Source organism: Mauremys mutica, chromosome 8, assembly GCF_020497125.1.
Source record: "Mauremys mutica isolate MM-2020 ecotype Southern chromosome 8, ASM2049712v1, whole genome shotgun sequence".
Lineage (NCBI taxonomy): Eukaryota > Metazoa > Chordata > Testudines > Geoemydidae > Mauremys > Mauremys mutica.
The window spans coordinates 5,020,117-5,089,300 of record NC_059079.1 but is presented as its reverse complement, the minus strand read 5'-3'; the positions used below and the strand labels follow the sequence as shown (position 1 = coordinate 5,089,300).

At 55.3% G+C, this 69,184-nt stretch overlaps 2 protein-coding genes across 5 annotated transcripts in view; one reads left to right on the top strand and one right to left on the bottom strand.

Moving 5' to 3' along the window:
* Positions 1-1,538, bottom strand: part of LURAP1 (leucine rich adaptor protein 1) — a 13,842-nt gene extending 12,304 nt beyond the window's left edge. Inside the window, exon 1 of the mRNA XM_045027607.1 lies at positions 1,344-1,538. Coding sequence (XP_044883542.1) covers positions 1,344-1,538 — 195 coding nt within the window. The remainder of the gene's footprint in view (positions 1-1,343) is intronic.
* Positions 1,539-16,223: 14,685 nt separating this feature from the next.
* On the top strand, positions 16,224-48,000 carry POMGNT1 (protein O-linked mannose N-acetylglucosaminyltransferase 1 (beta 1,2-)). Of its 4 annotated transcripts, none has more exons than XM_045027602.1 (22): positions 16,224-16,372; positions 17,605-17,813; positions 22,753-22,861; positions 25,221-25,336; positions 25,842-25,907; positions 27,372-27,485; positions 28,752-28,869; positions 29,246-29,344; positions 31,002-31,129; positions 32,219-32,289; positions 33,146-33,221; positions 37,135-37,218; positions 38,150-38,191; positions 38,868-38,926; positions 40,140-40,212; positions 41,329-41,457; positions 42,034-42,159; positions 42,416-42,480; positions 42,916-42,960; positions 43,297-43,432; positions 43,824-43,933; positions 44,262-48,000. In XM_045027602.1, the coding sequence occupies exons 2-22, from the start codon at positions 17,694-17,696 to the stop codon at positions 44,353-44,355; spliced, it is 1,980 nt and encodes a 659-aa protein (XP_044883537.1). In that variant the 5' UTR covers positions 16,224-16,372; positions 17,605-17,693; the 3' UTR covers positions 44,356-48,000. The 4 variants fall into 4 exon arrangements, with proteins under 4 accessions (XP_044883537.1, XP_044883538.1, XP_044883540.1 ...); XM_045027603.1 differs by having other exon boundaries at positions 17,602-17,813; XM_045027605.1 differs by lacking the exons at positions 16,224-16,372; positions 17,605-17,813; positions 22,753-22,861 and adding an exon at positions 24,138-24,262.
* The last annotated feature ends 21,184 nt before the right edge of the window (positions 48,001-69,184 follow it).

The following is a 69,184-nucleotide window of genomic DNA, read 5'->3' as shown; positions in this document are numbered from 1 at the left end:
TAATATCTATCTGGAGGCCCCTTTAAAACGTTTTGCTCTTGCAGCCACTCTCCCCAGCCCAATTAAAGTGTTCAGTTACCAACGTACCGATCAAATCAAATGCCATATAATAAGCTGCTGCTGTGTGCTGATCCCCTTACGAAAGGCAGCTCCTACCCGTGCTCACGTCAGTGGCTCAGCTAATCAGAGCAGTTGGTGTTTCCATCCAAACGCCAGAAGGCACTAGTCTGGCTTGGGAGGGGGGCCCGATCCTGAGAGGTGCTGAGCGCCAACAGAAATCGAGAGCGCTCAGCTCCGGTCAGGATCAGGCCCTGAGACACAACGGTCATGTGTGACCAGCACAGGCTGGGTAACAACACCCGACCTCCTTCTGCCTTTCTGGGCCTGCAACTAAGCCAAGAGCTGAGAATTGCACCCGGGAGTTGGGAACTCCGGCCTGGGTCTGGCATCTCCTCTAACAGCCCCAGGGTCCGAGCTTAGAACCAGGTTAGCTCCCACCCTAACAGACCTTCCCATGTCTAGAGAGAAGGGCCCAGGCACCCCGGTGATGGGCACAGTAGAATATCAGTGACACACACACACACCCCGAGGGTAGAGAGTGGGATTATTGTCCCCAAACTTCCCATGGGGCAGAAAAGAGGGGAGGGTATTGCTCCAAGGGGCTGAGAGGCAGAAGAGGAGTGGGGGTGGAATAAGGGGAGAAGGAGTCTGTGGCCCCAGGGGGGGAGATGGGAGGGGAAATGGGAAGGAAGGTTGGCACCCCAGGGGATGGGGGGAGATGAGGGACAGGCAGGGGGGGCTGAGGGGCTGTGGCCCCCCAGGGGGCAGGAGGAGGGAATGGGGAAGGAGATTGGGGCCCCAGGGGTTGGGGGGGGGGGAAGAGATGGGGCCGGGGCGGAGTTGGGGGCTGTGGCCCCCCAGGGGGCAGGAGGAGGGAATGGGGAAGGAGACTGGGGCCCCAGGGGTTGGGGGGGGGAAGAGATGGGGCAGGGGAGGAGTTGGGGGCTGTGCCCCCCCAGGGGGCAGGAGGAGGGAATGGGGAAGGAGACTGGGGCCCCAGGGGTTGGGGGGGGGGAAGAGATGGGGCAGGGGAGGAGTTGGGGGCTGTGGCCCCCCAGGGGGCAGGAGGAGGGAATGGGGAAGGAGACTGGGGCCCCAGGGGTTGGGGGGGGAAGAGATGGGGCAGGGGAGGAGTTGGGGGCTGTGGCCCCCCAGGGGGCAGGAGGAGGGAATGGGGAAGGAGACTGGGGCCCCAGGGGTTGGGGGGGAAGAGATGGGGCAGGGGAGGAGTTGGGGGCTGTGGAAGGCCAGGCAGGACGGGGGGGGGGGCCAGTCACACTCACCAGTTCCAGCTTCAGCGCCTTGATCTTCCCGGCCAGCCCCCGGCGCTGCCCCCGGGCCGGGCTCTCCCGGAGCAGCGCGGCGGCCGGGTCCTCCCGCAGCCAGCGCACCAGCCCCTCGGGGGGCCGCCGCCCCACCTTGCTCTCCAGCTCCCTCAGGTCGGGGGGCAGCGGCTCGCCGCAGTCCGGCCCCTCCATCCCCTCGGCCCCCCCAGGCCCCGGGCTCAGCAGCGGGGCAGCCCCCGGGGGGCGAGCCCGGGACCCCCCGCCCTTGGGGCTCCCTCCAGCTCCTGGCCCCCGACGGCTGGGGCGGCTCTAATGCAGCACCCGCCCCACGCAGGATCCCCCCCCACACACTGGGGGTGCAAAGGCAGGCGCGGGCCCTGCAGCCGGGCTCCCCGCGACCCCCCGCCCCCGGGCAGAGCCAGCCCCGGCCTCGCCTCTTCCACCTGCCCGACTGCAACCGGCCCGGCCGCTGCGGAGGGCTCGCTACACGCCCGCGGCCGTAAGGCACCGTGTGCAGGCGCAGCTGCCGTATTTCTCCGAGTGGAGAGCAAGAGAAAAGAGGGGGCGGGGCGGAGCCCGCTGCAGACCAATCCTTGGCGCAGTGGGGGATGGAGGGAAAGCTAAAGGATGGGGGCACCTCAGAGAGGGCACCTCTTTATCCTCGGGGCCGGGAAGGCTTCACAAAGATCAGGTCTGTTAGCCCTGGTCTCCTGGGGTATTTGTGTGCCTTGGGGCTGGAACTAGGGGGGCTGCTGCACCCCCTGGCTGGCTTGAAGTGGTTTCCATCATCTACAGGGTTTACAGTTTGGTTCAGTGGCTCTCGGCACCCCCACTATGCAAATTGTCCCAGTACCCCAGTTTGCCCGCCAGAGGAAGGCTGGGCCAATGGCCAGGGCATTCGCCGAGTGCTTGGCAGACCTGGGGTCAAGTCCCTGTTCTATCACCAGCTTCCTGGGTGACCTACGCAAGCTCTGTAGGCGCAGGTCCTCGCAGTTATTGGGCTGGCCGCTGTCGTCTCAAAAGGCAATGGTGTGAGTGCCACTGCGCCTCCATTACCATGTCATGCTGCAGCGTCTCCATCTTGAACAAGGCGACGGGCGGTCGTACCTGAACTTTCAGCACATACACCTAAGTGGGGAAAAAGCGAGACAGAGGCTCCCCTTAGGACATAAAGACCCCCCCCCTTGGCAGTACCAAGGTCCCCATTTGGAAGCCAGCCCAGCTGCAGGAGATGCCAGAGGGCAGAGCTTTCTCCGCAGCCTTTGTTCAGCCCAGAACCAGCTGCACAGCGTCAGTGCCAGCTGGAGTTACGCCTGTGTGGATGTTGTTGTTCATTCCAGTGCCCCACACCTGCTCAGCGGTGGGGTTCCTGGATTAGTAACCCCACGCCCGACCCCTGGCAGATTGTGCTGGGTTACGTTTACCAGTAGCAGTCCTTACATGCCTGGCCTGACCTAAGGTCCAAGGTATGTAGGTTGATTTGAAGAGCTGGGCCTTAGTCTCTCCTGGTTCCCCCTGTACAGTGGGGATAATCTCACTTCCCTTCAGCACAGGGGTGTTGTAAGGATAAATCCATGGTGATGTAAGTGCCTTGCCCAAGGTCGCCCTGCAGACCAGTGTCAGAGCTGGGGTAGAGCTTAGAAGTCCCTCCTTGGTGTTGGAACTCCAGGTTTGGAATGTCTCACCATAGGTGATCAGATGGTGTCCAGATCCCACATTTTGGATGAGGCTTTTCCCAGACAATGTTGTTGCTGCTCACAGGATTCCAGGAGCAGACAGAAAATAAAACCCCAAACAGAATAGAAAAGGCAAAAAATGGCCTGGCGTGCATTGAACCCCCTGGGACATGCTTTGGTGCTTAGCAGCTGTGATAGATCCCTTCAAAAGGCAACATGGGGAAGAGATTTCTGAGAGGAGACACTCTCTCTATCTAGCAGAAAAAGGCATAAGACAATCCAATGGCTGGAAACTGAAGCTAGACAAATAATTAGCAATAATTATTAACAGGGAGGGTAATTAACCATTGGAACAACTCACCTAGGGGTGTACTGGATGCTCCATCCCTTCAGATCTTTAAATCAAGACCAGGTGTCTTGCTAAAATACGTGTTCTAACTCAATCAAACAATTTGGGCTTGATGCTGCAAGCGCTGGATGAAGTTCTCTGGCCTGTCTTATACAAGAGGTCAGAGTAGATGGTCACAATGGTCCTTTCTCACCTTAAAGCCAATGAATGAATCTATGAAATAGCATAGATTGGACAGATAGATGCTCTCTCTATCTGGCTGGTGATGCTTTTCCAAACAGTAAGGGGAGCTGTTAGCCTGTGCCAAAACTCCAGGCAGCTAATCCCATTCCAAAACCTGAAGGGTATTTCTAAGGCCCCCCTTCACCATGCTACCTAAGCATCGTATTGATTCTGCCAAACTAATACTCCCTAATAGTCACCTCTCCTGTCCTACACTCTGTTGCTCTGGGCTGATAAGCATCCGCCCCAGAATAACACTGAAATCCAGTGCCAAAGCGAACCCTGAGAAGAGCTTCTCTAGCTATTTGTAAAGGTGCTTTGGGATTCAGTAGTGAATATTCCAGCAGAGATTTGAAGCTGTCAAGTCCTAGGGAACTCCTGAGCATGGTTATTTGGACAAAAGGCCCCATCCGGATGGAGGAAGGATGGTCCTGAGGTTACAGTACAGGCCTGGGTGTGAGGAGATTGTGAGCTTTAGTCCGAAATCTGTTCCAGATCTCCTGTGTGATGTTGGGCAAGCCACGCCTCTTTCGGTGACTCAGTTTCCCCATATGTTCCATGGCGAGAACAGGACTGACCTCCCTCACCGATGTCCCATGAGAACTACCTACCTGCTATTTGCAAAGCCTGCTGAGATCCTCTGACAGGCGGTGCTAAATAAGTGCCAACATCATCCCTGTGGCTTTAGTGTAAGGCAACCACAATCCTGGACCATTTACATCCATGGGAGTTTTGCCATAGAGTCCAGTTGGTGCAGGATTGGCCTCCAAGTTCATGGGATCAACCGATCCTTGGGCGAGGAGCCGGGAGGCCTTTGTGGCTGGCCTGTAGTCGATTGCTGTGACTAAGTCCTTAGCCTTCTTGAGGCCTAAGGGGTTTAACAGTTTTCATTTTGAACCTCGCCTGCAATTTGTGTCTTGATTTATATGCATTAAAAAAACCCACTGGGCTGAGGCAGCATAGCTGCCTCTGTAATACTGCCCCCGCCCTCCATGTCAGCCTGGGACACTAACGAGTCTAAAATTAGCCTCCAAGAATGCCATGTGTGCTTCAGAACTTGAAACAGCTCACTGAACCCAGAGGACGTGCACAGCAAGCGCTGCTGTGGAAGGATACAACAGAGCAGGGCTCTGCCGTGACTGTAATCCCCAGAAAAATGATATTCAAATGAGTCTCTTTGGTAGGTGGGAATTGCCAGGCAGGAAGTACACTAGACCCCTGGACCATCTGGCACAGCAGCCCTGCCTGAGGCAGAGTGGGCTTGAACTCAGCAGACCTGAGGACTGCTCCCCATTCAGCCTCCAGACTCCTGTGTGACCTTGGGCACGTCTTTTCCCCGCTCTCTGCCTCAGTTTCTCCTCCCACCTTCGTCTGTCTTGTCTGTTTGGAGCAGGGACTGCCTCTCGCTGTGCGTTTGTACAGCACCTAACCCCACACCTTTAGCTTGGTTAGAGCCTCTACGTGCTACCTTAATACAAGTGATAAATAATAATAAACAATGTTGGGTACTTTGGGGGTAGGTACAAAACTGCTACATGCAATTCAGACGATCATGTATTTGTATTTGCCTATGAGCCCCGGCATGAACCTAGGCACTGTACTTAATATACAATATTCTAGATCTAGGGAATATTTCTTCTTGTTCCTAGATGGAGAACAGTTTATGGGACTGAAGTACATGGGAGTCTTGCTAATGACCTTAATGGGAGTGATTGGATCAGACCTTCTATCACGAGGTTGGAGTATAGACAGCCCTTTTTATTCTGATAGTAGCTAATGAACCTGCAGATTCTATTTCTCTCCTTAATTGCCTCTGTAATATCATGTGGCGCTGAGTTCCACAGGTTAATTGTCCACTGTATAAAAAAAGCATTCTTTATTCTTAGCAGAATGAAAAGCAAATTGGTTTGAGGCAGGTGACAAGTGACTGAAACTCTATACTACACGGGGCTGCAGTTGGAGTGAACTGTCAGGGCTCAATGCTGGAAATTTGGCAGGGGGCTGGGAGGTCAGTGAGGGGCATGACGTACAGGAGGAGGGAGTCTGAGTTGGCACTCTGATTGGCAGCATGAAGGGTGGCATCTGCTCTTGGCACAGGCAGTGCGAGGGGTCTTGTGCTGCTGATCCCCAGGCTGGAGATACCAAACGGATCTTGGTCTCCAGGGCCTGTCACGAGTGCTGAAACAATTTGCTTAAAAACCTGACAGCCTGAATCACAATATTGAGCTTCCCAGGTGAAAAATCAGGCATTTCACATCATCCTCAGCCTCGATGCAGTTACAAGATAGTATCACGTCTGAAGGCGCCGGCTTAGCTGGCAGCCCTTCCCAGAACTAAGCCGGTTCTGCAAGCTGCGCTCCTTGGCTTCCCACTGAAGTGTTACAAAGCAGAGCCAGTGCAGCAAGTTGGCTCGCATCACCCACTGCAGCACCAGAACGGTGTAGCACTGAAGTCCCAGGGACGTGCCGCTTCCTGAAGGATTCAGCTGCCGCCCATTCCCAGGATTCTCTTTTGATGCGGAGGAAGTTCTGATCAGCTCGTCTCTCTCTATGATTCTTCATTATTATTATTTTTATCGCTCAGCCTTAGCAGAGCGAGGAGGCCAGCCTGGCAGGTAACTGCTGATCTTGGGACTGTCTCCTTTCAAGAGGTAAAAATGTCTTCCCACATAGGAACTGGCAGAGTGCATCTGCCCATGGTTCATCTGGCCCAGTATCTTGTCTCCCTGACAGCGACCAGCACTGGATGCTTCAGAGAAAGGTTTAAGAACCCTACCATGGGTTCTCCCTCACCACACACATTCATTATCATCCTAATCCCTTACAGTTAAAGATTGGATTAAACCCAGCCTGAGGCTTTATATCCCTTCCAAAATTTGTGAACATTAACTGCTATAACTCTAGATATTCTTGTTAGCTGTACAAATATCCAATCTCTTTTCCAGTCTTCCTAAATGTTTGGCCTCAACAACATCCTGTGGCAATGAGTTCCACAGTCTAATTCCACTTTGTGTGAGAATAATAATAATATTTGCATAATAATAATTCACTAATAATTTACATTTACACAGCACCTGGGGGGTCTTAATGTCTAACCCACTCTGGGCCTCCAGAGCATGAGCATCTACTGCTTGAGCTAAAGGAAACTCTGGTAGCAGTAGTAGACTCTTATCCTTGTACATGGAACACTAGAGGGAGACAAATACCCACGCGCTCCAAGTGTGGGACACATAAAGACTTTACAAGCATTCGTTTTAACAAAAGTCCTGGGTGGCAAAGACAGGATCATTATCCCCATTTTATGATGGGGAAACTGAGGCACTGATAGAATACATGATTTAACCAAGACCACACTGCAGTTTAATGCCAAGACAGGGATTAGGACACAGCATTCCTGATTCCCAGTCCCTTGTTGTTAACATTTCCTTCCTCAATGGAGGCCTCCACGGGGAAGGGGTCGGCCTCACGGATCACTTGGTGTCATTGCTAATTCACGGGGAATGCCATTGGGTCACGGAGGGGGTGACTCTGAAGGACTGGAGTTCAACACCCACAGGAATGATGTGTGTTTGTCGGCTGGCGGCCAGGCGCTAGAGAAGACTCCGATGTTTAATAGAACGCTGGCGGGGGGCTGCTCACCCTGTGTGTGCACGTGTGTGGACATGAACGTGTGTTGTGTATGAAATACAGACCTCTTGTGTGGGCTCACAGGCGGCCGTTCTACAAGATCGCTCCCTTCCGCCCCCTCACTGAGCCAGCAGGAGCCCTGCTAAGCCTGTCTCAGCTGGGAGTCCTTCTTCACTGACTCATCTCTGGGCCTCCGGCAGCACAGCTTTGCCTCTGAACCTGGCATCCCTTCCAGGCTGCTTAGATGACCCCAGGTCGTTAAGATGTCTCCGAGTTACGAGGAATGCAGTTCTGATTATTCAGCTCTCTTTCCCCTCTTGCTTAACAGTTTAACTCCAGCCAGGGAGGAAGTTCTGGACAGCTACACAGCCTGCTTCCCATTAGCAGCTACCCTACCCCCCTTTTCTGGATCCATCAGACAAAAGCCAGCTCCACTTTCCCCAGCCAACCTACGTAACCGCAACAGCTGATCAGTGTCAGCCAGGCCGGCCTGCTGTCACTTATGCCCCCGTAAAGAGATTCTGATAATCATACTTTGAACTTCTGTGGCTTCTGACATGCGCAGCTCTCCGAGTGCTTTACAACCTCATGGGAATTTAGCCTTCCAACAGGGAGGGGCCATTCAGCCAACCTTACAGATGGGGAAACTGAGGCATGGAGATTTGCAGGGGGTGTCGCGCCTGATCCTCCGAGGGGTAGAGCCACTTCAATGCTCTTTGCTTTAATGGAAGTTGAGGCCTGCGCAGAATCAGCCCGTTTGGGAGCTGCCCAAGGTTGCACTGAAAGTCACTGGCAGAGCTGCGAAGCCCTGAGCTCTAACCACTATCCCCTTCTGCCTCACTCAGTGTATGAAAGGTGGGTAGGAGAAAACGCAGTAACACCACAGCCTGGCAAATGGGCTACCCACCGATGACTGAACGGCAACAGAGGGTTTGCCCTGGTCTTTGCTCTTGCGTGTGCTGTTGTCGGGAGGGAGGGAAGTTGTCCTTAGAGGTGTCTCTGTTTCTAAAATGACTCTGCACTAACAAGATTCCATCAGGCAGAGATGTGTGTGACCTAGATCTCTAGAGATGTTAACAGCCACACCTGTACCCATAGCACCAGTGGGGCACCCCAGGGATTAGCTAGTCCGCCCCCTGCAAGGGTGTCGACCACAGCTGGCAGCTCCAGGTCACAAGAGAACCCTTTCTTCCTTTTCCCTTCCCCCAGAGCGCTGGAGATTTCACAGACTGCCTGGCCATGAGCATCATCTCTGGAAGCCAGGTACATACTTGTCCCACCTCGGGCTACTTTCTCAGCTGTTGATCTTAGATCTTCAGCTGGTGCCAATCAGCGTCACTCCATTGACTTCAGTGGCGCCATGCCAAATGACACCAGCTGAGTACTGGACCCAGTGTGTATGGAGCAGCTAGCTACGGGTCTGCTGGAGCACTTGGCATCGCAGCGCTGCTGGGATATCGGTGATTCTGTGCTCATGAGCCCTCAGCTATCTATCTAATGTGCGTTTTCATTCTTTGTTGACACTTATTACTGTTTGTAACAGAGGAGCCTTCTCCAAATCCTGACTCTCAGACCTGGCCGAATTTTTGTGGGTTTTTTTTTGATGAAACAGTTTTCCATCCAAAAATGCAGTTTCATCAAAATTGATGCATTTTGCGGGAACGTGTTGATTTTGATTACATTTTCAACAGAAAGAGTCAAAAGATTTAGACTTTCTCATTTCAATTAATGTCATTTAGACTTTTGCATGACACTAAACTAGTCATTTTAACCTTAAATTATATTTACGATTGTATATCAAATATGTGATGTTTCATACTTGAATATAATATAAAAAGCCAAAAGGAAATGTCTCCACACGATCAAAATGAAAGGTTTAGATGGCTCTGAGTTGGAATTTTTGTTCCGCAGGGAAATTTTGAAATTTCAGCTTAATGTTCCAATTTGGAATGAAATTTTTGTCAGAATTTCTGGAGGAAGAGAAGTACTGGCTTGTGACCTGCTCTCCTGGTCAGTGAATGGCTGGTTTCCAACCCCCTCCACTGAGAAATGATCTAGATCAAAGCATTAAGACTGGATTATCGATAGGCAGAATTTTGGCATCTAGCCTGGTGTCATGGATTGAGCATGAAATTTCAGTCTCTTTGTTTCTGCCTCAGGCTTAGGTTTACTGTGTGAGCTTGGCCAAATCACTAACAAGCATGTTTTCAAAAATGGTCAACTTAATTTTGGGGGCCCTGGACTGCGTCATTGGGGCACTGATTCTCCGAGGCACTGAGCACCCATGAAGCCAATGGGAGCTGGTGGTTGCTCTTCACTTTTGAAAACCAGGCCACTGATTTAGGAGCCTTGCTCCAACTCTGCGTAGAATAGGCTAAACACTCTAGTAGGGGTCCCATCTCACTGCTGAGTCCGGGGTGAATCCTGGGATGCAGTTCTCAGGAGCTGTCTCTATTTCGGTTGCTCCACAGTCCTATTAAGGAATGTGGAGGGGACCATTCCAAGGCATGACAGATATAATAAAGCCATCATAGTAGTTCATGAGGCCTAGCACTCATATAGCATGCTTTATAGGTCATTCTCGGTCCATGTCACTTATAGGGAAACTGAGGCACAGGTACAAGAGCCAGATTTCTTGTTCAGTGACCAAAGTGCAGCGCTCTTCTGAACATCTGGTCACTTACTGTAGTGCCAACATGGAAGCTGGGCTGTTTTGAAAACCTGGGCCTAAGTGACTCACCCAAGGCCACACAGTGAGTCAGTGGCAGAGGAAAGAATATTTTGCTATGATGTGTATTACAGTAGCACCTGGAAGGCCCAGCCAAGATCAGGCACCATACAAGACAGTTACTTATCCAAAGAGTTTACAAGTATCAGGGGGTAGCCATGTTAGTCTGTATCCACAAAAACAACAAGGAGTCCGGTGGCACCTTAAAGACTAACAGATTTATTTGGGCATAAGCTTTTGTGGGTAAAAAACCCACTTCCTCAGATGCATGGAGTGAAAATTAGATGTACAGGTATAAATATACTGGTACGTGAAGAAAAGGAAATTACCTTACAAGTGGAGACCCAGTGTTGAGAAGGCCAGTTCAGTTAGGGTGGATGTGGTCCACTCCCAATAACTGATGAGGAGGTGTCAATACCAAGACAGGGAGAATTCTCGGACATTATAATCAAAGGGGTTGTAATCATCACGAACAGGTCAGATTATGAACAGGAAGCTGCCAGACAGCTCTCCACCACCACATTCCACAGGCCACTATCCTGAGCTTTGTCCTCACCCACAACCATTTCAGATTTGGGGACAACTTATACCTTCAAGTCAGCGGCACAGCTTCTGGAGCCTGGGCTGTATTTCACTCAGAGCTCTCCACTCCAGCACACGCTGGAGCCGTTTGATCCCAGATCCACAGCTGGACTTGCAGGGCTGAGCGGATAACGGCTGCAGCCTGCTTCCCCTTCTGTGTGACATTTACTTTAATAGCCAGGACACTTAATTAGCACAGCAGCCTGGATGCAGCCAGGCTCCCCCTGTGGCTGTTCGGTGGAGTCAGCCTGCTGCTAATCTAGCTAGTGTGAGGCCGGTTCGGCTAAGCTGCTGAAGGGGCCCAGCTTGACTTCAGGCCAGCTCTGAGCAGAGAGGGGAGTCGAAGGAGGACCTGCCCAGCTCTGCCCTGCCACTCCTCTACTCCCTGGCACCGTGAAAAGGTAAGCTCAGCCGGCTGGCTGCTGCCAAGGATCCTGTGTGTGGCCTATGTCTTGATATGGACACAGGCTGGGCTGCCCTGAGGGACGGAGGATGAGAGAGGGAGATGGGTCTCCCATTGACACCCACTCGCCAGCTCCTGGAGTGGGAGACAAGGTGCTGTAGGTGTAACACTGGCCGAGCGTGCGTCCACTAGAGGATAACAGCCTACTACAACCAGCAGGGCTAATGGAGCTCTTCCTTCAGCTCAAGTGGGAGAAGCCCGTGCTGCAGCCCCTGAGTGGAGGCCCTGCTGGTGGCTCACACAGAGAGGTTGTTATATAGGCAGCTGTAAAAACTAGCTGGCTGCCGCAGAAACCTTACTGACCTATGCAGAAAAACCAAGGCAGACAGTGTCCCAGGTGTTCCCAACTCGCTATTGAATTGTGCAGAATCCTAGAAGTTATCAGTTATCCTGTCCCCTGGCCTCCACCCCAGCTCTGGGACAGGCAGAGCAAGCACCAGCCTCCCCAGGGGACAGTCTGTGCACGAGGGAGGAGTGACTCCACCACAAATGGCTTAGAGGAGAGACTGTTAGGATGGCAGCAATGACAGTCTAACAATGTCCCGTATTTAACGCCCCCATGTCCCAGGGAGGAGGGGATTGGAAACCCCAGGCTGGGCCACTGGGATCCAAACCCCAGGCAAGCAGGGGCCCCAGGGCTGTGGGAAAGTCCTGGCAAACCTTAGAAGGCTGTAACCTGTGAGAAAGCCTGCACTGGCCCCTAGCGGTGCGACGATGCAATCAGTCCTTCCGGCCAGGCAGCCCTCACTGCTGCTCGTGACGGGTCCCTGCTCTTCTTTCCCTGCAGTTCAGAGGCCTTGACCGTCTCGAGGCAACGTGCAGCCTGGTGGAAGGGAGCTGGGCTGAAGGAGAAAGACATCCCCCCTCCAGCAGCAGCCTTAGGCTTTTCAGGGTCCCAAGCAAGGGAAGCTGCTGGAAATGAGTGGCACCTCCCGTCTGAGGCGATCAGGCAGAGCTTGGATGGCCTGCAGGGTCCACTTCACATCAGCTCTGTTCCCTTCAGTGATGAGGAGGGAGCTATGCTGCTGGACCATGCCCGGTGCCTTAGGGGTTTCCCTGCTCTGCTGATCTAGGAGTCAAGGCTGGTACGTAGCTGGATCTCTGGGTGCCGGCAGCTTCTGCCAAACAGCCTGGGGCCCTGACACCCATCTGATAAGGTGGAGGCACATGCAAAGCATGCGAGCAGCAGGACACTGGCTGCGAATCAGCGACCATTTCAGATCCCACAGCAGAGGGGAGCAGATGTGCTGAGCGCCAAGCAGCTCCCACGGAGAACAGTGGAGAATCCAGCCCCACCCTCTATTGAGAACAATGCCAAATTCCCCCTCTACCACCCATCCTTCCACCGAGAACAATGGAGGCTTCCCCCGTCATCAGCCATCGTCCCTCTGAGCACCACAGGAGCCGAAGGATTTTGCAACATCTGTGAGCCATAACTCTCCGGCTGCCAGATCTTCCAGCTGCGCTGCTGCCACGTCGCAGCTCCAAGGATACTGTGAGCACAGCTGTGCTCTGCCTGGTCCATTCAGCAGCCTAGCGGGTCAGCTCTATGCGGGAGCTGCAGGCACACTCAGCTACCTGCCTGTGCCAGCTTGTTCAGTGGCTCTGGAGACATTTGACAGGGGAGCATGAAGGTCTGTCGTCTAGATATTAGTGCCAATGGGCCAGTCACGGGTTCAGGTCTCAACCCAGGCACTGAGTGAATTGCATCGACAAAGGGTTTAACATGCAGATTGTTGTCTAGATCTACCAGTCAGTGGCACCTCAGAGAGACTATCTAGCACTCTTCATCCATAGAGCCCCAAGCACTTTGCAAACAAGGCCAGTAACGTTATCCCCATTTTACAGATGGGGAAACTGAGGCACAGAAAGGGGAGGCACCTTGCCCAAAGTCACACGGGCAGTCTGTGGTAGAATCCCACAGTCCCAGGGATTATCTGCTAGGCCGCACTGCCTCCCTGGAACCTCTGTGATGTGATTGCAGGGGATTGGAAACCAGTGAGCTCCTGCCTTCTAGGCCAGGGTGATGCCTCTTGGTCAATGCCATTTATATAGATCCCTTCCATGGGAAAGGTTTCCTTCGCTCCCCTGCATAGCACCACCTCTCCTTTCAAGGGGTGCTATGGAAGGCTGTCTGTGAGATCCACTGGAAGGGTTAGCAAGGACAATATCATCCCTGCTCTACCCTGCACAGGGAATATTCAGGGAGGTTAAAAATAACCCCAGACTGGGTTAACTTTCCTGTGCAGCAGCCGCCTCCATGCTGGGGGCAGGATGATCCCAGCCTGGGGGTGTCCCTTACAGTATGTAGGAGGATACTGTGGAATGTCAAGTATCTGCTACCTGGTGCGGAGCAGCCAGCCGAGGGGCTGATGAAGGGCCCCGATCCTGCAAACTGCTCTCTGGGGGACCACAGGGATCCCCCGTTCAGGAGCAGGGCTTGGGATGGCTGGGAATACCAGCCCCCTCACAACGGCAGCAGGGGGGTTCAGCCCACAGAACGCTTCTGATGCCAGCAAAGCAAGTTTTCACACACGTCTAATTTCACTTTCTTTCCTTCACTCCCCTGCAAAGTTTGACGCTGGAGAGCGAATTACCGGCGAGCAAAAGAAGTGAGCCCGCAAGTTGTCCTGGGCGAGCTCCCCATGTGTGCCCCCCCCATAGGAGGATCGGGGCCTGAGTCAGCCCCTTGAATGGAAAAGAACATGGATCCCCTGATCCTCCCCAGCCGCAGTCCTGGTTTCAAAATCTCCACCATGCCAGTGCTACCCTCCATTAAAGGGCCGAAGGGGGTGGGGGAGGCAGTCTTTATGTTGTGACCGTCACCTTCCCGACATCTGGCTTCCCCCATGTGACTGCAAACCCCACCCCCAGTTGCCCAAAATAAAGGTAGCAGTTGCCCATCTAAACATAGCAGATGAGCGCACCACCCGATCTGGCATGGCTCATTAGTACAGACAGAGCACAGATCTCGGTGAGCTCCCAAAGGCTCCATGCATCCGTTATTTAAAGCACCCGCATCCAGTTGGCAGCCCTCTCTTATCACCGGGCATCTGATAACAACATCGCTAGGATCTATATCGAGGAGACATAGCCTCAGAGTATCTCTTAACCCCTGAGTAATCATCCACTTCTCATGCAAGAACAGAGAAAGGTCAAGCATGTACGATTGCCAGTGGAAATACCCCTCCATAAGATGGCCTCTCTCTTAAACAGACATTTTACCGTAGCCACTTTGCTACGACAGTTTTGTTTGACCTATAGCTGAAAACTCTGCACTGGTAGGTGGCTAGTTCTTTTCCTGGTCTGTCAAGCCTGGTTTAGCAAGGAAGGAGGGTTTGTGGTTAAGGCTTCGGTCTGGGATTCAGAGGATCTAGGTACAGTTCCTGCCTCTGCAACAGACTCCCAGTGTGACCTTCAGCAAATCACCGCATCGCTCTGCGCCTCAGTTTCCCCAGCTGTGCAATGGGGATAATAATTCTGTCTTGTCCATTTAGACTGCAAGCTCTTTGGGGCAGAGGCTGTCTCATAAGAACAGCCATACTGGGTCAGGCCAATGGTCCATCTAGCCCAGTGTCCTGTCTTCTGACAGCAGCCAGCACCAGATGCTTCAGAGGGAATTAACAGAACAGGGCAATTTTGGGTGAGCCATCCCATCATCCCATCTTAGCTTTTGGCAGTTGGGGGTTTAGGGACACCCAGAGCATGGGGGTGGGACCCTGACCATCTTGGCTAATAGCCATTGATGGACTTATCTTCCATGAACTTATCTAGTTAGATTTTTGGCCTTCACAACATCTCCTGGCAAGGAGTTCCACAGGTTGACGGTGCGGTGTGTGAAGAAGTGCTGCCTTTTGTTTGGTTTTTGAACATGCTGCCTCATAATTTCATCGGCTAACCCCTGGTTCTTGTGTTATGTGAAGGGGTAAATAACGCTTCCCTATTCACTTTCTCTGCACCACTCATGATTTTATAGACCTTTGTCATATCTCCCCCTTAGTCATCTCTTTTCTAAAGGGAACAATCTCTCCTCATATGGAAGCTGTTCCATCCTGTTAATCATTTTCATTGCCCTTCTCTGTACCTTTTCAAATATCTTTTTTGAGATGGGGTGACCAGAACTGCACACAGTATCCAAGGTGTGGGCGTGGGCATGCCATGGATTTATATAGTGGTGTTATGATATTTTCTGTTTTATTCTCCAGTGATACAAATAATTACTTGCTATCAATTTCACTGTGCTTTGTTACCACATACGTGGGCACTGTATAAAAATCTAAAATAGATTTGACTTTCCCACTTGAGAGAGAAGAAGACAGAAGAGGACATGGGAATACTGCAAGCCCCAAATAATTAAAAAATCATGAGTCAGTCCCTCCCACCTCAAAAAAAAATTCATAATATTTGCTTTAAAATCATGATTTATTTAAAAGGTTGGGTACTTTTTTTCTTGTGATTTCCGAGCCCTTAGCATGCCCTCAGTTCACATTTTCTAGCTTTATTCTGCAACCACAAGAGATAGAAACTTTATTTTCTTAAATGAAAACAGATTTTTCACAAACTCACATGACTCCAGGAGCTGGGGCTTGAAGAACCCCTCCCCTCTCCCAATATCTTGAGATTCATGAAAAAAAATATCAGAAGAGTTAGCAACACTGCTGGAGGCCTCCTCTGACTTGCTGGGTGAGTTTCGGCCAATTACTCACTACCTCTGCTCCTCAGTTTGCCTCGTCGGCTAAATAGATAAAACAATAAATAGGGTTATAATGCTACTTCCATACCAGCAGGGCCGTGTACAATAGCTGCGGCCAGAATTCCCAAGCTACAGGAAAATCTCTGTGGGCAGTACAGGGCTCATGACACACAGCTAGAGGAGGCTGAGTCCCGAGGCCCCAGCTCCCGCACTGGACTTTTCTTCCTGGCTCCGGGAGGTAACGCTGGCCTCTGTGCCTAGACGCTGTGCAAGGAGAGGGGCGAGCCACAATCGTCCCGGTCCCTCTCTGCAGCTCCTGGGCACGGCAGCCTGGTTTGCCCAGGGGCCTGAGCCCCAGGCGGAGGGCGGGTTGGCAGCGGCCCTCTCCCATCAGCGCACAGCCCCATCCCCAGGGGCTCTGCACAGTGGGGGGGACCTGGCCCCACGTGGGAAGCTGCCGCTGGCTCCGCAGTGGACCCCACCCCCGTTTCCCCTTTAAGAGCAGGCTGCGAGCTGCATCTCCCGCGCCGGAAGCGGACAGGCGCGTCGCTTCCAGCCTGTGCCGAGCGGCTGCTCCGCCAGCGGGGACCGGGGGCGGCGGCTGCCGCAGGGGGGGCAGCTCGGCGGCGCCCAGCGCCCGCCCCCGAGGAGGGAGCCCGGCCTGCAAGGTGCAGCCCCCCCCAGACAGTGAGTAGCTCCCCGGGGCGCTGCAGAGCCGGGAGGCCCCGTCACCCGCCGCGATCCCTGCAGGGGCCCCCGGGATCGGCCGGGGCAGCCCGGCTCGGCGGCGACACTGTTGCCAACCCGGGTTCCGCTTCCGCTGGGGCTCAGTGAATGGGGCGTGGGGGGGAGTGATGCGTGCAGGGGGGAGACCCTCCCCACTGCCCCCCCCCCCGCTCTCAAGCATGGGGGGGGGGGGGCTCTGCTGATCGATTTCCCCCAGAGCTGGTCCCACCCCCCGGCCTAACTCGCTTAGCATTTAAAACTCCCCTTCCCTCCGCCTTCTCCAGCGGTCAGAGCAGCTGCTCGGAGCCCCATAGAGATACTGCAGCCTGTCTGCCAGGCCCCCTGCCCTGGGGGGCCGTGTGGCAGCGGCCCCCCCTCTAGCATTACAGCGGGCGGGGGGTGACCTTGCGGATGGAGCACCCCCATTGGGCGTGCGGGGCGAGTCGTGGTAAGCGGGGCTGAGATTTGTGGGTTTCTGTGCCCCCCCCCCGATCCTGTCTGCTGTGCACGACACCCTGGTGGGTTTAAAGACTCCCCTTGCTTGGGGTGGCTGCTTCCCTGAAATTCTCAGGGATCCCCTGGAACAGCGCGGGGCGGGATGGCACGGCTCGAGCGTATCCTCGCACCCTAGCTAATGAGCCCGGACTAGGGTCTGGGGCAGTGTGGGGTGACAGCAGAGGGTGTCCTGCTGAGCCGCGTGCCAGCTCCGATGCTGCTGTCCCTGCTGCAGACGCCTGTTCCATTAGGGACGGGACTGAAGCCACCCGCTTGCTCCCCACAGGTCAGTAAATGGCTCTTGGTCGCTGCCAGCCTCTGCCAGATTGTGACTGGTGGCACAGGGGTTGCAAGGAGCTTTCTCCCTTGAGCCAAGCGCTGCTGCTTGTCGGCCAATCGCGGATCACAACACGTGCCCCTCAGCCCTGACAGAGGGGCTGGGGACACTCCCGCTGCTGGCCAATTATCACTCCTGATTCTTGGTGCTAGGGGCCTGATTTTTGCATTGACGTTGGCTCGGGGTGACATCTGTCTGCCCTGCAGCCAATTTCCTGCCCTAGGGGTAACTCGGATCCGGAGCACCTGCCCTTCCTCTTCTCTTCCTGACCTGCCCAGTGTCAGGCTGGGAGTGGGTGGAAGAGATTATCCCTTCCTGGTTCAACCACAGGTCTTCTTATCTGCTGATCCTGTTTCAGCAGGGACCCTCCAAGGAATGGGACCGGAGCCTACCAGATCCTGACAGCTGCCCCATGCTGGTCCCCTCACCCATTCTCCTCGCCCCGTGATAATGGATGAATGGAAACCCAATGCTCCAGCCAAACAGTTTGTCCCGCGGAAAAACCGGAGCTGGTACCTCGCCTGGAAGTACAAGCTGATGAATCAGAGAGCTGTCAGGCGGCTATGCCAGGTGAGTTCTCTGGAGGAATGTGAATTATGCTTGGGGGGGATTAGAGAAGATAAACTTGCAAAGCTCATGGATTACGGAGTCTGTGTTGGTGGAATCGGCTGCAGCCCCTGTGACCTATCATGGTGGAAGAGAATAAATTGTCCAGTCAGAAGCCACCTGAGTTGCGTTTTACCCTTGAAATAAAGAATGGAATGAGTCTAACGCTCCTTTAGCTACAGCAAGTGCCAGCAGCCAGTTAAAGATTTTTCTCCTGCAGACAACGGGGGTTTTTATAGACTTCACCAGTGGTTAGATGTTGTTTATTACTGGGACAAGCGTAGCTCAGCAACTGTTAAATAGCATTTCCAGGTGAGAGGGTGGGCTTGCTTGGTGCCTAGTTTTGAGCTCTAGCTCTGGGTTTGACTTCCAGGGGGCAAGGGAAATCCTTGCGAGGCTTCGACTAATATGGCTTCTCTGCTGTGATTTTGGCCAGGGAAACTAGAGCCAGTCAGTTTTTTTGTTGTGCGATCCCTCTGCGCGACCCAGAGAGAGGCTCTCGTTCTCGGTGCTGCCGGGGGAGTGGGCAGCTCTTTCTTAGCTCAGAGCGGAACATGGTTTTGGTTTGTTTGTTTTGTGTATCTCAGGAGCTGCCCCATCACTGTAGTAGCCGAGCGTCTTGCAATTACTGTATGTATCCTCCTGGTAATGCACTTTGCAGTGCGGGAGGGGGATCTCAAGTACACACACAAAGATGGGGTCTAAATTAGCTCTTACTGTTGAGGAAAGAGAGCTTGGAGTCACTGTGGATAGTCTCGGAAAACATCCACTCGACGTGCAGCAGCAGTCCCAAAAGGTAACCACATTAGGAAAGGGATAGGTAATAAGATGGTAAATATCATAATGCCACTATATAAATCGGTGGTACGCCCACATCGTTAATACTGTGTGTAATTCTAGATGCTCCCATGTCCAAAAAGATATGTTAGCATTAGAAAAGGTACCGAGAGAAGCAACAAAAATGATTAGGGGATGGAACAGCTTCCATATGAGGAGAGATCAAAATGACTGGGACTTTTCCACTTGGAAAAGGGATGACTAAGCGGGGGTGGTATGAGAGAGTTCTATAAAATCATGACTGGTGTGGGGAACGTGAATAGTGAAGTGTTATGTGAGGGAGTAAATAACGCAAGAACCAGAGGTCAGCCAGTGAAATTAATAGGCAGCGGGTTTAAGACAAACCAAGGGAAATACTACATCACAGAACACAAAAGCAACCTGTGGAACTCATTGCCAGGGGATGCTGTGAAGGCCGAATGTCTAACTAGAATCATAGAATATCAGGGTTGGAAGGGAGCTCAGGAGGTCATCTAGTCCCACCCCCTGCTCAAAGCAGGACCAATCCCCAACTAAGCTCTTAAAAGAATGAGAGAAGTTCATGGAGCACAGATCCATCAATGGCTATTAGCCAAGATGGTCAGGGATGCAACCCCATGCTCTGGGTTGCCCTAGCCTCTGACTGCCAGATGCTGGGACTGGGCCACTGGTGATGGATCACTGGATGATTCTCTGCTCTGTTTGTTCTCTCTGAAGCACCTGACATTGGCCGCTGTCGGAAGACAGGAGACTGGGCTAGATGGACCCTTGCTCTGACCCAGTGTGTCTGCTCTTGCCTTCCAAGAAAGGGCTGTGACACCACAATGGGGATGTTGAAAGGCTAAGCCCAGGGTCGCACAGGGAGTCTGTGGCAGAGCAGGAGATTGAGCTCTCAAGTCCGAGGCCAGGGCTGTAACCATCCTGTCTCTGCATGTGCAAAAGCAAATAGTTTACAATCCCTGTAATGAAGCACTGGCAAGTGCACGTATGTGTGTGCACTCTAGAAAGCTGAATGCCAGATTCTCAGCTGGTGTCAATCGGTGTTGCTCCATTGAAGCCAGTTTGACCCCAGCTGGAGATCTGGTTGAGTGCCTTTGGAAGTGACAAGCTGATGGGGGTGGACATGCCTGAGGCATGGGGCGGCTGCTTCAGAAACAGCTGTCCAAAGCCACGCAGTTCTGCAGCTTGCTGGCCAGCCTGTGTGTGTGTCCTACCGAGACTCAGGACTTAACCGTGGGAGAGTGATCGGTGAAGGGAATGAGGCCGTGCCATGGTGGGGAAATTTAAAGGATGTGTTAACCTGTTAATAAAGAATTAATAGTCACTTGCCTTGCCCGTTAGCTCCCATCTGAGGATCTCAAAGCAAGACTGTAACGCTGATGAACTAGAACGTGGAGGGAGGTGAAGAGAAGAATTTTTGTTATGCTTTGTACATCGATGTGGCCTGTTTGGTGCTTGAGTGCTGCTGTGATGGGAGCTGTTGAAAACCCAACGTAGAAAATGAAGCTTTGCCAGTCCCCAGTGCGGTTGGTCTGGGCCCATTTTTTCGGATGGAGAAACTGAGGAACAGAGAAAAGAAGTGACTTGTTTGAGATCACCCAGTGAGTCAGTGGTGCAGTGAGGGACAGAACCCACGTCTCCTGAGTCGATACCTTAGCTACTCCTGCCACCACCAGCTAAGGATATTTATAGCTTATAGTGATAGGCTCTGGCTAATAAACAACCCACATACAGGGCCTGGGAGTCTAACAGAGACTCCTCAGCATATGACACCTGGGAAGCTTTTCAGCTGCTTCTATTTGTAGATAAACAAATGGCCAGGTATGAACTGGTTGAGTTCTAATTGTATTGGACAGGGTGGGACCTTTTTTAAGAATCCCTTTTGTAGTGGTGTGGATGGAAACTGGCTGTATCTCTCCCATGTCAGAGCCCCATGAAGCCAGTGCTGGCTGCTCGCTGTGCATCTCCTTCCCCATCCCATTACCTGTGCATTGTTGACCCTGATTAGGGGGCACTGCTCTTCAGGTTAAATGAGCCCTTTACCCCTGCATCGGGCAGTACGGATCTGCTCCAGCGTCTGTCCCTGCTATCCAAAAGCAGCAAAGCATTACGGCCTGTAATCAGCGGTCCGTAGCCCTTGGGGTTGATATTCTAGCTCCATGGGCATTGCAACAGAAATCCAGTCATTCAGATCCTTGGATGCGCCTTCTGTCTTGCTGCATAGCCACTAGTCTAGGCAGTCTCACAGCCGCTCAGCAGGAGAGTGGCATCCTCCCAGCCTGAATGGCCTGTAACAGAGCCCTTTACGTGCCTGAGGGGGGTGGGGTGGGGGTGTCTGAGCCTTCACGAGAAGGGAATGCGTTTCTGTGCAGAGCTGTTTAAGCCCCTGGTACTATCTAAGCGCTCTTCAATCCCAATGTAACGACGCTGTCGGCGTTAATAACGAAATCTGGGCTGGCGCACTGTGCAGCGAGCTCCCTGGAACAAGCCTGCTCTTGCCAACTCTGGCTACCACCGGCGAGAGGAAAAACTCTCTGTACTTCAATGAAAAGCTGGAGCAGAAGGAGTAGCTGGGAAGGTGGCTTTCTCTTGCTGGATTGCTCCTATCCAACAGGCTTAAGCAACTAATTGGCTCTTGTTTATCTGCTGTCTTTCCGCATAGCCTGGCTCCTAGACACAGCTCCACTGATAAAATGAGGCAGTTGCTAATAGATGCCAAGCGGCCATAGACTAGGGGCGAGGCACAGTGGATAGGAGAGGAATGGCTGAGACAAGCTCCCCGATCAGTAAACAGGGATCTAAAACCCAGCTATTGAAACGGAGCTGCTCCCCCGAATACGAGACGATGACAAAACTCCGGGCTGGACTGAGGCCGTGCGGACCTGCCCCCCATCTGCCGAGTGCGTGATAGACGTCTTTGGTGCCCAGTGAGCAAATGGCATTCTCCATCGGTCAGTTTCCAGTCTTGCAGTCGTAAATAATCTTGCGCCGGCTGCTTTGCAGGACGGCTCTCTGAATATTAACTAGAGCTGGCATGAAGGGCACCAGAGTATGTAGCAGAGTGAAGGAGCCTTGTCTCTTTTTGTTGCTATATCCCATTGCTGTGAGGATGAGGCTATTGCCTCCACTGGGGATGCGATCAGGAACTTTAGTGACTTCCAGCTTTGGTGACTCTATGTATGTATGTAGCCCCCATGGCATCTAAACCCGTCCCTACCCCAATTGAGGGGTATCCTCCTCCTTTTACAGATGAGGGGCACTAACGCAGTGAGAGTCATTCTGCAACTTGTCCGAGGTCACGCAGGGAGTGCGGCAACACCAGGATTTGAGCTCAGATCGCCAGAGCTCCAGTCTATGTGGTTAGGACACTGGCCACCCTTTCTGTCTCAATTTCAGCCCTGAAAGGTCATTTCTAGCTCTTGCTGTATCCTCAGCCCAGGTGACTGGGGAAGGATTGCAATTGACACGCAAAGCTCACCCTTGATGTTCCAATAGAAACCTCCATCTCCTGATAGGTCTGCTGTACGCCGGGGTCTTTCATTACAATAGCATCACAGGCATCATGTGCGTGCAATGCTCTGTAATGTCATGGAAGTGACTGCATTGCTGTCTCCAGGCAGGCAGAGGAAATAAAATCCTGCCACTCCTCTCTTTCCCCCTAGAACTCTGACTGCGCTCATCTGGGTGTGTGAATCGCTGCAGAGATCGTAATGCAGGGGGAGTTAAGGTGTAATGCTGAATTTCTTGACATCCACATTCTTCTAATGTGGTTGGGGGGTTGTTTTTTTTTCCCTCCTCATGCACCCCTGTGAGGCTGGGGTGCTATCCCCATTATACAGATGAGGAAACTGAGGCATGGCCTGGCTAAGTGACTAGCCCAAGTCGCACAGGAAGTGTGTGGCAGAACTGGGAATTGGACTTGAAACTCCCAGGCTCTAGACAAACACTCTAGCCACTGGACCACCCTTTCCTCTGTGTGCTAGGGAAAACCATGGATATCTGAGATCCCCTGCGAGGATAGTGTTGTGGTTTATCCTAACACGTTGTCGTGTGGCGTGTAACTGGCCCAGAGCTCTTTGCCTTGCAGATGGGTGCTGTCCTCTTTCTGCTTGTGACTGTGATTGTGAATATTAAGCTGATCTTGGACACTAGAAGAGCTGCCAGCGAAGAGGAGGAGGAGTCTGCCCAAGACTATGGTGAGTCTGAGGGAGCCCGGTCAGGGCGGCAGAAGTCAGCCCATTCCCATGCCACCCTGCCAATGCGTGCGGCCATGCCGTACCAGAGCTGGTTAGAAAACAGGCTTTGGCAAAACTTTCCATGGGGGGGAATCAAATTTTTTTGGCAAATAGAATCTAAACCAAAAATATTTTTAGCTGGAAATGCTGCCGTAGTGCCTCATGGGAGTTGTATTTCAGGTGCCCTGTGCGCCCACTCTTCTAATGTATAAGCTATGCTCCTTGTTGGACTACATCTCCCATGGTGCACCATGGTCTTGCCTCATGGCGAAGGGCAGCGATTGCATCATCGGGAGTCCCCTGACCCTGGCACATCCTGGGAGATGTAGTTTTGTAGAATCATAGACGATTAGGGTTGGAAGAGACCTCAGGAGGTATCTAGTCCAATCCCCTGCTCAAAGCAGGGCCAATTCCCAACTAAATCGTCCCAGCCAGGGCTTTGCCACGCCTGACCTTAAAAACCTCTAAGGAAGGAGATTCCACCACCTCCCTAGGTAACCCATTCCAGTGCTTCACCACCCTCCTGGTGAAATAGTGTTTCCTAATATCCAACCTAGACCTCCCCCACTGCAACCTGAGACCATTGCTCCTCGTTCTGTCATCTGCCCCCACTGAACAGCCGAGCTCCATCCTCTTTGGAACCCCCTTCAGGTAGTTGAAGGCTGCTATCAAATCCCCCCTCACTCTTCTCTTCTGCAGACTAAATAAGCCCAGTTCCCTCAGCCTCTCCTAAGTCATGCGCCCCAGCCCCCTGATCATTTTTGTTGCCCTCCGCTGGACTCGCTCCAATTTGTCCACATCCCTTCTGTAGCGGGGGGCCCAAAACTGGATGCAGTACTCCAGGTGTGGCCTCACCAGTGCCGAATAGAGGGGAATAATCACTTCCCTCGATCTGCGGCGATGCTCCTACTAATGCAGCCCAACGTGCCGTTAGCCTTCTTGGCAACAAGGGCACACTGCTGACTCCTATCCAGCTTCTCGTCCTCTGTAATCCCCAGGTCCTCTTCTGCAGAACCGCTGCTTAGCCAGTCAGTCCCCAGCCTGTAGCAGTGCATGGGATTCTTCCATCCTAACTGCAGGACTCTGCACTTGTCCTTGTTGAACCTCATCAGATTTCTTTTGGCCCAGTCCTCCAATTTGTCCAGGTCACTCTGGACCCTATCCCTACCCTCCAGCGTATCTACCTCTTCCCCCAGCTTAGTGTCATCCGCGAACTTGCTGAGGGTGCAACCCATCCCATCATCCAGATCGTTAATGAAGATGTTGAACAAAACCGACCCCTGGGGCACTCTGCTTGATACTGGCTGCCAACTAGACATCGAGTTTGCCTGGGGAGCCCAGTCCATAGAAGAGAATGGGGAGGTGAGGAAACAGGACTCCAACTCCCATGAGGTACTAGGGCAGTGTGTCAAAAATGAAATATTTCAGTTTTCAGGAATTTGGTGGTTTTGATGGAAACACTGAAATCATTTCCAGAAAGCAAGCACTCTTTTTGGGGGGGGGGGGATTGTGTAACTGAAACCTCCCATTTTTTCTGCTGGAAAGACAATTTTTGATGGAAAACTTCTGACCAGCCCTTGCCCTAATGTTGAACGAACCCTCTGCACGCTGCTAGAGATAGTACTTCATTCTGGGTCTGTTCCATCCTTTGGCAGGCCATTCGTCTGGCTTTAGAGCAGACAGCCCTCTCTTTCTGGTGGTTGGTCCCCATCCGCTATCAAGACTAAACCAGTCACGGGGAGGGTGGGGGTGTGCTGGTGGAGTGGCGTGCGGTTCAAAATGGCATTCTCTGTGCAGCGTGACATGACCTTGCTCACATGGTGCGTACAACACCGACGAGGGTGGGCCCACGCTATTCCCAGAAGTACGGGAATGTCTGGTGTTCTGGGAATACATGGATGGCCATCTTATCCATCCTTGACTTCTCTCTCTTCAGACTGCCAGCCAAGGTGGTTCTGGAGACAAGGACTTCTGTCCACCCAGAGCTGGACTGAGACATCAACTGAGGACGGCCGGTTGGAGCTGGCTCTGCCCGCCCCTTGTCAGGCAGAATTAAAGAGCTGGAGGTCCTCAAGCTTTGCCACATGGTCCCTCAAGTGCCAGGGGCTGTGTCAGCTGGGCTTGTCGGAAGGATGTTTTTGAACATCCCACCAGATCTGTAAAGAGAGGTGCTGCAGCCTGCTGGGAGTGGCAAGAGAGCATGTGCTGTGCTAATAGGTTGGGAATCTCCCCCATCCACTGAGGGGAACCTGCTGGTCCTCCTGGCACTGAGCCAGAACTCAGCAGGTAGGTCTGAGCCTTTGGGCACCTCTCTCCTTAGATGAAGGTGTGCAGCATCTGGAGACCCCGCGCCGCCCCACCAGCAGCAGGAAGGTCTTGGACATCGAGGTGTACTCCAGCCGGGCGAAGGTCTACGTGGCTGTGGACGGGACGACGGTGAGTGGCTGGCACGAGAGGCTGCAGATTAACCACGTGAGCTGAGGGTGGGCAAACCAGCGTGGGTGGAACCAGAACAGACCTGGTCTCCGTCACCCAGACCTTGGACCGAAGCCCTTCCTGGAGCATAGTGCTTCTCACTGGAGTAGAATGCAGCCAAGGCCTTTGTCATACTCAACAATTGAATGGCCTGAGTGTAAGCCTGCTTCTGCTCCCACTGAAGTCAACGACAAAGCTCCTGTTGACTCAATGAGCCAGGGTCAGACTAAGGCTAAGTGTCTAATTCCTCTCTCTCTTCTGAGGATGGCTTGTGCTGAGTACAATGGCAGCAGGTGTCCCACTGCCGCGAATTGGAGAAACCAGCGAAGGGGCTGGAATGTGAAGCTTAGTGAATTCTCCCTCGGTCGGAGCAGCTGTGACAAACCCATTGGGGTGGAGGCGTTCCTGGGAAAGAGCTGGGGAGGCCTGGCTGATTGCTACAATAACATTTTCCCCCCTCCCACAGGTCTTGGAAGATGAGGCTCGGGAGCAGGGAAGAGGGATCCACATCATTGTGTTAAATCAGGCTACGGTAAATCGCACCGATCGTCCCTGCGTGTGTTCGGGCGGGGCTGTCTGGCATTCCTGCTCAGTGACGCTGTCCCTCGCCGAGGGCTAGCTACGTGCGTGAAGCCAGTCTTGCATTTCTCCAGGCCGAAGAAAAATCTCTGAATCCCTTCTCTTGCAAGGGTCTAAAAGCAGCGGGTGGGTTTCTCCTCTGCCAGCCCAGCTCAACTGGAGCTGCCATGGAACATCTGGCAACAACAGGTGAACCTTTCCATGAGCTGGATGCTTCAGCCCTGTGAGCTGGGTGCCTCAGCCTAGGGAAATTACAGCCCCCAAGGAAATGCCTTGGGAGAGCCCTGGTTGGAAGTAGCTGGAGGTGGGGCCATGGGCTTCAGTGGGAGTCATTCCATTGACGTTGTTGGGCTTCGGCTCGTGTAGGGCAGACTTAACTCTATTTTTTTTGGCCTCCCAGAGTGCCAGGATGCAGGGGCAACGGAAGGTCCCTAAAAGTGGGGGGGGCCCCCACCTGCACCGGAACCATAGCCCCCCTCCTTCCCTCCCACAGCCTCTGCCTCTCCTCCCCCTCCCCCCCAATTGCTCATCCTTACGGCAGGTAAAAAGTTGGTGAATCATAGAACTGGAAGGTACCTCGAGAGGTCATCTAGTCCAGTCCCCTGCACTCAGGGCAGGATGACCTAATAACTAGCCCATCCCTGGCCGGTGTTTGTCCAATCTGTTCTTACAAACTTCCAATGACGGAGAATCCACAACCTCCCTAGGCAATTTCTTCCAGGGCTTAAAACCCTGACAGGAAGTTTTTCCTAATGCCCAACCTAAACCTCCATTGCTGCAATTTAAGCCCATTGCTTCTTGTCCTATCCTCAGAGGTTAATGAGAACAATTTCCCTTCCCCCTCCTTGTAACAACCTTTTATTTACTTGAAAACTGCTATCATGTCCCCTCTGTCTTCTCTTCTCCAGACTAAACAAACCCAATTTTTTTCAATCTTCCCTCATAGCTCGTGTTTTCTAGGCCTTTTATCATTTTTGTTGCTCTTCTCTGGATTTTCTCCAATTTGTCCCCATCTTTCCTGAAATGTGGTGCCTAGAACTGGACACAATACTCCAGTTGAGGCCTAATCAGCACAGAGTAGAGCAGAAGAATGACTTCTCGTGTCTTGCTTACAACGCTCCTGCTAATACATCCCAGAATGATGTTTGCTTCCCCACCTCCACCCCAATAGTGTTACACTATTGACTCATTTCGCTTGTGATCCATTATGACCCCCAGATCCCTTTCTGCAGTGCCCCTTCCCAGGCAGTCATTTCCCATTTTGTATGCGTGCAACTGATTGTTCCTTCCGAAGTGGAGTGCTTGGCATTTCTCCTTACTGAATTTCCTCCAGTGAGGAGTTTCGGGTGGCGCTCATGCCCGGGGGCCCGGTGTACATGCATCATGCAGGCTGTGCCGTGTGTTTGAACATCTACAGGGTCACGTGATGGCCAAGAGAGTATTTGACACCTACTCACCCCATGAAGATGAAGCCATGGTCCTCTTCCTCAACATGGTCGCTCGTGGTCGCATCCTGATCTTCTCCATTAAGGTAGGTGGGTCCGACGCCGAGGGAGACTGCAGATAAAATCACTGGCTCTGCCTCCGTGCTGTCTTGTCTCATGAGTGTTCTAACACACGTGCCAGACAGCGAGCCCCATTCCCCTCCAGCTTATTATTTGCCAAGGAATATGTGACTTATGTATTACAGTAACACCTAGTAGCCCCAGTGATGGGCCAGGGCCCCAGCGTGCTGGGTGCTGTACAAACGCAGAACAAAAAGACAGTCCCTGCCCCCAAGGAGTTTACAATCCAAGTATAAGACAAGAGGCATCAGTTGAATACGGATAGACTGAGAAGCCCAGGGAAACAATGCGGCCATACTGGTCAGCCTGACGGGCAGTGGTCTCCCACACCCAGCAGCCGAACCGTTGTCAAGTTATTTTTATAGCCATCCTGGCAAAGGGGAGTTTTGAAGGAGGATCGTGCGTGAGTTTTGCAGATGTTTATGGGGAGCGCCTCCCAGATAGCCCCCTCTTGCTCCCCCACGTGGAGAAAGCACAAGGGTGCTTGTTTCTTTGAAAACACTTAAACGTGACCCCAGAGTACCGCTGTTGAGCAGAATGGGGTTACCCCTGTCTCCCACCAGTGTGAGTGGAAAGAGCGTCTGGATGGGTGTCTTCCTCCCCCATTGTTTTCTGTGACTCCGGTGCCGTGGGCTGTTGTGGGTTTGTGCATTTTCTGTCCTGTAAAGAGTCCTTCGCATGTTTCAGAGAAGCTGCAGCTGATGTCCAAAACACCTTGGGGCCCTCATATTTAAACTGTTCCATGTCCTGATTTCTGACAGACACCTGTATGTGGCATCACCTGTCTCAGGTGGGAAATCGCTTGGAAGATACGTTCCCCAGAGGAATTAAGATTAACTCTTTTTTTTTTTTTTAAATCCATAATGCAACTTAATATCCCTTGTGACACAGGGGCAACGTCTGTCTTTCTGTCTGATCTTTGCAAGGGCAACGATCCTGAGTCGGAAATGTGTGGCTGCTCTGACTGTCTCTGTGGGTCTGCTTAGCGCCCTCAATCTGCAGGGGGGTGCATTTCCCTGTAGCTGGTGCACATCGGCGAGCTCTGCTGGGGAGTGAGTGGAAGAGGCCTTCCAACAACCAGCTCCGAAACGCGGCTCTCTGGGGCTGAGCCTCCAGTGGGGTTTAGAGGGGGGTGATGGGAAGACCACCCTGCTGGCTGCAGTGGGAGATGGATCCTGCCGGTTCAGAGCAGGGGAAGGTGCCGCCTCATGATGTGTTCTGTTCCGTTCCAGGATGAAGGCTCCTTCCACCTTAAAGACTCGGCCAAGAGCCTCCTGAAGAGCTTGGGAAGCCAGGTCGTCTCGTCCCTCAGTTGGAGGGACATGTGGAGCTTTGTGGGGAAGAAAGGAGGTGAGGGCCCTGCTCCGGCCGGGCCCGGGGGCTGGGCGGGAGTGGAGGCAGAAGGGATGGACTCTGGCTAACGACGGAAATGGCGTCCCCTCAGCGAGTGGGGGCAGGGGGCGTAATCCCTGCAAGGTGAAGTCAACTCTGCTCATACCTCGGCATCTCTTGGCCATGGCGGCCTGCGCCCTGGGTGCAGGTTGAGTGTGGGGGGAGGGAGGCATGTCTCCTTCTCAAGCTCCTGCCATTATTGGAGGGCAGAAGGTACCAGCTGGTCTCTCGGTGATGACGTGGGTTCTGGCTGGCTCTGTACAGCGGCCAGGGGGATGGGCACCTGAGCGCCGTTCGGCAGCAGCCCGGCTCTGACTGCATGTCCGCCCCTCAGGCGAGGTGTACGGCGAGAAGCATTCCAAGTCCCCGGCGCTCTCCACGTGGGGGGACCCCGTCTTGCTGAAAACCGAAGTCCAGCTGACCTCCGTGGAAGGTAGGCCTGGGGGGCGCTCCAGGGCTGGTGCAAGCATGTTTCGTGCCCTAAGTGAAACTTCCACCTTGCGCCCTCCCCAAGCCCTGAGACGCACCCCCCTGCAGCAGCTCCCCGCCTCCGCCCTGAGGCCCCCCTCTCCCCCCCCCCGCGGCAGCTTCCCTCACCCCGGGGAACCGTGCGGGAGCTCCCCACCCCAGCTCACCTCTACTCCACCCCCTCCCCGAGCCCTGCGGCAGCTTCCCCCTGCCTGCCGTGCAGCAGCTCCCCCTCACCCCGTTCCATCTCCTCCCCGAAGATGCGGTCGCCGCTGAAGAAAATGCCGCCCCCCCAAATCCTAGCGCCCTAGGCGACTGCCTAGGTTGCCTAATAGGTTGCACCGGCCCTGGGGGGCTCCTGCAGCCCGGGGCAGAGAGCAGCTGGGAGGGTGGGCGCCCCCTACCCATCGCAGAGCCTCACCTGGATAAGAAGTGGGAGCCGGGGGAGAGAGACGGACGCTGGGGCGAGACCCCTGATCTGCCTCAGCGCCTGCAGCTGGAGAACCCCTCTCGGAACAGGGGCTGATCTCTTCTTCAGTTGTGGGCGGGGAGGGGCGGAGGAACAGGAGTCTGCTGTAAACCTGGCCCCATGGAGATGAGAAATGATTGGGGGGAGGGGGCAGTGCAGCCTAGTGGATAGGGCTCTTGGCTCAGACCTGGATTCTATTCCTGGCTCTGCCACTGATGCTGTGTAAGTCCACTGACCTTTCTGTGCCCCACACTTTGCAAGCTCTGTGGGGCAGGTGCTGTCTCTCTCAGTGGCTGTACAGCGCCTAGCGCAATGGAGCTCTGAGCTCAGCGGTGGCCTGGAGGTAATCGGAGGCCAGCACTGTGTGACCTTCTGGAGGGCATGGGGAAGTTGGGGGTCTCTCTCTAAGAACTCTGCTCCCATACCTCAGGGGCAGCATTCTTCTGGGAGGGTGAGGCAGAAGGGTGTGCGAGCCCCTCGGCGAGGAATTTGCACTGGAGGGTGATGGGGGGGGGGGGGGGGCTGACTTTTGCCCCCATTGTTCTGACAGGGCCATCTCTGGGGGCTAGGAAGCAGTGGCTTTGCTTGTTTTTGGGGGGGGGGGGGGTTCTTTTTTTTCTTCCCTTTTTTAAAGCCGCTGCCCTCATTAATACTGGACTGGCAGTTAAAATGGAGTTTTATTGTAAATCTGGTGCTCACCCTTATTTTGTTAGCAACCCTACAATAACAAACCAGCGTGCTTCTGCCAGCAGGAGGGAAGGAGATAAAGGAGTGGGTTTCCTTTCCCTGCTTCCAGGGGATTGTTTGTCAATGCCCAGGGTGGGTCTTAAAATAGAAGTTGCAAGACATCTGAATGACATGGTCCAGAGAGAGCTCACATCCCTTCTGTGCTGATCCAGCTGCCAGGGCCTTCTGTGCCCACGTAGGGTTTGCCCACCGGCGAAGGCATCTGCTCGGCCCAGGTGGCCACTGAATTCCTGCCACTAGAGGTAATTAGCCATGGCACGACGGCTGAGGCTGCAGGCAGGGGCAGTGAAGTGGCGGGGCAGGAGGACTGTGCCCTGGGATCCTTTCCCCGGCACAAAGGGATGAGCTGCCCCCTCCCCATCCCGAGCAGTGCTCTGAACTCGGCTGGTCTCCCGTTCTCCCACAGATGCCGAGTGCCGCTGGCCTGACACGGAACTGAACCGCCGGCGGCGGAGGTTCTGCACCAAGGTGGAAGGTTACGGCAGCGTCTGCAGCTGCAAAGACCCCACGCCCATCGAGTTCAACCCTGATCCCGTGAGTGCGCAGCGGCCAGAGCCCCCCTTCCAAGCCCGAGCGGAGGAAGGGGAGTGGGAAACCCTCGCCTCCAGCCGAGCGTGGCCCTCACCCGGCGTAACGTCTGCAGGAAGCTTAAATATAGATGGTGCCCAGAAGGCTCCAGCTAAAATCACGTGGGTCTGCTTCTGCGCAGCACGCCGCCTCTAACAGCCTCCCAGAATGCACCTGGCTGCCATAACTCTAATCCCGGGAAGGGAAGGATGCTGCAGTGGCTCTGCAGCGGCCAGGGACGACTGTGGAGCAGCAGAGTGTAGCTAGGGCACGAGGGTTCATACACACCGGTGTCTGTCTCGCTACATCCGTTCCCTGCCATTGCAGGGGCATGGGGCATTCATGGCACCTCCGGCTTTTCCATTCCCTGCCCGTGGTGCACAGCCGTCCAGTCTCCTGAGAGCTGTAATGCTTCGGTGTGGGGAGGCCTGTGATGACCTCCTGATCTGCCGCTCCCTTCTGGTCCAGGGCTCTGTGATGGTCTAGCGAAAAGTACTCTCGGGTCCAAATGGCAGCAGGCGGGCAGGACTCCTGTGGTCTCTCTTACCTGACAGCTGGCATCTCCAGCCACCTGGCATCCCTCTCAGGCCAGGCTGAGGCCTGGATCAGTCCCAAAGAGAGAACCTTACCTTAATAATCACCATGTGACTCTTCCCTGCAGCCCCAGGATTTCTTTAGCTGTGCCCCAGCCAAGTACTGGCCGGGCCTAGCCCTGCCCGGATCCCAGCCTGCCGTGGTGGGGCAGGAGGCATCTGAAGGTGTCTGAGAGACAGAATGAGGCCAGGGTTCGCCTGGCAGGCAAAGGGTCTCTGCTCCGTTTCAAGGCGGGATGAGAACAGTGCTGTCCCCTCTCTTGAAATAAAGCCCTGCCCCTAAAGGGAAGGAAGCTGGGTGGTGGAATGACTCCCAGGAGATCCCCTGACTGCGGGCAGGGCTCCTAAACCTTGCAGATGTCACTGGCTCTTCTCAGGGCTGTCCCCGCCTCATGGCCTGGGGGTGGGCGGGTGGCCCCTAGTGGCTTCCCAAGGCCCTTCTCACAAACATTTTCTTTTCCAGCTCAAGGACAATAAAGTCTTGAATGTGCCTGTGGCTGTCATTGCAGGGAACAGACCCAACTACCTGTACAGGTGAGTGCTGGGTGGGATGCTGCGTGGCCCGTGGAGGGATGTCCTGGGGAAAGCACTGGATCTCGGTTGCAGGGCCCATAGAAAGCCAAGCTGGGGAAGCCCGGTTAGATCACTCCATCCCCAGCTAGTGCGGATGGAGCACTGGGAACAGCTCTGCTTCTCAGTCCTGGCTATGCGAGCACCCCTGTTCCTCTTGGGGAGCCAGCTCTCTGATGTCATTAGCGGGAGGCGTCTCCTGCCAGTCTCCTTTGCTTTCCCAGAATGCTTCTGGGGCGTCTTCCCAGTGGCCAACTCTGGAGTAACTCAGCCACAAAGCCCCGTGGGAGCAGGCAGCGATGGGGCTCAGAATGCCCCACGGGTGGGTGGCTTTGTCCTGTGGGCAGGTTAGTGTGTTGTGTAGCCCTCAAGGGATTTTTCTCCATCTCTGCTGGCCAGCTCTGAGTGGTGATAGGCGTTCCCCTCTCGGCTTAGCCATGGGAAGGGAGTAGGGGGCAACGTCTGGGTTTGCAAGGACCTAGCCCCCCTCCCCCAAAGGGATCTAGGCCTTACTTGCGTGTTGAACCGTCTCCTGCTTCTGTTGCCCAAGTTTCATCACTGGCTCAGGGTGTCGCCAGGTGACCGTCTCTCATCCGGCACCTTCCGCAGGAGGAGGGCTGGACGCTCCCAGGAAAGAGAGCAGGGGCCTGACCCTGGGATCTGGGAGGGCCCACTTCCCCCTCCGTCTGAGAGAAGACGCTTGTGCGAGGCTCTTGCACGGCGTCCCCTCTCCCCGTGGCCCTGGCGTTCAGTCATCTGTTAAAGAGACTCCAGACTTTCAAGCAAACACGTTCCCACTCTCTCCTCTCCTGGCCCCCAGGATGCTGCGGTCCTTGCTGTCGGCTCAAGGGGTCAACCCCCAGATGATCACAGTCTTTATTGATGGGTATTATGAGGTAAGATCTCCCCCTGCTTGGCTCATTGAGACGGAGCAATTTCGCAGGTCTGTTTCCCGCTGGGCATCTTCGTTTTGACGGCGGTTAGGCTGCTGGTGTGCCGAGCGTTTGCGTGTCACGTTGGCTGTTGTCTCTTGTCTCAGGCTTAGCTCGGAAGCTCTCTGGGGAAGGGGCCATGTACTTGTTCCGGGTTTTGTACAGTACCTACCTCAGCAGGGTCCTAGTCCGTGACTGGGGCTCCTGATACGTTATTTGCTGCATCTTTAAAATGCCCGGAAGCTGTGGGGCTAGAACAGAGGGGGCAAGAGGTGTCAGGTGCCCTCTGGAGTCCACGTTCTGATCGAGGTCTGTCTGCAGCCCCCTCCCACTCCTGCTGAAATAAACAAACTGAATGGTGCTGTTAGGTGTCCGGGGGGAGGGGCTGCTCAGAGGTGGACTGACGGGGGGGTGCCCCCAATGGTCGCAGAGCTTCGGGCCATGAATGAGAACCCAGCGCGCCCTCTAACAGGAAGATCTTTCTCCCTGTTTCCGAGCTGTGAGAAGAGCCAGAGATTCTATTAGGGACTTCGCCGTGGCCAGTCTGTTTTTTACATGGAGAGCGGCCATGGGATCTTGTCACAGCTATGGGGCAGCTTGCACCTCTGTCCCCTTTCTGGTCCCTCTGCGAGCCCCCCCCGCCCCAGGGGTTAGGCCTCGTCCTTTCCTGTCCTGGGGTAGAATTTCACTGTTCTCCCACTCTTTGACCGAGATCAGGGTACGACACCCCACCTTATATGAGAGCGAAACTTTTTGGATGAATCCTTTATTCGCTGACGAACGCAAGCGTCATTGGATGTGGAACTATTCACGACCTTGGGTCGAATTTGACGTGAACTCACTGAACAAGTTTCAGCCCAAAGCCTTGGCTCAGAGTAGAGTCGCGAGGGCCTATCCATGGAGGAGGAGGTGGCAGTGGGGCAGTCCTCCCCCTGTAATGTTTAGCCCAGTGGGTGGGCACTCGCCTGAGAAGTGGAAGACCTAGGCTCAGTCCTTGCTCCACTGTGTAGTTATTTGTACGCAGCGGAAGAGTTTCATTAGAATTTAAGAGCCCTACCTCCGGGTAGCTGATAGCTTCTTGGTTTGAACACTCACCTGGAAGAGGGGAGCTCTGGGTTCAAATCCCTGTTCCGGAGGGGGAATTCGTACCTGGGTCACCTCCCCAGTAATGTAACCCTTTAAAAATGCCTGAAAACTAACACTTTTTTGTTTGATTCAAACTTATTGCCAACTCCTTTCTGCTTCCCTGGAAACTCTGAAAAAGTTCAGAGTTGGATCAGCCCAAACGGACTCTTTTTTGGTTGGGTTTTGAACAGCCAGTGACCCACAGGATCAGTTAGTCACCCAGCTCCACTTATTCCCAGGCCTGACTGTTCCTTCGTGCTCCTTCCCTCTGAGATCTGGCGCTAGGCGGACACGAGCGTCCTTCTGAAATCAAGTGGGTTTATTTAGCAGATGGAGCGAAGTGTTAGAGACAGTGACTTCAAAACAGCCACCAGCTACCACACTTGTCTAGACCTGTCTGAACTTAGGCTTCACCACGAGCTCAGTTAGACAAGCTTCCCGCTGGTTAGAGGAACAGAACGAACCCAACGCATTCTCCTGGCAAGCCCAAGAGTTCTTAGGAGCCAGCCTGGTCTCCATTTGCCTTCTGGAGAGTGATTCCCTCCCCAGGGAAACCCCTTTCTCAAAATCCGCTCCCTGCATGAGCCAGACCCCACTTATCAAGGCACTTCTGTGCTGCCCACTGAGCCTAGACTGACTCACTTCTGTCCACACACAGGACCTGGGGCCTAGAAACCTGCTGAGGGGGTGGGTCAGAGCCCCCGTCCCTCGGAGATTTGGGGCTGAACCCTGATGTTTTGCAGCGTGATCTTAGGTCAAGCTGCAGACCTGCGACAGAAGGGCTGGGTAGCGCAGTATGGACACGTTAACGTGGCTGGGAGCCCTGGTTGCAGTGATTGTAAACCCAGGGTTACAATGCAGTGAGGCCCCTCAAGCATGGGCTTGGCAGCACTAGCCCAGGTCCCACAGACCCAGTTCACAATGCACAATAGACACACCTGAAGGGCTTTCTTACAGGGCCAGGGGTGAAATCTTCCATTTGTCTCCAACTATTTTCTTCCATTTGTCCAGCCGGGCCAGATAAGGAGAAGCCCCCATGATGGCTGCTCCATTGTCTGGAAATTAGAGCCATTCAGCCTCAATGGCTTTCAGTCACGGGCCTCCGTGTCTGGAGTGCTGAAACTGCTCCCCCGCACCTCGAGATTCCCATACATAGGGTGCAGCTCCTTGTTCCCCACCAAGCACCCCTGTGCCCATCAGACCCCTTCCAATCCAGGCTTGACCTGATGCGCCACTAAGCCAAAATGAACAGCATCACCACCCCGTGCCCCGCAAATCTGTCTCAAGACGACTCTCTGACTTGCAGCTGGGTGTGACTTTTCAAGCCGTCACACTGCATAGTCCTGGCATGGGGCGGGGGTGGGAGTGGTCAGAGCCCCTTAAAACAACCTGCCTTCGGTTGGCCTTTCCCCGTAAACCTCATCTTCTCCCCCAGTCTGTAAGCTGAGGCCTCGCCGTGGACAGAACCAGATGCTGAATGCTGGTGTGGAACTTCTCATCACTTTAGGTCTCCAAGTGCTTTGCCGGTGACTCCGCTTTGCGTTATGTCCCCGTGGTTTGGCAGGGCAGGGGGGCGCCCGAGTTCACACACTGACTGAGCCTGGAGCAGAACCCAGATCTCCCAATTCCCAGGCTGGCACTGGCCAGCAGTCCAAGGGGCTCAGGACATGCTGTGTCTAGTGGGCATTGATTGCAGACACCATTACGGGGTCTGGCATGTACTGCGGGGTAGGGCTGGCTATTGGTTTTTCCCCCTCCACCAGACCCAGTGTTTCCGTCTCTCCTGTTCGTACAGCGCCTCTCGCCGTGCTATATAAAATGTCACTCCACTTCGTGCCAGGGGATGATGGAGTGAGATGAACGGAGCTGTTTCTTTGTGAGGAAGAACGTGAATTAAGCCATAGTGGGGGGGGGTTGGGGGGAAGGGGGGAGGAGAATCCTCTTCTTTTAGACACTTGCCACAGTGCCCAATGCTCTGTAAGTGAGAGCAGCTAATGATAGCTGCATCCCGTTGCCATGGCAGCAGAAGCAAGATCCCTGGCCTATGAGGGAGCAACATAGATGCTGGGGCCTGTTTTCACGAGTGGCACAGGAGATGCTGACTGCTGTGCTGTCATTTTATTGGGGTGTCTGGGAGAGGATAAACCCTTGGTGCTTGATACAATCCAAGTTCCCTTCCCCGGTTGCAATAGGGATCTGCAGGTGGGGGAGAGGGGAGGCTGCACTCTGGATGCACAGAGCCTGGGATAATGAAGGGGCGCTCTAATGGGATTACTGCTTATCTAGGGAGGTGACCTTGTTTCGTGCTGGATGGTAAAGGAAGCTTCCCTCTCTCTTGTACGTGTATAAAACACAGCTGTTGCATGTACCCATGGAATGCGCTTCCCACCCCCCCGCATTCTATACAGTGCTGTAGGCACATAAAGCAGGATTAGACGCCTGCATGAGTCAGCAGATCTAATGTGCAGCTTCAGTTAAACAAGCTGGGTTAACCATTACAGGGGTTATCAATGCTCATGCTTCAGGGCACGAGCTGATTATCCAGAGGTCAGGCAGCATGTTTCTGTAGGTCACCATGGCGCAGCACTGCGCAGCTAGGCCCATTATGGGGTGTTTCCCAGTCTTGCCTGAAGCGTCAGATGCCCCGTTTCCTGGCTTGCCAACCATGCGCACTAGAGAAGGGACTGAGCGTAGCGGTGTAGACAGACCTGGGGCCTGTGCGGCGAGTGAGTCTCGTGTCTCTCTCTTCCAGGAGCCAATGGACGTGGTGGAGTTGTTTGGCCTGAAAGGGATCCAGCACACGCCCATCAGCATTAAAAATGCCCGAGTGTCCCAGGTGAGGGCCCCTTCCTACTTGCCCCTCTGGCCCCACTTAGGGAAATTCTCCCACCTTTTCCTGGTGCACTGTGTGCCCCACATGGACTGGTGGTGGGGGCTTGAATCCAGGACCTAGAGTGGTGGGGTGTGGGGAGGGGGGTGTGTGGCAAACTTACTGACCCTCTGAGCCACATATGACAATCTTCAGAAGTTCGAGAGCCGGTGTTCGGGGCTTCAGCCCTGCGGAAGCCCCAAACCCCTGCGGGGCAGAAGCTCCGAGACCCCCTCCCCACTGGGCAGAAGCCCCTACCCTACCACCCTGCTGCAAGGCAGGGGTCCTGAGCTCCCCGCCAAGTCTGGTAGGTGGAGAATGGGGTGGGGGCTCCGCAAGCCGCACTTTAACGGTAACCGCAGGCTCGTGATCTAGAGCAATAAACGCAGGAGTTTCCACCAGAGCTGCCTGGGGAGGGGGCAAGTGGGGCAATAGGCCCCTGGCCCCGCGGGGGCCCCGGCCAATAGTCCCCTCCCTGGCTGGAGGCGTCTTTTTAATTTTTACTCACCCAGCGGTGATCCGGGTCTTCGGCGGCACGTCAGCGGCGGGCCCTTCACTCGCTCCGGCTCTTCGGCGGCAGGTCCTTCAGTCCTGCCATGGAGCGAGTGAAGGACCCGCCACTGCCAAAGACTCGGAGCGCCGCCCGGTGAGTACAAGGGCTGCAGCGGGTGGAGCCTTTTTTATGTCCACTCCCCTGCTTTGCCCCAGACCCCTGAATCCTCTGGGCGGCCCTGGTTTCCACTGCTTGACTGAAAGGGTGGGTCACGGACCTGGCAGCAGTAGTAGACTCTTACACACTCCCCTAGTGGCGCCCGCCAATAGTGACCATTCATCGGTGTCTGGCAGGGATAGAAACCTCGGCGGCAGTGTTTGCTAACGCCCGTGTCTCTTCCCGCAGCACTACAAAGCCAGTCTGACTGCCACCTTCAACCTGCACCCGGTGAGCAAGCCCCTCCTCCCCACCTCTCGACCAGCTCTTCTCTCAGCGCCGGGCAGTTCCGCTCCCTGTACGAGTGCCTGGAGACCCGCTTGGGGGACGGGCTGGGCACTTGCGCATCACGGTGCCTGCTGACAGGAGCAGAAATGCTCATCGTGGCGCAGCACCCAGGAGCGTGGCAGGGGAGAAGGAGGGAAACACGCTCAGGGCAGCAGCTTGGGTGCCTTTCTGCTGGCTCTGGGAACGCCGAATTCCCGGGTGTCACTGATCGCGCTTCCCTTATGCCCATGTCACAGGAGCGATGGCTGCGAAATGAAGCCCTCTGGGAAGCAAAATGGCTGCCTCTGAGGTAGCATCCGTGGTCAAGCACCACCACATTGGGTTTGAGTCAAGACGGGCCTGGTGCGAATAACGTCGACGAGGCTTGTTGGGGCCGAGTGCTGAGGATAGCATAGACAAGGGGATGCCGTGAGATGTCTCTGGTGTGTCCTTAGTCATAGAATCATAGACTCTCAGGGTTGGAAGGGACCTCACGAGGTCATCTAGTCCAACCCCCTGCTCAAAGCAGGACCAACCCCAACTAAATCATCCCAGCCAGGGCTTTGTCAAAACCAGGGGTTTCCACTGCTTGAATGAATAGTCCGCTTTGTCCTGCTGACATCTCTTGTTTCACTCCCAGGATGCCAAGTTTGCTGTGGTGCTGGAAGAAGACTTGGACATCTCCATCGACTTCTTCAGGTGAGGCTCGTAATGTGCTGACATCGGGCCCTCTGCTCGGCCCTGCAGCTTCCCTTGTCGCCTAGGAGGCCCAGCCACGTCTCTGTCTTGCCAGACCAGAAACCAGTGGCTCTTCACTCTACTGGTGTACCACGGTCTGCAGGACAGTCCCGGGAGACGTGGGAGCATCCTGCTGATGCAGGGATGGGAGTGACCCCGTTATCCACAACCAAACTCCGATTACAAAGAGGGCCTGTGTCAGAGCCTCCATTCCTCCCTGTTTTTTTTGCTGCTAGGCAGCTTCCTGGATGGTGAGGGCTCAGTGCCGCTAGAACTCCTTGCTCTTCTGTTGACTTACTGAGAGTTGAGGGGGGGACATCACTGGAACTTGTCATGCCTCTGTTTTGCCCATCTGTAAAATGGGCTCGGTACTTGCAGTACCTACCTCACAGCAGGGCCCGGAAGCTTAATATATGAGCACTTGAGGCTGGTTCTGGGAGCCATGGAGGGCAGGTGCCGGCAGAGGAATTATCCCAGGGGAGGGATAGCTCAGTGGTTTGAGCATTGGCCTGCTAAACCCAGGGTTGTGAGTTCAATCCTTGAGGGGGCCACTTAGGGATCTGGGGCAAAAATCAGTACTTGGTCCTGCTAGTGAAGGCAGGGGCCTGGACTCGATGACCTTTCAAGGTTTACTACAGGGACTAGCAATAACTTGGGCCAGATTCTCCGCTGATGTAAGCGGTTGTAGCTCCATTGGAGTCAGCAAGGCTACACTGATTTACATCAGCGGAGGATCTGGCCCACTGTCGTTTGAGCTCCTTTGCTGAGCCCTGATTGCTGGGTGTCAGGCTACTTTAAGTGACTTCCCGCAGGTGGCACAATGCTTTGAGCATCCTCTGGCCCCACCTGACCCACATTTAGCCCTGCGCCGAGGCTGGCAGCTGTCCCTCTCCTCCGTCCCCTGCCTTAATTTCTCCCCAGCATCCTCTGTGGCTGTGAGGGTGGGAGCTGCCTGCCTAGTGGGTCTGAGCAAAGAGCCTCCAGGACGGATGGGCACACTGGGGGGGTTCCTAGGCGTCTCCATCCTCCAGCTGGGCAGAGGAGATAACGGAGGAGCTTACTTAGGATTGAGGTGCTGTGTCCTGTAGCAGTGGGTGGGGGAGCATCCTTTTCCAGGGCAAGCCAGGCACCCGGAGGCACAGCCAGTCCTGTCTGTAATCTGCCTCGTTTCTAGCTTCCTGAGCCAGTCGATCTATTTACTGGAGGAGGACGACAGCCTGTACTGCATCTCGGCTTGGAACGATCAGGTAGGCTCATGGAGCCTCACTTCTCTCTGTAACCCCACAGCAAGACCCGCCCCGATGCAGTCCAGCGTCCCTATGCTCCGTCTCCTCCAGGCGCTGGTTCCTCCTGCCCGCCCGGCAGGGGTTGCCGCCTCCGGCTCTGTTCGCAGCACGCGCTTCCCTCTGCGAAGGCAGCTGTGGGGGCCCCAGAAATTCTTCACGCGGTACAGAGGCGTGTACCACGTGAGCTGGGGAGATCCCAGGCGGCCCCGCTGCAGCCGCTGGCCCCAGCGCCGAGTCTGCGCCACGCTCAACCCCCGCTGACCATCCTGCGCCCGCCCCCGGCGTTACGACCTGGCCCCTGAGGGTTTGGTCCGTCCATCCATCCCTCCACAGAGGGAGATGGAGTTGCAGAGGGGCCAAACCGGAGTGGGGCTGCGACCCACCCTCCCCTCCGCCCAGGCGCCAGGCTGCAACGCCGCTCGGCTTGGGGCCCTCTCCAAAGGGGGCCCAGGGCCAGTGTGCGCCTGGCTGCATGCGCTGCTGGAGAAGACCCTCTCAGCTCACCCAGGCTGCCCCCCGAGATACTGAGGTGCCTGGAATTTACCCCGCAGAACTCAGTATGGAGCTGTGCTCTGCTCCAGTGTTACAACCTTCCCCGCCCCTCCCCTCTACCCCCCAAATCCATGCTTGACTGGGGACCTGTCCCTTGACTCCACCCACCCTGTGCACCATTCGGTGGGGCTTGCTCCTCCCACGTTTAGCATCCCGGCCCCTCTGAGTGAGGCCTTGGAGTAGCAGGAAGAGGTGCAGAACTGGGACTGGTGGGAGGTTCCTGGGGGTGAACGGAGGAGGAGAAAGGGGAAAGAGAAAGAGAAGGAGAGGGCGGGGGAGGGGAAGCCAAATGTGATGAGCAGGAGGCGGGGATGTATGTGAAGTGGGGAGGGCGAGTGGGGCAGGCAGGTGTTGATCCCTTCCAGAGGCTGGTGAGGAAGCCCCCGCCCAAGGGAAGGGGGAAGCACGGGCCCTTCTGCGCTGGGAATAGCGCCTCCTCCTGGCGTACCTGCGCTCCCGGCGTCCCCGTGGCCCCTTTCGGCGTCCCGGTGAGGGTGCGCTGAACGCTGCCCTCTGGCTCCCCAGGGCTACGAGCACACGGCCGAGGACCCCTCGCTCCTGTACCGCGTCGAGACCATGCCCGGCCTGGGCTGGGTGCTGAGCAAAAGCCTCTACAAGGACGAACTGGAGCCGAAATGGCCAACCCCCGAGAAGGTGAGTGCCCCCTGCTCTCCCTGGTAGGAGCCCTGGCACAGCTGTTGCTGCGGGCATGGGGGGAGGGGGGAGCTGTGAGGCTCGGTGGGCAGCCAGTGGAGGAACTGCCTTGAAGCATCCAGGCTGTGGGCGCCCGCAAGGGATGCATGTTGCTCTTCGCATTTTAGATACAGGGGCGGCGTCCACATTCCAAGCCCCCGGATCTGAGGGGTTATCAACCCCGCTGGCCGCAGAGCCTGAGTCAAGCCAGTGCTCTGTGCATCGGTGCCAGCGATCTGGCTGAGAAGCCTTACAATAACAAACACCAGGGGTGGCGGGGGGTGCTGCTTGGGCTCTGGCCATAACAAATGGCTGCCTGCGTGCAGCATCCGGTCTCCACGAGCAACCTGCAATAACCAACCGAACGTGCGTGCACACGCCTGGAGGCGTGGAGGTCCGGGGAAGGAGGCTTTGGCACAGAGGTATTTCCATCTCCAGGGGTTAAGGGGCTCTTTTAAGGAACAGCGTGATCCGCGACAGGCGCCCAGTGCAGGAGCCAGATTCCCCTTCTAAAGCAGCATCCTCTCCCCTCTCCAGCTGTGGGACTGGGACATGTGGATGCGGATGCCGGAGCAGCGGAAAGGCCGGGAATGCATCATCCCTGACGTCTCGCGCTCGTACCACTTCGGCATCGTGGGGCTCAACATGAACGGCTACTTCCACGTGAGTGAGGCCGAGGGGGGGCGGGCCGGTAGACAGGCTCCCCTCCCTGCTCCGAGGTGCAGAGGCTGCCTGCTGGGCATTGCCGGGGGTTGTTAGCTGACCTCTGCGCGCACCCTGTGGCCTCACTGGGCTCGCTAGGTACATCAGCCAGGGAAGGTGCACAAGCCAGAGCGTTGCTGTGGCTCCGAAGGACGGACTCGGCGTGCTAGATGAGCAGTGATCCTCTGACAAGTCCCTTTCTGCGCTTGGTTCCCAGGAAGCCTATTTCAAGAAGCACAAATTCAACACCGTCCCGAACGTGCAGCTCAGGAACGTGGAGAGGTGAGTGCCAGCCCACTGCGAAGGGCTCTGTCTCTTGTACCTCGTAATTCCAACCCACCCTGCCGCAGCGCCGAGCTCCCCCTTCCCCTCCGCTGCACGTAGCTCTGCCAGGCCCGCCCTGTTCTGAACGGACGTGCCCCACAGCTGTTCCAGGAGCTTTCCATCCTCCCGAGCAGAAAGCGTGATTGATTGATTAGGGGGATGAGACAAGGTGCATTGGATCAGACGCCCACTAGCATATGTCACTTGCGCCAGGGGGCTGAACGCTTGGTGCGGGAACCACGCCACCGGCACTCACTCTTCTCCCCTGTTCTGACTTCGGGGACGTTGGACCTGGCTGGGAGAGGAAGTGTGTTGCCATCCGTGCGTGGCCCATCTCCCCGAACCTCCCTCCTCATGCGCTGGCCCTTGACGCTCTGTGTCTTTCCCATGCAGCCTAAAGAAGGACGCCTACGAGATTGAAATTCACCGGCTCCTGGCGTAAGTGTTCTGCGTCCCATGGCCTGGAAGATGAGGGCTGTAACAGGGCCTGCCAGTGCTTTGGGATTCACAGGGGTATAGCTAATGCCATCCTCTTGGAGGGACATTCCCTCGGGGGCACCTGGCACGGGCCACTGTCGGAAGACAGGATACTGAGCTAGATGGACCCTTGGTCTGACCCAGTAGGGCCGTTCTTATGAGGGATGGATGGTCATAAGGGGGTCCAAGCCTTCCCTCCGGCAGGCCGGCATCGGCTGGGACCCCATGTGTATCGCATGCCAGGGGGTAGGTGGACGCCCTTGGTTGCCCACTCACCAGCCCTGTGCCCCATTTCAGTGAAGCCGCGGTTCTGGATCACAGCAAGAACCCATGCGAGGACTCCTTCCTGCCCGACACCGAGGGCAAGACCTATGTGATGTACATCCGGATGGAGCAGGAAGCCGACTTCACCACCTGGACTCAACTCGCCAAGGTGACTCCCTGCCCAGTCTCCACGTGACTGCAGGTCCCACACCCCACCCCGTGCACCAAAGATCCCAGAGCACGTGTGGTCAGGTCCCCGGGAGGAGGCAGCTTTCTGCTCCTCAGCCCTGCAGGCTCCCCTTGACCTGTGAATCGGGCTGGCTCGCGCATCAGGAGCCGGGGATACTTGCGGGCTGCTGAGGGGAAGGGGAGGGAGCGTGCGGCTCTCCCCAAGCAGCCGTGGGAGGAGTCGTGGGATTTGCAGCGCTCTGAGCCCTGGGCGTGGTCAGCGTTTCCATTGCTCCGCCGAGCAGATCTGCAGGCCCAGAGCAGCAGGCGGCGCGCGGCAGGGTGGGCCGCGGTACGTGCCCTCAGCTCTCTGTCCACCGCTCCCCTCCTAGTGCCTCCACGTCTGGGACCTGGATGTCCGCGGCAACCACAAAGGCTTGTGGCGTCTCTTCCGCAAGAAGAACCACGTCCTGGTGGTGGGCGTGCCCGCCTCCCCCTACTCGTGAGTATGGCCACGCCCCCCTGGGGGCGCAAGGTCCCTGCAGCGCCCCATGAAAGTGCCAGGCTAGCGGGCTCCCCTCCTGCACCCACAGCTGGGTCCTCTCGCAAAGAAAACCCTGGTGGGTCCCTGCCTGGGGAGCGGGGAAAACCCCCTCCAACCTCTTAGAGCCGAAGGCTCCGTATTAACCCCGTAAATACCACTCTTGAGCAGAATCCAACTGCTCCCCGTGGTTACAGGCACGGGGACGGCACCCAGTGCGGGAGAATCCCACTTGCAGCCCCTCAAGCGCTCCCGTGTCTGACCTGCTGCTCCTGGCTGGTCCTCGCAGGTCGAAGAAGCCCTCCGCAGTGACCCCGATCTACATGGAGCCCCCCGCCAAGGAGGAGGTGGCCGGGCAGGTGGCGGCAGCAGAGCAGACGTGAGCCGGAGCGGTCTCCACGGCACCACCGCACAGAGAGAGGAGAGGAGGCTGGGTACTTCCAGTGGGGGTGGGATAGGGACTCGGCTACGCCCCAGGATGGGCATGTGCCCCCCCGGACGGCAAACGGGGCACAGGACCCCGCCCCTGCCTGGGGACTGGCTGCCGTCGCTCTGGGACCCTGCAGCGCTGCCCTGTAGGATGTGACACCCGCCCACCCACACGGGCTCTCTTTTTAACACTGACTCTCTACTAACTTTGCTGTTCTCCGTAGGAGGAGGCATTTTAAATGCACTGGCTCCTTTAAGGCCCTCTCTGGGTGACACGGAATTTTGTAGCCCAGAAAGTGCTGATGCCTTCGGGCCGGATTTTATTTATTAACTTTTGTGTGGCTGGCTCGCCCTGTGCCGGGCTCTGCCCCGGGCCGGAGGTACCCTAGGAGTCTGAGCCAAGCTGGGTGAAACGCCCTGTCCTCTGCCTGGTGTGTGGGGCAGAGAAGGGACATGGTACGGCCCAGCTCTAGAGAGGTTTGGGGATGGCACTGGTGAAGGGGACGGAGCCTTGGGCCCAACTCACGGCATCTGGAGAAACAAGGATCGGGGGAAATGTGGCCTGTCTCTTTAAATGGAATTCTTCCCCCCCCACCACCACCACCACCACCACGTGGATCAGTGGATGGCGCCACATGGGAGACCAGGGTTCAAGGTGTCCCCGCCCGGCCACTGATGTCACAACACTTCCCGGTGCAAGCTCCTGCGTGCCAGCCAGTGGTGGCACGGATTAGCCTCCCGCTGGCCGTGGTGCCGGAGCGGAGAGACGGGAGCCGGGGGTGGGGGGCGGGAGAAGAGCCTTGCAGAGCGGGCGCTGCCCTGGTGTGTGGAGAACAGCCCCTGCCCGTGCGTGGCCCCATGGGTTGCTGCCCAAAGCGTAAAGGGAAGACGGCAGCAAGGGGGCTGGGAGCCCAGCAACTCCACCGCAGAGGTCGGCGGCAGGCTCCTGTGTGCCGGAGGGGGCCACGTCCTGCTGTGATCGCTGCTGGTTCCCGGTGGCACTCGCCCACCCTACCGGGCACCCTCAGGCCCCCTGCGCTGAGCAGGGTTGGGCTGGCTCTGAGAAGCAGCCATGGGGCGCCGCTCGCAGGGAGGCCGGGATCTGTGCTCGGGGGGAGGGGGGGGCGGCTGTCCCCTCCGGCCCTGAGCCCTGTCAGCCTGACTGAAGGTACGGAAAGGACAGAAATTCAGGGACGAGGAGGGTTTGGGGTTCCCCTCCCCACTGCCTGTGCCTTAGCTGAGGTCCCACAGGGCGGGGTGGGATGAGCGATCCCAGCCTGTAGATTACCCCAGCTGTAGCCAGTGGCAGCTGGGAGCCGCCCAGCAAGCGACGCCCCCTGGTGCCAGTTTGATCTGAGTTCTGTAGGTCCCCGTCCTGTGGTTGATGCCTATATAGCGATGATTTTTTTTTTTCTTCCCTTCCTGCCAATCAGATTTGCAGGAGCAGCTCTCCAAGCTGGGTAACTTGTGAGCTCTTGCTCTGCTCCTCGGGGCGGAGAAGCTGGGAAAGGCCCCACCCTGGGAGCTCTCTTTGAATTGGTTTGAGGTCTGGTTCCAGGTTGGGGACTGGCAGGGCCATGCTTGGATCAGGCACCCCCCAGCCTCTGCCCGCTATGGGATCGCACCCTCAGCACTTCAGTTCCCCGGGCCGGGTTCCAGCCCCACAGCTAACGAGACAGTGCGTTTATTGACGGCGGACGTGGAGGCAGAGGGCTGTGAGCAGAGCGCCAATGCACTATAATTTGGGATGAGGGGAGCTGGGGACTCAGGAATGAGACCTGTAGGATATTGGTTTGTTGCAGCCCAGGCATGCAGGAATAGGGGCCAAGACCGAGTACCTAACTTCCATTGGTTTCAGTGGGAGTTAGGCACCTAAATAATCTTGAGGTCTGGTCCAGAGCCCGTGCCAGCTGTTTGGCCCATGCTATGCAAGTTGGCAAGTAGCGGATCTGGCGTCCGTATTGCTCACAACTGGCCGTCTTGGCTGCAAGGTCAAGGGTCGAATGGGGCGAGCCCGCGGGGCGTTCGTGCTGCCGCTGCCTGTGCTGTTTGTGGAAAATTCTGCTCTCTTCGCCGGCCTGCCGTTTGCCACGCATCCCCCTCTCCGCCGCCGTGGTTCCCAGGTACGTTGAGACGCTCCCTGGCTGAGTGGCTGGGGCCATCCACATTTTGTGGCACCGGGGTAGCGGGGAGGAGCGTCAGAGGCCTGATTTTAAAGGCACGTGTGGTGAAAACAAGTGATCATTAGGAGCAGCTTGGCTGTACTGAGGATCGAAACCCACCCCAGCTGAGCCTCCAATCCCCAGGCAGGCTCCTGCGCAGAACACGACATTAACTTATTTATTTATTCGAGCGTAGGGATGAGGTTTTGAAACAGGAAGGCGCCTGGGGTCTGCCTTTGGGATTGCTGCAAGCGAGGGGTTTCCCACTAAGCAGATGTTGGGGCGTCGCATTGTTCCTGTCGGTTCTCCCTCGGCCAGTTGACTTTGGCAGGGTTATGATGGCTTGTGGTGCTTCGCTTTTCACCCTCAAAATATACAGCAGTACCTCACTGGGTGAAATGCGGAAGGCCAAGCACAGGTGATGGGGGATTTTTGCCAACTCTTAAGGAAATGCGCGCGCACACAATTGACCCAGCGTATGTACCGCAAGTGCTAACGGCTCCTTTTGCTGTGCCGTAGCGAATGCTCTGGAGCGGACTTCGCCAAAACCCAAAAGGACCCCCTAGTAACATGAGATCACGCGACCGCACTGTCTCTGCCGCTGGGTCTCCGAGAAGTGGGGGGGGGGGGGGCTGCTCCTGTCCTGGTGGTGTGCAGTGACCGTTCTGAACCCCCGAGTGTTGCTTGAAAGCTGGGTGTGTCCTCTTTTCTTCTCTCTAAGAACCCCATTTCCCCCCCCTCCTTGCCTTTTGCAGGCAAACTTTTAAATGAAGACACCCCCCTCCTTGTTTTACAATCGCTTGCGGGTTTTGGCCCTGAACTGCTGCTAATTCCACTCTGGTTTTGTAATTGGTTTAAACCTGTGGAGCGGAGGAGCTGGGAGCAGGCAACCTAAGGTGGTTCTGTGTACACTGAAATAATGTGATTTGATTGCTGGTGTCTCCTGGTGTGGTTTTTCTTACTACCTGGTATCATCCCGCAAAGGCCACAGCCGGGGGAATCCTCCTCTAATCCATCCTTCTCTAGCGGCCTCGGCTCTGCTCTAACCAATGGCGTTGCGATGCCCAGAGTGGGACGGAAGGGCCCCGTTGACTTCACTTGATTGGGTCTCTCCTGCCCCATTGGAGCCGATGTACTGTTGCCGTCAGTTGTAACAGGATTTGACTCTGGAAAGGGGTCGCAATGTGTCTGGCTCTGCGGCACCTCGGTAGGGCAAACTTTTCTTATCCTCCTTCCTTGAAAACGATCAGCTTTGTGCTGTCAGCCTCTTTTTGCCTCTCTCTCCCCTGACTGCCCCAGTCCATCCGGCTCGCTCTGAGGGGCTGGCCGGCCCGGGCTTGCCCAGCCACCGGGTGCTGCGTGCGAGGGGGTGGTGGGACGGGCTGGGTGAGGGTCGGGCTGGCCGGCCCTGGCTTGCCCAGCCGCCGGGTGCTGCGTGCGAGGGGGTGGTGGGACGGGCTGTGTGAGGGTCGGGCTGGCCGGCCCTGGCTTGCCCAGCCGCCGGGTGCTGCGTGCGAGGGGGTGGTGGGATGGGCTGGGTGAGGGTCGGGCTGGCCGGCCCTGGCTTGCCCAGCCGCCGGGTGCTGCGTGCGAGGGGGTGGTGGGACAGGGGCTGGGTGAGGGTCGGGCTGGCCGGCCCGGGCTTGCCCAGCCACCGGGTGCTGCGTGCGAGGGGGTGGTGGGACGGGCTGGGTGAGGGTCGGGCTGGCCGTCCCTGGCTTGCCCAGCCACCGGGTGCTGCGTGCGAGGGGGTGGTGGGACGGGCTGGGTGAGGGTCGGGCTGGCCGGCCCTGGCTTGCCCAGCCGCCGGGTGCTGCGTGCGAGGGGGTGGTGGGACGGGCTGGGTGAGGGTCGGGCTGGCCGGCCCTGGCTTGCCCAGCCGCATGGAAAGGTGGGACAGGGGCTGGGTGCGGGATGGGCACTTTCTGAATCTGATTTATCTTTTTCTCAAAATAAAGATTGCAGTCCTGTTTACCCTTGTGTCTTTTGCCTCCGTCGCCGTGTGGGTGCTGGTTGGGTTCTCTGCATGACACCGCCTGGTCCCAACCTATCGCTGATCTGGAGGCCGCCGGGAGAGAAAGGGATGGGGGCAGCTGCGTGGCCGTGCCCTTGCTGGCCAGAGCTTTTCTAGGCTCTGAGATGCTTCCTAGGCAGCAGGGGGAGGAGAAGTGGATCCAGACTGACTGGTGAAGAAGATGGCTCTTTTGGATGAAACGGGCGGATCAAGCCCACCAGGGTTGGCCCTGGGGGGGAGGGGTGAAAGAAAGTCCCAGCCAAACTTTTTTGGTTGGGGTCGGGGGGGTCGTTTTTTTTTTTTAAGACAATACCCTTATTGGGTGTGTTGAAAGAGGACAATGGGATGCTCTGGTGGGCCTGGGGAAGAGGCTAAGAGGATTCCTTATAGGAGGAGACCCTCACCCCCCTTTTAGGTAATCTCTTCTGTAATCACCCCACACACACAGACATGCAATGGGGAGGGGTCCTTGTACCCCTCCATTAACTTCTCCCAGCTCCCCTGGGAAGTAAGGGCAGCGTTGTCTCCCTTTTATGGCTGGGGAGGGGGGATGCAGCGAGAGCCAGCAACTTGCCGATGGTTCACACGCCGCAGGGATCAAAGGTGGGTCGCCCGAGTGAGGCACTGAACCCAACGGCCGCCCTTCCTCTTTCAGAAGCATCCTGCTTAGATCAGTAATTCCCATGTGTGACCAAATGCATCGCGTGTAGAGCTGACTGCCCCAGGGGGAGAGCCTGAGTGGAGCTCCAAGGTATGCCATACTCCTCTGAAGGGGTTGGCTTTCCTATAGGAACAGTCTACATCCTTGCAGCTTAAGCAAATGGCATGTGATCCACATGGGTGGAACACATGGGAGAGGGAGGAATGGGGCCTGGTCGTGTTGCCCTTTGTTTCCTTTGGTGGCTATTGCATGGGGGTGGGGGAAGGGGTGGGGAGGGGTACATCACCTCTCCTAGCCCAAGAGGGTGTCCCCATCTGGAGAGACCCTGCTAGCGGTAGTGGTTAGCATCTCATCTGTTGGCGTGGCTTTTCTCTGCAGGCCCGACGCAGCCCGGCTCTGAGACTTTGCAGCGGTGGAATTGCTTAAGGAAGAACTTGAAAGAGAGCTTCCCCTGTGGGGCAGGCCTTCCCCCGGGGAACTTCTGGGCAGCTGTGAGGAACGTCTTCTGCAGGGCTTCCCCGGAACCGCCACTCATGGCAGCGCCAAAACAGAAACTGCGGCAGGGTCAGGATATCGGCTTCCCCACGGGCACATGGAGGGGAGCTCAGTGGGGCAGTGAGTTTCAATGGGCTCTTGAAAATGATGTGATTCTTCTTGAGAACCTCAAACCTCCTTCCTGGTTAATCCCCCTGAAATCTAGCACGGGAGGGACGGGATGTAGGTTGGGCCAGCAGGAGAGTAACTCAGCTGTCGGGTATATTGCCGCAGTGTGGGTCTTGGCCGCAGCTGAGGGCCTCTGGACTTAGGCTCTGACCCAAGAGATGCCCAGAAATGTTTGTCTGTCCTGACCAGAGGAAGCCACCAGAGGCCCTCAGAGCCCTGTCGAGTCTAGGCAGCCTGATTTTGTGTGGGGGCGGTTTTGCTTTGTTGTTCCTGGAGGGTGTTTTTTTCTTTTCTCACCCTACGTGGTTTGTTTTTCCCTCATGGTGAAACTTACCACTCAGCCTCACAGTCACAGGTTTGTCACAGGGTTGCGGCATGATGTCCTCTCTCCCGCCGCCCCCGTGTTCCCAGGAACTGGAAATCACCAAGCACATGCAGGAGGTTGCCTCTGAGGCAGGGCCCAGCTCTGGCTGCAGGAGGGAGAAGCGCCAGCTGTTGCTGAATGCTGAGTTTCTCCATTGTGCAGGTCTCGGACTGTATTGTACCGAAGGCGTGGCCGCCCCGCCTGCTACCTCGCACAGTGTGGCGATGAGGATTGTGGATCCTTCTGCTACGAATGCACAAACCCTTCTGCTTGATGTGACGGAGACGCTCCGTGAGCTGCTAACAGCATAGGGTCTAGGCCTAGGGCACAGTCAAAACAGGCCTGAGTCCCTCCAGCAGGGGGCAGGTGTCCACCAACCAGCCCCCTGCCGGCGCTAGGGAACCCACCGCAGTAAGAGACAGGTGCAGCCGTCTGATCCACCCCTCTCCATTCACTTGTAAGACGGTGGGAGGAGTCCGCTTTGGGATTGTTTCTGGTTGAGGTTCTGCCTGTAATTTGCTTTATTTTCTTCCTTTCAGTGCCTGTTTTGAGTTGGGGGAGGGAGGGGGGGGCAAGGGATGCTCTGGCCCCTCCACAGTTTAAAATTCTCAAGGTTGCCCACTTTTGGGGGCAGCGCCCATGTCTTCGAGGGGTTCATACAGCACCTAGCGTAACAAGGCCGTGAGCCCAGGGCGATGGGGTGCTGCACATTACCAGAGTCAGCATGGCCAATGCCAGTGACTTTTTATCACATGGCTTGTGATGGGTTTTGGTGGCTGTTTTTCTTCCACCTGCAGCTCCTCCATGAGAATCCAAGTGCTCGTCTTTGTTGTTGTTTGTTTCTTTTAATAGTGTCCAGCCCTAGCCTCTGGGGAGAAAAGCTTGTAGACGATCCAAGTCCCACCTAAAGGAGCAGAAGCAACTAAAAAGAAACCGGGGGCGGGGGGGGGGAGAATTTCATGCCTTTTAAGCCAGTCTCATGCCTTAGAGCCCCTGGTGCTGACTTTTGGTTTTGCTGACGGGTGCTCCTCTCTGCCCCCCCCCCCCGCCCCGTGTGAGCAGTGGGCAGGGCCTGGGGGAGGGAGGAGCCAATAGGGGGCGTGGCCTCAGCAGAGCAATGGCTTCGCCATGCTCCGTCGGGCACCCTAGCAGAGCCAGACTCCGTGGCGGCACCGGGGCACACAGTGCTCGCGGCGGGAGAGGGAGGCTTTGTCTACACTGAAGCCTTAACGAAGTCGTGGGCCGGAGACCAAATTACAAGAGGCTTGTCCCTGCCATATTAGAATACGGCTACCCTGGGGCGGAGGGATGAGCCCAGGCACTTGCAACCAGGCGCTGATTGGGCCAGGCCAAAGCTTGACTCTGGGTTTGGAAAGGACTTAGATCCTGCCTCGTTGGTTACAGTGCATTTAACGCCTAGACAAGTCCCAGGGTAAGCTTGTTGCTGTCGAGCAGAGGAGACCTTAGCGTGTGAGCTCCACTATGCCCGTTACGAGTTAGCCATTGGTTAGCCTCTGCAGTCACCCCAAAATCGAGCTGCTCAGAAGCTGCTAGTCCTGGTCCGTGGGAAGTTCCAACATTTCAGGAAAAACTGAGTTCTGGAATGGACTGAAAATAAATGCCCCCCCGGAATAGGAATGATCCAGTTTTGAAGGGGAGCCTAGGCAGCCGGGAGCCGAGGCTTTCAGCTCCCCGGTGGCCCGCCCGGCAGGCTGCACGGGAGCCAAGCTGGGGTGAGGGCGCCAGGCAGGTTTCCGTCAGTAACAGGCGGGGCCCCCAGCGTTCCGTCGAAAACGTGTCCGGATTCCGCTGGCGTGGTGTTGCGGTCGGCATGCTCCCACGCACGGCTTTGAGGGCAGGGAACCCTCATTTTCCAACAAGAAAAACCGTTCCCGTGGGGACCTGCCAACCGACTCTGCTTATCCGGCATGGCCTGAGCCCCACAGCCTCCGCTGCCATCGTGTTACCTGCTATCCAGCTGCCAACTCTGATTTTGCTGTCTGGACCTAGCTCCCTGATGGAGCCCGGGTTGCTCCTAACCCGATTCCTTTGCGGTAGGCAGAGCCGGCCCGGCCCTAGGATGAACACGGGCAACCGCCCTCGGCCCCGTGCTTCGGGGGACGTGGGGTCCAGGGCGGCCTGGGAGGAGAGTGGGAGGCCTGGTGACAACAGCAGCAAGTGACCCCGCCCCTGTCTGCTCCGCCCCACTGGCTCCCAGCATCGCTCGGGGGAGGGGGCGGAAGCCGGAAAGAGGAGGGGCAGGGGAAGGGGGGGAGTGGGGGTGGGGCAGGGGCTTGGGAGAAGGGGTGGGGGCATGGCCTGGGGCAGAGAGGGGGGTTGTCCCGGGCCTGCACCCCCTAGGGATGGCCCTGGCGGTAGGACATCCCAGGGCGGGTTGCCCTCCATATAGCAGCTGCCACGTGGCTGGTATGTGCTGGGAGCGCTGTATCCTTCCGCAGACGCGCTGTGCGACAGCCGCTCTGGTTTTCCCACAATGCACTACTGCAAACACAGCTCACCATCAGAGTCGGGGCGGTGCCACGTTTGCGTTGTGAAAAAGCTGCACCATGAAGGCCCCAAGCCAGCTGTGTTTGGAACCAGAGGCGTGAGCTGCTTTTTCAGTATTTGGGGTGGAAAGGGGGAGGGGCTGGCTGTCTCATTACTACAGAGCATTGTCCTCCACCCCCCACCCCTGTTCACATCCTGTTCTCTGTGTGTGCTGAGTTACCACAAAGCAAAGGTGTGAGTCTCGGGGGGGAAATGTCTCCAGCTGAGCACCAGCCCCTGCTGAGGTGTGAACTCACTTTCCCATGCGACCCGGGGCTCCCCTCCACACCAGAGGTGAGCGCTCCTTTCTGTGACACTCAGAGCCAAGCAGGGCCCCTCTTAAATGCTGACCTTAGGGAGAGACCGGACATTAAATGCAAACCCCCCACCCCCAAAAATCTTGTGACGCATACCAGGGTGCGGACTGACGCTGCGCCTGGCAGAACCCAGTGGCATTTGCCCTTGACTTCAGTGGGAGCAAAAAAGCTTTGCACTAATTAAACTGATTAGCAGCGACCTTTAAACCCCTTTAATTTCACTTTGTCCCTTCTGGTCAGCAGGTGTGGTTCTATGTAACAAACTGCTTCACCCCGTGCTGACATGCAGCCAGCTCTGGGGAGGAGCACGGGGGGCTGCATAGTAGCTGCATACAGCATGATAAAGAAGTGCACCTCAGCAGGGGCTGGTGCTCAGCCAGAGACATTTTCCCATGAGATTCACACCTTTACTTTGTGGTAGATTCACACCTTTGCTTTGCCTCTCTTGCTTCCTGTGCCTCTGATAGGATGGTGTTGAGTGCACCAGGTCTTGTCTGCTCAAGGATTTTAGCCAGTGGTAACCGCAGCGGTGCTGAAAATGCCTCTATAGCCAAGACCTCCCAGGCAGCAATGTTCCCCCCCGCCCCCAGTGGATCTACCGTCTGGTTAAGTCTCCATAAAACATCTGGGCAGAGGGGCAGCATGGACATGGTATAAGCAGGCCGGTCTGAGGAGGGTTGGGTTCGTTCTCTGGTCTTTACCATCTCCTAGGAGCTTCCCCATCAGTTCCTGGCCCTGTCCACACCGTGCAGAAGGAAAGAGGGTGGCTTTGTCTCTGGGGAGGACTGGCAACTCTATGCTTGGTTTTGGCCAAGTTTAAAACTGCAGCCAAAGCTGTCTGGGTGCTCTGCACCCATTCCTTCTCTCCCAGTCCCCGGCTTCCCCCTGGGACCACACCCCCCGCTACTGGGCCACTGCTTCGGGGCAGAAGCTGTGGAGAACAATCGGACCTGGGAATCGGTGCAAGGTACAAACCAGACGTGTTTTTTGCAACCGAATCCAGGGACGGTTGCGGGGGCCAGAGCTCATTGTCCCCGAGAGAAGGAGAGTTCAGGAAACCTGTCCTGCTTTTGGCCCCTTTCTCCATGGAACATCTTGGGCCCCTGGGGAAGCCCCACAATAGCCCGAGAACAATCCTGCCAGGCCCTAGGGCGATGCACATGCAGCTTAACGGCTCTCCGTCAGGGCTGGCTTCTGCGGGGTTTAGCAAAAGCAGCGGTAGGGCCGCCGTGGCTGCGGTATCTGGTCAGTCAGGTTGGCACAAAGCCCACCCTGCTCTCCCTCTGCCGCTGCAAGTGGCGTGATTTCTGCCCGGCGGGGCGCGGGGCTCTCAGGGGCAGAGCCGGAGCCGCAGCCAGGAGCGTGGCCCGGGCAGCCCGGGGGGCAGGGTCCTGGAGTTCTCCAGATAACGCAGCGCCCAGGGCTGGTCTCTGCCGCTGGCGAGAGAGAGCTGGGCAGGGCGAGGCGGGGGCGGGAGAACGGCCAGTGGGCAGCTGCAGCTCTTGGCGGCGGCTGGAAAAGGGACTCGGCGCTGCGTCAGCGCCCAGCTCCAGGGGCTCCGCTTGTAGCTTCGTTGCTGCCCTGGCCCGGGGCGGGAGCCCCTCTCCCACGCCTCCGCCGCTTGGCAGGGGCCACTCAGAGCTGGGCACGGGCTTCAGGGGCTGGGGCGCAGAACCGCAAAGGTCTGTCAGGCACCTAACCCCCTTGGGAGCAAGGTGCCTAAATCACCTAGTGACGCTAGCCCTGGGGGCTTGTTTCAGGTGCACATATGGGTGCGGCCTCAGTCGCCATCTGTGATGCTCCGGGAGTGGCCAGTAGGATGTCCTGGTACTGCGGGCGCCTGCCATCGCTCCCTGGGGACTTCAGAAGGTGACTGTGTCCAGCCCCACACCGGCCCCACGGTGAGAGCGTTTCCCTCGGGCGCGGAGGATTCCCCCACGTGTTTAAATGTTTCCAACACGCTCTCTCCCCCTGCTTTGAATTTTAAATCCCTCGGTCAGATCATGGGAGCCGGGGGCAGCCCTGAACCCCGTTCTCAGACCTTCAGCTGGGCCCGTCTTTCGGGACGAGCCAGGAAATACTGGTTAACTGCTCCCCTGGTCTTGCAGCCTTTCAAAAACCACCCACCAGCGGGGCCGCCTTCCTGTCTGGGACACGCGTTCTGCTCTGGCCCCGGCCCCTGGGAATGCAGCAGCCCTGGCCTGGGGCACCATTCTCCCACTAGCAGGGCTGGTGCAAAACATCCACCTTGTGCCCCCGCCCCGCGCCCCCACCCTGAGGCATGTGCCCCCCCACCGCAGCTCTCCCCCCCCCCGCCCTGAGGCGCCCCCTTTGCGGCAGTTCCTCACCCCCCAACCTGAGGCACCCCCCCCGCCCCAGCTCACCCCTGCTCCGCGCACAAGCACGAGCACCCCGAGCACGCCGTCGCTGCTTCACTTCTCCCGCCTCCCAGGCTTGCGGCGTCAATCAGCTTAGGTGCCGCAAGCCTGGGAGGCGGGAGAAGTGAAGCAGTCACAGCGTGCTCGGGGAGGGGGCGGGGCAGGGATGAGTTGGGACAGGGAGTTCCCCTGTGTGCCGCCTTCCCCCCCCTTACTTGCTGCAGGCGGCCCTCCCCGCGCTCCCCTGCCCCAGCTCCCTCCGCCTAAATGCTGGCGGCGACCGGGGCGGCCGAAGATCCGGCCGCCGCGGTCACTGCCAAAGAAAATGGCGCCCCCCCAAATCCTAGTGCCCTAGGTGACCGCCTAGGTCGCCTAAATGGTTGCACCGGCCCTGCCCGCTAGCCTCGGGCCTGGGTCCTGGCTGCCCCGATGTTGCGCTGATTCCAGCGTGCTGTTGTGCAAGTCAGCCGCTCAAGCGGGACGGGGAGGTAGGGTGACCAGATGTCCCGATTTTATAGGGACAGTCCCAATTTTGGGGTCTTTTTCTTATATAGGCTTCTATTACACCCCACCGCCGTCCCAATTTTTCACATTTACAATCTGGTCACCCTACGGGGAGGTGGGGCGGCCCTGGCAATGAAAGGGTTAAAGGCACCAACCAGCCGGACGTGTAACCAGCGCTGGAGCCTGGTCTCTGCTGTGATTTACCTGCAGGACAGTAGCTGCCAGGAACCCCAATCAGGGCCCCAGGGTGCAAGGTGCTGTACAGACAACTAACGGAAGGGGTGCTCCCTGCTCCCGAGAGCTCACCAGCTAGCTGATCGGAGAGAGGAGAAAGCCCCCACCTGCCACCGCCTGTGACCATTTGTAGCTACAAAAACAGTGCCCCTCCCTCTCCTGCACGGATCACTGGCAGCACACAACGGGGCTGGGAGCGGAGCCTGGCGGCTGGGAGTGGTTTCTGGCTGCCTTTGGGACCAATGTCCTCGTCCCTTTGGCTTCACCACTTGGAGTCACAAAATCTCCTTTGTTCTCCTTGCCCTCCATGGCAGCTCGTGGGTATGGCCAGGGATGGGGTGGGGGGGTTGGACCTCTGGGACCCCGCCGGGTGCAAGGTGCTGGGTAGGGGCTTTCCCACCATCCACCCTTCAACAAGGAAATAAAACCCTTGGCTGGATTTGCTCGATTGCTTTTGTGTGGGATTGAAGACGTTGAGGGCGAGCTGGTGTTCCCCCCCTCCCACACGCTCAGTTATTTTCCCTTTGAAGGCAAGCGCTTATCGCGTCCGCATTAACCAGTAACTACGGCAAACAGCCATTAGGGAGAGGAGCAGCGAGGAGGCAGATAAGGGCAGGAATCCAGCAGCGTATCAAGGGCGGTGGTGCAGGAATCAGGGACGCCGCGCCATTTCGGGCAGTGGGTGAAGGACGCAGCGGCTGCGTTGGGAAGGTTCCGCACCGTGCAAATATTACACTGCGGTTCCGGCCGCAGAGGGAACACGAGCCGTGGGCTGAGCCACCGTCAGTGTCCAGTGGGGTGTGGTGTAATGAGAATCTGTCCCCCTATAGCTCAGTGCTTTGAGCATTGGCCTGCTAAAGCCAGGGTTGTGAGTTCAATCCTTGAGGGGGCCATTTACAGATCTGGGGCAAAAATCTCCCTTGCCACAAACTAAGCTGCCGCCTCCTTGTCCGACTCTTGGTGGACATGGCAAACAACAGCTCACTATCCTCCTTCTAACACGCATCAGCCTGGCATTGCCTTCGCTGGGAAAGAAAACGCTAGTGGAGAAGGCGTTGGAAAAGTTCCACTACCCGAAGGACATTAGTTCTGGCGGCTCAGCGTGAAAAGCACCAAGTACTTGTGTTTTGCAGGACATGCTCTGTAACAAGGACACCTGACCTGCCTCTGTGGCACCTTGTTAATTACCTGGCATAATGTCAAGACGGTGCGTCTAGATCATTGGCCGAAGGCGCCGTCAACCCAAAGCAAACATATTTTTCTGTGCCTCCTTTCACTGAAGCTTCCTGCAAGCCGGGCAGTGTTCCTGGCTCATTTGGTTGCCAGGGTTCCCACAAAAAGGGGTGTGGTTTTCCATTGTATAATGTAACAGCGGAGACTCTGCTCCTGCTAAACTCCTGATCGGGCCAAACTCCTGGCTTTGGCCAGACTGGAATGCATCTACTTCTTGCTCTTCCTGTTTGTGGGAGCAATGTGAGTTCTGTGGTGGCTTAAATCCCAGTTGGGCTCTTCAAACCAAGAGCCACAAAGGTATTTAGGCACTTAATTCCCACTGATTTAAATGGAAATTAGGAGCCAAAGTACGTTAGGCCTGGACTGGTCAGACAGTTTTTGTACCGGTATCACTATGTCGTTAGGAATGTGGGGGTTTTTAAAACGATATCATTGTACTGGTCATTTTGCTTTGCCGACTGGGGGGCCTTTTCAGAACATCCAGTGGCCAATTCGATGCCTTTCATTGTGCTTACGCATGTAGCAGGGGACACAGCGGGCAGGCCGGTCTCTCTTCCCTGGCCCTGGGCCATTCCGCAGGGGATGGGAGTACTGTGCCCCAGTTGGGAGCCCATGCCATTTTAGCAGCCACTGAAATTAATGCATGAGTGTCACCTCTGTGGCAGTTGGTAGCAGCTACCAGCACACCAGGAAATATCCCGGCGAGGCGCTGCAACAGATAAAGAGCCTGGAAAATACCACAAAGGCCTAGATCGCCCTCCTCGTCACTGACTAAAATCAAGAAAACCCCACTGGTCTCATGCCACAGCCCGTCTTGCGGAAATAAGGACGTTTGATTGCAGCAGATGGTCTGAAGCCTGGGCAGCTGCCGGCAACCAAACAAAAATCTCATCGACATCCCAACTGCACGTGCCCGGTTCCTGCTCTCCACGGCGCATGTGGACCCGTAGCCGCACCCGACGCGGGAGAGGAACAGACTTACCACACAGAGGGAATTGCTGAACTGCCCCTGTGATGTGGTGCAAACTGTCGGACTCACTGCGGCCGATTGCCTGCTCTCTGCTCCTCCTGGAGGTGTTGCAGCCATTCACATGCTGCTCGGGACTGCATAAGAGACTTTAAGTTCCGACTGTCGTCACGCCGTTGTTTTCACTGTTCCACTGTCTCCATATGAAAGAAGATTATGCTGGTACAACCCCTAGAGTGGATGCAGTTATATAAAGGTGCTTTCTGCGGATATAACTTATTTGTCTTCCCATAGGAATAAGCTAAACTGGATGGATCCTCCTTATACCAGTATAACGGCCTCCACGTGGGGGTGGTGACTTGCACCGCTTTACACGATCTGGCGCAGTTCAAGTAGTATAGCTTGGGGGTGTAGACAAGCCCTGAGTCGCTTTTGAAAGTAGGTGCCTAAATCTGTTAGGCACTGTTGACCGGAGCTCAGTGGCTCTCAACCCTTCCAGACTCCCTCTTTCCGGAGTCTGATTTGTCTTGCGTACCCCAAGTTTCACCTCACTTAAAAACGACTTGCTTAGAAAAGCAGACCTAAAAATACAGAAGTGTCCCAGCACCCTGTTCCTGAACAATGGCCGACTTTCTCCTTTTTACCATGTAATTATAAAGTCAATTGATTGGAATATAAATATTGTGTGTACATTTCAGTGTGATTCTTGAGCCTGTTTGTCACTTGTGAGCCTTGTCTGAAGCCCGAGCCCCAGGCGCCGGGGCTGAAACATGTAACTTAGCTTTGTGGGGTCCCCTGTGGTGTGTGATCTCGGGACAGTTGTCCTGCTTGCTACCCCCGAATGCCGGCCCTGCACTTGTGATCCCCTTAAACCCATCCCATGACCTCCCTGGGGGCTGCAACCCACAGGTTGAGAAACACTGATCTAGAGGAGTTGCGTACCCCCCTGGATACCTCTGCGTACCCCCAGGGGTATGCGTACTCCTGATTGAGCCCCAATGCCTTAGGTCACCAGCCCAGATCCTTGGACGTTGGTGGGACTTTAAGCTCAGGTGCTAATTTCTATAGTCGTGGACATATTAAAGTTGGTCATAGTCTTTTCCATGAACTTTTTGGTGAAGAACGGCCTTTCCTTCCCCAAACAAGGGGCCGTGTGATGACTGATTAGCCAAGGTCAGTAAGGCATCATTGCATTTCTCCATTTGAAGCCCCCCAAGGCCCCGAATATCTAGAGGGTGAACAAGATTTCCTCCGTTATCTATGGGTAAACCCAGAGTGTTTTCATATCACCGATGCCGTGTTGTCTGATGCCTGTATCGTGTGCGGCTAGGGATGGAGGCAGCGTTGCTGTGTCACACCAGGCTGTTGGTTTGATGAGTTCATCATTTCCAAGAGTCCCTCATCCCCTTCTGTCTAGTCTGTTGGGTTTCCATTGTGTAATGTTACCAAGCAGCACCTGACTGGCCCAGCTAGTTTTTGTGCCAAGTTCTTGGAGTTTGTTGATATCCAAACAAAGAGCGGGAGAGAAACTTTTGCTTAAAACTCTCTTCAACCCGACCATGACCTTTGCTGAGGAGAGGGAAATGTTTCACACCCATATTGGTTCTTTATGTTTGGTGGCTTCTTTTGCGCTGCCTGGTTCTGGAGAAGACCGTCGATTCCTGAGGGAGAAGAGGGGCTCGCGGATAAGGCACTGGGTCAGGACTCAGGAGATCTGGGTTTAATTCCTGTCTCTGCCACAAACACCTTGGGCAAGTCGCTCTATCTGCCTTGTCTGTTACGGGGGAGGTCGCAGTCCTTCCTTTTTCTCTGTTGCCTATTTAGGGCTCTTTGTGGGAGGGACTGTCTTGTACTATGTCTATGTACAGCATCTAGCGCAATGAGACCCCATCTCATCCGAGGATGCTAGATGCTACTGTGCTACAAAAACTAAGGTGGGAAGGCCTCCATTGACTATCCAGTTCCCCCTGCCTGTAGCCAGTTCAAGATTGTTCCCTACAACCCATTCTCTAATGTAGTGGTTCTCAAACTGAGACCCCAAAGTGGGTTGTGACCCCATTTTAATGGGGTCGCCATGGCTGGCTTAGATTTGCTGGGGCCCAGGGCCCAAGCCCAATCCCTTCAGCTCTGGGGGGCAGGGCTCAGGTTACAGGTCCCCTGCCTTGGGCTGAAGCCATTGGGCTTTGGACCCCCAGCCGGGGGCAGCAGGGTTTGGGCGGGCTCAGGCTTCAGTCCCCCCTCCTGGTGTCCTGTAGTAATTTTTGTTGTCAGAAGGGGATCATGGTGCAATGAAGTCTGAGAACCCCTGCTCTAGTGATTCATCCCAGGTCATTTGCGATCTCCCAGATGGTACGATTTCTGCTGCTTCCTTGGGGGAGACCGTTGCATGGATGTATCCATCTCGCTGCCGGGAAGTTATAGCTGACTTTCTCGATGAGGTCTTCATTCCATCCCATTGCTCCTACCCCAGGAACCCCACTAAGTAATTCCTCTCTCCCTTAGGTATCCACAGCTTGCAGACCATTATCATAGAATATCAAGGGTGGAAGGGACCTCAGGAGGTCATCTAGTCCCACCCCCTGCTCAAAGCAGGACCAATCCCCAGACAGATTTTTACCCCAGTTCCCTAAATGGCCCCCTCAAGGATTGATACGCCCAACCCTGGGTTTAGCAGGCCAATGCTCAAACCACTGAGCTATCCCTCCCCCCATCTTCTGTCCTGCATAGCCCTTTTCATCCTTCTCCATCAGTCAGTGATCCTTGGCCTCCCGTCATTTTTGTTCTACGTCTCTGAGCTTGTGTAACCTACACACCTCCTGGGTGTGGTGTTGTGTCCCCTCTAGTGGCACCGAGGCCACTTCGAGATGAATGAGTCTGCTACAGCCTTAGCTAAGGGCTGTGTGGCTTGTAGCTCATGCAGTAGAGGCTCATGTGTTTAGCTCCAGAGGTCCTGGGTTCGATTCTACCTGCCAATGACCGGGGTCTGTCGGCGTTAGGCTCGCTCCAGTTTATCTCTATCTTTCTGTTACAGCGGCTGTGCCAGAATGCCATGGGAATGGCTGTTGTTGCCATGAAAAGTACCAGGAATCTCGCTACAAAAGTTGGCCGTCATGGGTTTTCCAGCATGATTTTTAGCCTCAAGAGGTTCGTAGCAGATTTGCCGATTTTAAGGGACCTTTACGATCATCTCCTCTGACCTCCCTCGAACAGGCCGTACCACCTCACCCAATAACTCCTGCATCAATCCCGTCACTTCTGAGTGTGCGAGAGCAGAGTTCTTAGCAAGGTATCTGATCTCAGAAACTGCACCTGATAGAGAATCTACCACCTCCCTCTATCCGTTCACACCTAGCAATGATCCTTCTTATACCCACTGTCACTACTTTGCTTTCTGAGTGCTGACCATGTGCTTGGTGCTGTACGGCAATGGAGAAGACCTGCTCCTTGATCCAAAGAGTACATCAGCTAAGAGCTTTCTGCCTAAGGCTTTGTCTACACGGGAGAGTTTGTTTTCAGTATATCTTAAGGTGTGATTTTAAACCGATACAGTTATATTGATAAGACCCCTGTGTGGACACTCTGAATCCAGGTTTTTGGTTGGCTTCCGTCACTTGGGAAAAGAGTTTTAAGCTAAACTGAAAAAAGTAACTCTTATACCAGAATAAAAGTGGGGGGTGGGTGTTAACCCTCCCAGGATTGTCCTGGAGTCTCCAGGAATTAAAGATTATGTCAGGTGATGAAACTTCCAGGAATACATCCAGCCAAAATTGGCAGCCCTAGGGTATGGTGTTACACAGATCCAAATTCCAAAGCAAGAGGGATTTCTGGAGGCGTCACTCAAACTTGATCTATATCTTGTAAATTACCGTGTCTGTGACTGTCAGCCCAGAGAGAGGGCCGAGTCGAAGATCGCATGTAGATTATGGGCCTGAGCGACAGGTAGGGTGCTGGTATTGTCCGCAATGATCAAGAAAGGAGGTAGCGAGGAGCGTTCGGGAGGGGGGGGGTGATTATGAGCTCTGTTTGAACCATATTTAGCTTGAGCTGAGGGCTAGGCAGCCGCAAGGCGATGTCAGCGAGACAGGCAGAGATTTTAGCTCGGGCAGAAGGAGGCAGGCCTGGAGCAGAGAGTTGTCAGCACAGCGAAGGTGGTTAAATGTGTGGTTGTGGAGGAGATTGCGCAGCGATAACTGTCCTTTTGCGAGGATTACACGAAGAAAGGACTAATTGAATGGCGTCGGTTCCATAGCTCTGCATACACAGCTCGCCTTGTTGTCATGACATTTAGCTTTCCTGCCGCAGTAGAAGAAATGTTTTTATTTGCATTCCTGTATGCAGCACGGAGCGGGCATGAATTAATGTGCAATCTAATTAGTCCATATCTGTGGGGTTTATAGCTATTGCACTTTGCTATTGTAATATACAACCTGGGTAGATTTAATTAGTAACTTTCCTGGTTTAAATATAAACCTAGCGTACTGAACACTACCTCATGGGTCAGGCATTTGGAACAACAGTCGTGGGCAGGACGGTACGTTATCACCACAGAAAATCACACCAGGCTTATGAAGCCCAACAGGAAGTTTTCGTGCAGTTATGTTTAATGTGTCGTTGTGTAAGATCTTCGAGGTAAATGGACCTTGCTGAGCTCTGGGTTACCAATGACAGTCGTAAGCCTTAGCTAGCAGTGAGCCCAGTGGAGCAATAGATGAGACGGTTAAATAACGTGTGTGATGGGCACTAGTGAAACACCTTGCACGGATTAGATGGGCTTGGCTTTCACCTGGAGAGCTCTGAATTCATTGCTGACTTAGACCTCAGGTAGAAATGAGGCCGATCTGCACTCAGGCCCCCGGGGGGTTGATGGGCAGCCGGTGCAGATCGGAATCGAAGTGCGTCGTGAGAACTATAGGGGGCTGTCTGTGGGAGCGGAGGGCTGAGCTGCATTGGCACAGATGTGGGGGGATGTCAAGAAATGGATTAAAGGGGGTGAAGCAGATCAGGATCGAGGCGCAACGTCAAGGGTGTGGAGCTCAGGATGGGAGTAGCCCAGGGAGACGGCTTGGCAGAGTTGAGAGGGGGCAGTGCCCACTGAAGTCAACGGGAATCTTGCCGCTGACATCAGTGGGCACTGGCTGTTTACACTCTGTGACGCCAGCCCAGATCTTTCAGCAGCAGCCTCCTTCCCCCAGCCTCCCTTCCAGGAAATAAGGGCTGGGGAAAGAACAGAAGCACTGAGGCTAACGCAAGCTGAACATGGGCCTTGTTGCCATTCAAGCTGAGAGCCTAGTTCTGTCTGGGTTTTCTCCCAAGCCCTGTCTTCACTTGGGCAAAACACTCATTGGCGGCAATGGGCATTTTGCCTGGGTGAAGCGAGACATAGAGCAAAGGGAGCGAGATGTTTTCTTACACACAGGCAGTGCACAAACCTGAGAAATGCCCCTCGCTGATAACTGAACATTCAGGCTGGGAATTTAAGTGACTCACGGTCAGTAAGTCCCAATCCATGGGTCTTACATTGAGCGTCACGTGAGTACTCATCTGTAGCAGCCTGTACTTCCTGGCTAGATGGTGGTAGATGTTCGCAGCTGTTATTTTTGTGTAATGTAAGGGCTCAGTTAAGGGGACGGAGAGAGGAAGGATGGAGCAGTGGTTAGGACAGTATTGCTCTGGTCCAGACTTAGGTATGTCTACATGAAAAACAAGTCAATCTATATTAGGCTCCCAGCCAGGAGCGGGGTCCAGCCGCCCAGTTCTTCAGGGGAGTGTGTGGCAGCTGGGCTCTAGCTGTCCAGCTCACTCGTCAATTTCGGAGCCGTGAAATTGACCACCGAGCTAGCAGCGGGTGTAAGTAAGTCTGTGGCTACACAGTCAGTGGGTCACGCTAACCGCACCAAGAGGAGCCTTATGCCTCTGGGGGAGGCGGAGTTCTGTCGGTGTCGGAGGCACTTACATCGGCGGGACAGGCTGTAGTGTGTACGCTGACATAGTTAGGCTGATAAAAGATGCTTTATGTCGACCTGTCCAGTTCTGGGCACCACATTTCAGGAAAGATGTGGAGAAATTGGAGAGGGTCCAGAGAAGAGCAACAAGAATGATTAAAGGTCTAGAGAGCATGATCTCTGAAGGAAGGTGGAAAGAATTGGGTTTGTTTAGTTTGGAAAGAGAAGACTGAGAGGGGACATGAGAGCAGTTTTCAGGTATCTAAAAGGGTGTCATCAGGAGGAGGGAGAAAACTTGTTCATCTTAGCCTCTGAGGACAGAACAAGAAGCAATGGGCTTAAACTGCAGCAAGGGAGGTTTAGGTTGGACATTAGGAAAAAGTTCCTAACTGTCAGGGTGGTTAAACACTGGAATAGATTGCCTAGGGAGGTTGTGGAATCTCCATCTCTGGAGATATTTAAGAGCAGGTTAGATAAATGTCTATCAGGGATGGTCTAGACAGTATTTGGTCCTGCCATGAGGGCAGGGGACTGGACTCGATGACCTCTCGAGGTCCCTTCCAGTCCTAGAATCTATGAATAGACCTAAGCTCCCTGGACGGTGTGCACCTGCACTGCCCACAGGAGGCCACCAAGGGCCAGGCACCTAAATCCCCCAGCCCCGGAGCTGCTGTGGCAAGGAGAGGTGCCTCTCCCCCCAGCCCCGGCCCTGGCCCCGGCCCCAGCCCTGCTGCGGTGGTAGGGTGACCAAATGTCCCGATTTTATAGGGACAGTCCCGATATTTGGGGCTTTTTCTTATATAGGCTCCTATTACCGCCCACCCGCTGTCCCGATTTTTCACACTTGGTGTCTGGTCACCCGCGGCGGGGAGAGGCGCCTCTCCCCCAGGCCAAGTACTGCTGTGGGGAGAGAGGGCTGGAAGGAGTCCTTTCTCCCTGCTGCAGCCCCAGGGCAGCCTGCACCCCAAGGCCCTCATCCCCGGCCCCGCCCCAGAGCCCACACCCTGAGCTGGAGCCCTCACCCTAACCCTCTGCCCTAGCCCTGAGCCCCCTCCCACACCGTGAACCCATCGGCCCCACCCCCGCCACACATCACCTCCATACTGGTGCACTTAACAAAAGTCATTCTGCACATGGATGGGAAAAATGAGAGGGAGCATTGGTGTGCCCAGGCCTTAGTCCCTCTGTGCCTGAGTCCCCCAGCGGTACAAGGTGGACAGTAGCATTGCCCTCCTCACAAGGGTGTTGGGAGGATAAATACATTGACGACAGGGAGGCGCTCTGACACTGCATACGTGCAGGCCAGGTATGTCCCTAAGCGGGATGGATGGGAGCGGGCGAGCGAAGCGCACTTGGCGCTTCTTGACTTCGTTGTGGTTTTGAACTCTCTGCCGTTTCTTTGCATTTCATTGCCTGGCGTTAGTTATTCGGATGCCGACGAGATCGCTTAGCATTATGGAGAGCGTTTCGGCTGTGGGGCGCAGGAGTGCTTTTCAGAGGTGGGGTGTCAAACGTTATTATCTCCAATCGCAGACGGGGCCCAAGATCTTAAAAAGTGACTAGTGAGTCTGCGGGCCTCCATTTGAGGGGTGCTTAAAACACCTTAAAGGGGCTGATTGGTAGACAGGGCCAAGCGCCCATCCTCTGGAAATCGGACCCTTTTAAAGGGGCTCACGTCGGGCCCCCCAAATCAGTTTGGGGTTGGAAGCTCTTTGGGATGTTGTACTAGGGGGGAGGTTTTCAAAAGCACTTGAGACCCATTGAAGAGTGAAGGGGCTTGTGGTCCTAAACGCCTGAGGTGCTTTTGAACATCTTCCCCTAAGGGTACGTCCACACTACCTGCCGGTTTGGCGGGTAGCGATTGATCTATCGGGGATCGATTTATCGCGTCTCGTCTAGATGCGATAAATGGATCCCCGAGCGCGCTCCCCATTGACCCGGAATGAGAGGTGGTAGCGGAGTCAACGGAGGAGCGGCGGCCGTCGATCCTGCGCTGTGAGGACGGGAGGTAAGTCGAAATAAGATACGTCGACTTCAGCTATGATATTCTCGTAGCTGAAGTTGCGTATCTTACATCAACCCCCCCCCCAGTGTAGACCAGCCCTTAGTGTGCGTACAGCACCTGGCACAGTGGGGGCCCAGCTGGGTTGGCCTCTAAGGTGCTACTGAATTCTAAGTGTCCACTGCTCATTGAAAACCTGATTGGCCTGGGAAAATGAGCCGAAGCAAGACTATTAGCCTGGCAATGCACTATCCCTAGCTCGGCGCCAAACACTCAATAAAGGTCGGTCTCGCGCCCATTTCAGAGGCTGTGAACCTGAGATCCGTAGGTGTGAAGTGACTCGTTCAAGGTCACACCATGAGTCAGCAGAAGAGCTATAAACAGCATCTTGGTCTGCTGACGGCCCGTCCCATTGGACCCTGCTGCCGTCAATATCAGGAGGAACTCATTGTCGGAGCACCCCTGAAAACAGTCCATAAATACCCAGTGGTGTCACCTGTTGCCTTTATGGACCCGTTTTTGTTGCAGAGCTATTAGACGGGGCTTTATCAGATTGCAAACATTTGCTAAGTCCTACCTTTCCTGGGCACGGCACCACTCTTGCTGCTAACTTCCAGAGAAACGCTGATAAGCACATGACCCCTGGGGCATAATAACCTCTTCAAAAGCCGGGCTTTTCTACAGAGAGTGACGCGCTGGGAGGCTGGGACTTGATCAAACAGGCCCCGTGGTCTGAAAGGGGCTGTAGAAGGGATTTAAGGTGAATGCTTTGTACCCCCAAAATAGGGGTGGCTGAAAGATGGGGACAAACTGGAGAGAGTCCAGAGGAGAGCCACAAAAATAATCAAAGGGTTAGAAAACCGGACGTAGGAGGAAAGTTTGAAAAACTGGACATGTTTAGTCTTGGGAACAGAAGACCGAGCGGGGAGCTGCTAACAGTCTCCAAATATTTCACAGGCTCTTATAAAGAGAAAGGGAACCGTTGTTCTCCAGGGCCACTGACAGTAGGACAAAGAGTAATGGGCTTAATCTGCAGCAAGGGAGATTTAGGTGAGCTATTAGGGAAAGCTTTCTAAGGACAGGTAAGCTCTGGGACAGGCTTCCAAGGGAGGCTGTGGAATCCCCACCATGGGAGGTTTTTAAGAGCAGGTTGGACAAGCACCTGTCAGGGATGTTCTAGGTTTATTTGGTCCTGCCTCGGAGCAGGGGGCTGGACTTGATGACTTCTCAAGGCTCCTTCTAGCCCGACATGTTGATGATTTGATTATGCTATTCCCATAGGATGGTGGTAGGATTTTCCATCCCGGGACGCCCTTCCTCACATCAAGGGTCTCTTCCCCAACCAGCTGGGACCTTACATAAAAATACAGGAGGGGCAGGTTGAGCACGACCCCCAGACCTTTTCTCTTGACTCCCTGCGGATCATGACGCCCACACTGAGAACCCCACCTTAGGTCACATACATGGAGGATGTTGGCGTGTGACTAATACTGTTTGGGAACAGCATTGAGCTCATGTTTGTACTGGTTGGGTTGAATAAAAACCTGGGCACTGAGAATGTTAAATTTGTGAGGGCTGTTTTGACAATGAATGTTAATGGATTTGTCACCAACCCTGCGTCAGACTGGAAAGGGAACAGTAAGAGGTAGCAGTTTGTGGGGACTTATTCTGGGGCTTGATTAATAATCATCTGAGCACTTCCAGTCCCTGCAGGGGGGTTGTGACTGCCCAGGACTTCAAGAATCAAACCCTTTTGCTAGCAAGAGTCTTCAGTGTCAAGGGAAGTCCGTTGTCTCTCGGAGACTAGCAATTTCCATTCACAGATCTCCAAGCACCCAGCGAAGGCTGATTGAAAGAATGTAAATTCTTTTCACTGGAAAACTTGGAAAGGTTTTCACTTCATTGGGAATTGCCCCTTAAATTTTCTGAATCCCTCCTCCCCCCGTAAAATAATTCACAATGAAAAATGTCATTCTGAACCCATTGGAAACCAAAAATGTTCCATTCCAGCTAGAGGGTGAAAGGCGGAGGGGTAACCCCCACCCCCAGAATATTTTTATCTTGATCCCATTTGGTTCAAATTGGAATGAAAATGCGGCATTTCGGATTCTTTCCCCGAACCCCAGAGAATTTTGAACAATGAAAACAGTGTTCACCAAACATTTTGTATAGCTTGAAAAGATGGGTGGGGGGGGTTTTTTGGTCAAACTTTTTTGGGACCAGTTTTATTATAAACACGCTTCTCCCCATCTCACAGATGGGTAAACTGCCTTCTTGTCCCTGCCGTTGAGTCGTGAGGATGGTGTGAGGAATTCTCTCCCCGGAGGGTTTACCAAAGCATTTCCTTCCTACATGCAGCCCACAATTAGCTGCCATATTACTCAAAGTCCACGCCACCTTTGTTGCTAAATCATGGAAAAGCCCCAGCTCAGCCTTGTCCCGTCTTCAAACAGATGAATAAAACCTGGGTTTGCCAACAGCTGCGGAAGCTCAGATGCCTTGTTCATACAGTAAGAGGACAAGACAGGCCTAAAGGTGCAATCTGACCATCTCTGTCGTTCTAAGGCTGTAAAGAGAATCGGAAATGAAGCACCTGCACTGGCTTGACGGCAGGTCAAATAGGTTCGTGTAGCTAATGTGAGGGTTATGGGGGGGGTTGTTATTATGGGTAGGTTGCGGTCAGGGCCCTGTTGGGGTAGGTGCTGTACAGACATGGTAGGAGCCAGACCCTGCCTCCAAGATCCACAAAGGGGATTTATTTTATTCAGTATTGCAGCACCTGCCGCCAAGCGGAA

Excerpts from the sequence above, each read along its gene's own strand:
- POMGNT1 (XM_045027602.1), top strand. The coding sequence starts at position 17,694 with ATGGATGAATGGAAACCCAATGCTCCAGCCAAACAGTTTGTCCCGCGG. Across the intron at positions 33,222-37,134 it reads TTATTGATGGGTATTATGAG|GAGCCAATGGACGTGGTGGA; the intron begins GTAAGATCTCCC and ends TCTCTCTTCCAG. Across the intron at positions 42,160-42,415 it reads ACATGAACGGCTACTTCCAC|GAAGCCTATTTCAAGAAGCA; the intron begins GTGAGTGAGGCC and ends CTTGGTTCCCAG.